The 66,579-nt window shown below is 33.7% G+C and overlaps 2 protein-coding genes and 1 pseudogene across 2 annotated transcripts; all 3 read right to left on the bottom strand.

The window, feature by feature from the left end:
- Window positions 1-5,853: 5,853 nt before the first annotated feature.
- Window positions 5,854-25,549, bottom strand: LOC131415588 (NKG2-F type II integral membrane protein-like; annotated as a pseudogene).
- Window positions 25,550-30,407: 4,858 nt separating this feature from the next.
- On the bottom strand, window positions 30,408-46,119 carry LOC131416334 (NKG2-A/NKG2-B type II integral membrane protein-like). The gene is made up of 6 exons (XM_058558802.1): window positions 45,805-46,119; window positions 45,311-45,409; window positions 44,756-44,809; window positions 44,071-44,222; window positions 32,767-32,870; window positions 30,408-32,532 (listed from the first exon to the last, which is right to left on the bottom strand). Exons 1-6 carry the CDS (start codon window positions 45,989-45,991, stop codon window positions 32,403-32,405), a joined length of 726 nt encoding a protein of 241 aa, XP_058414785.1. The 5' UTR covers window positions 45,992-46,119; the 3' UTR covers window positions 30,408-32,402.
- A 5,574-nt stretch (window positions 46,120-51,693) lies between these two features.
- Window positions 51,694-57,672, bottom strand: LOC131416336 (NKG2-A/NKG2-B type II integral membrane protein-like). Its single transcript, XM_058558803.1, has 5 exons — window positions 57,470-57,672; window positions 56,973-57,071; window positions 56,420-56,473; window positions 55,730-55,881; window positions 51,694-53,761 (listed from the first exon to the last, which is right to left on the bottom strand). Exons 1-5 carry the CDS (start codon window positions 57,654-57,656, stop codon window positions 53,657-53,659), a joined length of 597 nt encoding a protein of 198 aa, XP_058414786.1. The 5' UTR covers window positions 57,657-57,672; the 3' UTR covers window positions 51,694-53,656.
- Between the last annotated feature and the right edge of the window lie 8,907 nt (window positions 57,673-66,579).

The following is a 66,579-nucleotide window of genomic DNA, read 5'->3' as shown; positions in this document are numbered from 1 at the left end:
TATTGATTACAAAATCCCAAGTTAACTGTTCATTGTCATGATGGTTTTTGTATTTCCCATTAAATTCTATCGTTTTACAAACACAATTATGCATGTGTATGCACTTTAACTCTCCACAGGCAAGAATTTGAATAATTTGAGAACTCCTCCAACATATTTCATCTTTTATGCTTTTTTATACCCTGAGATAAAGATACTAATGTTCTCTTTGATTTGATTGTATGTAAGTTGTACCTCAGTGGCATACCCAGCCTTTGTAATCTCCCACTAAAGGAAATGGACTAGCAGACAGGAGAGTAGCCACACATACCTTCTGTTGTCCAGAAAGTGGTTCATCCTCTAGCAGGAGGTCAGGTTACTCTTGTAAATAAACAATATCTGTGGTCTTCACAGACTGCCCTGTGAAGGCTCAGAGTGAAGCAATAGTGGAAAAAGCATATTTCTCATTAATGTGACACAGGAAATTATTACACTTGGGCTATTTTAAAAGCAGTTTTTCTTATCACACACCTCCAAAATATAGGAGACTGGGGTTTGTAGTGTATCATTTGGTTTGTCCATTGACAAGTGCCTCTGAAAAATTGTTTTCATATTTTAAAAGATATAGGAGGACAGACTTGACCACATTATGCTAATCTCAATCACAAACACTGGAAACTTAGGCCTTGTGTAGATGTTTAAGTCTTACTCTCAGACAAGTTGCTAAATTCTGGCATTACATACTTTTTTCCTGTATACCCTTATTATGTCAGCTCTATTACCATGGAAAAAATTCCAAATTCTAAACGTCTCTGAGAAGGATAAAACATTAAACAACATTGAACTATGTGATCATGCCAGAGATTGAACTATTAAATAACTACTTATTATATTATCATTTATTCATCCTCCAATCATAACTAGTTGTCTGTATTTTAATAGAAATATTTGTTGTAAATGACTAAAGCCCAAGTCTAACTCTGTAGGTTTGTAAAAAAAGATATTTTTTAAAAATTTCACTTAACCCAAAAATGGAGAGGGGAAAGTAGACTTTTAAAACACAAGCTAAAGGATACATGAACATCAAAACAATCAAACTTTAATTTAAACGACCTAGGTGTGGCAAATGGAATTCTTTTCATCATTCTTCATCTTGTATCAAGAAAGGAGGAAATGTTTATCATTCCTAAGGATATTCACTTCTAATGAAGTCTCTAGGAGATGGAGTTCAGACAAACTCAAATTAACTTTCTAAAATTTAGAAAAGTGGTAACTGAATCCAAAGTTATGTCCTCATAATCTGGGCTAATATTTGAGCCTTCTATAATGATGGTTAAAGTTGGCTTGCTATATGTATATTTCTAGTAATTATATTTTATTATATTTTGATAACTAAATGAATAATTTCCCTTCTATTAGCCACATTATAGAATTATAATGCTCAAGTCATTTATTAATGATGTCAAATAATGTAAAATTCACTAAAGTTGTCTTTTTAAATTTTAGGTACTCATATCTACTATTCCTAGTCATCCACTTTGGTGTTTTCATTTAATAACCTTATATATGTTGTGTCCTTTGGTTACATGTACAAACATGGGTTTATTCTACTGGCATTTAACTTAAATGAAATGTATGTTCAGAAATATAAAGCCATAATGAAATTACTCAAAATAATGAGTAGTTATAATTTACTCCTTATTATATAAATACTATATGTACTTGTGACTATTTCTAATAACAGTAATACCTGATATTTACTTGAGAGATGCATAAATTACAAGTCAACAACAAGTGAAAATGTTATTTTAATATGGTTGCAGTATGTATTCGTTTTCAAAGAATTTTAAAAAAAGGAGAGAATTAATTATCAGTTGACTCTAAAGAAAATATTTAAGGATCTTCTAAAGATGAAACACTTATTCTAAGTGAAAAATTTGGATAAGCAGAAAGGAAAGAAGAGTTGAAGAAAAGAAATTATGTGGAAATATCTATATGGATATTGAGTGAATAGAATATTAATGATAAAGTTTCAAATTTTAAAATAGATATTTCTATTAGAATTCAAGAGAGCAAATACTGCATAAGCAGTAAATAAACGCAGGGGATTGTTAGGTCTTTTCACTGCTTGAGGGGGGGTAAAAATACTAGTTTGTAAGATGTTAATGAGTAAGGAAAGTCTGCAATAAAATGTTAAGGCACTCATAAAGAATATTTAAAGCATATCAAATTAACAAGTTCTTATAGGGGAAGGTGAAAATAAAAATATTTATTGTGAAAGATAAGAAAACAAAGGAAAAGTAAAATTCAAAGAAGTGGTAGTGTTCATCCCAAATTAAATATTAACTATATTAAACTTAACAATTAATTCCACCTCTATATTTACACACATGAAAAATATATAAATAATGTTACGTAATACAATAATTATATTAAATATGAATAGAATAATTTTCAATTTAAATTCCAAGGATGTTGACATTAAAAATAACTGTTTTCTGTCTTAATGAGACACTCCTTTAACATAAGCATAAAGAAAGATAAAAGTAAAAAGATGAAAAATACACCACGCAACACAAACCAGTAGAAAACTGCTATAAGTAACGTACTGTCCCAATATAAGACAGAAACCATTGTTGGAAATGATGAAGCATGTTTCATAATGATAGGCTGAATATCAAAACCATTAGGAATGTTTTTTTTTTGAATCTGTATTTACTCAACAATACAAGTTCAACATAGATTTGAAAAAAGTGAAAAAGTAAACAATCAAAAATGGAGATTTAAACAATTCTCTCTCACTGCTTATCAAACAAGCAGATATATCAGTAAGGCTATAGAAAGATTTAAACTAGACAATTAACCAATACATATATACACACAAACACACTATACTAACATAGAATACTCATTTTAAGTTCACAGGGAAATTTTCCTAAAATACACTATATACTCATATTTCCAGGTATATTAATATAAAATATATAGAACTGTGGTGTCACTGCAGTAACTGCTAGACAAGTTTGACAAGTGGGTACTTGAAATTTGGATATTCAATTTTAATTTTTAATTAAAAACAAAATTTTAAAATTGTTTCTCAGTCACACTAGCCACATTTAAACAGAGAGGTACCACGTTCCCAGCTTCAGAAAAAATTCTCTAACTACAGTTTATCAAAAATAGATATTAATAATCAAAAATTTGAAAATATTTATATGGTTTTAAATTCAGTAATCAATTTATAAATAACATATGGGCCAAAGAAATGATCACAATGAGCAGTCACAATTTGTATATGAATTATAATGAAAATATAACAGCAAAATTCTGTCTTGTGAAATATTGATTGCATTAAATGCATATCTTACAAAAGAAAAAAAAAAAGCAGAAATTGGAGCATGCATCACAAGAAACTAAAAATGGAAAAACTAAAATCAGGTTAAATTAAATCCAAATGAAGTAGAAGGAAATAAACAATAAATAGTAAAAAATCAAAACAATGAACAAAATTACAGTAGAGAGGATCAATGAGGCCAAGGTTATTCTCACTGAAAACACTTAATAAAATTGGCAAAAGACTGTTGAAGAAAAAAATTGAAACAAATCTTTTAATTCTACATTATACAAAGGAAGACCATTATGGTTTTTACATATATTAAACAGATAATAAAGCCACAATATGAATACATCTTAATATCTATATGAAATAGAAAATTCCCAGAAAATGCAAATTACCAAAATGCAGTACAACAAAGAGAAACCTAGGTAAACCTAACATACACTAAAGAAATTGAGTTCCTTATATAAACCTTTGTACCAAAAAACTCTACAAGCTGAAAAGCTATCAGTAGTGAATAAGAACGCTTGAAAATATAACAATACTCTTACACAAAGACTTCCAGGTAACAGAAAAAGAGGAATGCTTCCCAATTTAGCCTTAATAAAAAACTGGTCAAGTATGCAACATAGATGAAAATATAGTCTAGTCTCTTTGTGATTATGGATGAGGAAAAACTACTTAATCTAAATATAATATGCACAGATTTTTTAAAAAGGACAATACAGAATGATTATTGTGGTTTTACTTCAGAAATGCAAGATTGGTTTAAAAATTGAGAAAGAAAGTAATTTACTTCATAAACATTACACTGAGAAAACATTTATCATTCAATTTGATGCAAAAATAATAAAAGGGTGACAAGGATTAGTTATAAAATCTATTATAAATATAGGATATTATGGAATTACTTTAATATGAGAAAGGTATGATTTAAAAAAAACCTTAAAACAAACCTCATACTTAAGGATGAAATATTGACATCTTTTCCCCTAAAATAGGGAAGGATACGTATAGAATCTTTTACCATACCTTCTATTCAACACTGGAAATAAAACCCTAGCCTGTAAAAATAAGTAGGAAAAAAAGTAATTGCACCTGGACAGAAGAAACAAAAGTGTGATTATTTACAGATGAAATAGTTGTTTATACAAAGAATCCAGAAGAATACATATTTGAAATGGTGGAATTAATACCTAAAATGAGTGAAGTCGTTGGATATAAGATCAACATGTAAACTTCAAATGTATTCTTATTTAAATCAGCAAAAATTACTAAAGGAAATTTAGAAATAATAATGTCGTTTATAAAAGCATGACTGTGAAATATCCATATTTCTGTAAGACCTCAATATGGGAAAAGACAAAATATAATAGAGAAATTAAAGAAAACCCAATGCATGGGAGGATAAAACATGATATTGATGGGAAGAGTCAATATTGTAAAGTTGACTAATCTTTACGTCTTACTTTAAAGATTAAATGCAAAAAATAAAAAATAAAATAAAAATAAATAAATAAAAAATAAATAAATAACAAAAAAGATTAAATGCAGTCCTAAATATTATCCCAGGATTGCATGAAAAGCTTTATTAAGGTATAATTTTCACAACATAACATCTATCCAGAGTGTATACATCAGTGATTTGTAGTATATTCACAGAGTTCATAACCATCACTACTATCAAAATTTAGGAAGTTATCATCAATCCAAAAAGAAACACTGTACTGATTAGCGGTCATTTCCTATTCCCCCTCCACTCAGTCCTTGGCAATCACGAATCCACCTTCTGTCTCTTACGGGTTTGCCTATTCTTGATATTTCATATAAACGGACTCACATAACATGTAATCTTTTAAAACGGTTGAATGCCGCAAATATAATGTTGAGCAAAAAAAGCCAGACACAAAAGTAATGGTATCTGTACTTTTTGGTGTGTATATTATATATCTCAATAATTGTTTTTGAAAAAAAATTCATTAGAACAAATAATATAATCCATTTTAAGACTTATACAATTATAACATTATTTCTGTTTTATGAAATAGAATGTTATCCGACAGAATCCAAATTCAAATATTTCCATTCTAAAGCTCATACTTGCCATTATATCTATTTAGAGATCCACAACTTTCTGCTTTGAGGCCAGATGAGTACAGTATAGCACGGTTATGTTTACCAGAAGATGATTCTGTTACCCTGTAATGGAAAATGCTTAATTCTGTTGTTATATTGTATGGGGGCAATCCAGGAAACAATAGCATTTTCCATGTAACTGTAATAAAAGAATATGTTGAAAACAGGTAATGACATTTTTCATATAATGTTAGTAAGAGTTGGTTATTAGGAAAACTGAATAGTCAATTTTTTAATGTTTATATCAACACTTCATTAACTTGCAACACCTTGCTTCATGTCTATAATTCAACTGAAACAAATGTATTAACATTCTACTGAATTTTTCATTTTTATATTTTCTTCTTCTATATAACATTATTTTAAAAATCTTACTTTGGTTTGGAAGTTCAGCCATTTATTTACATCCATGAATGATCACTGCTGTTACAAGAGACTCCAATCCAGGATAGAAGTGATAGGGAATTCAGACATCTCTACCCCAAAATGAAGAATTTGCATTTAAATAATCAGTAAGAAAGCTTTCATCATTTTAAAAAATACAAGTAGTATATTCTTTCATAGGACCCTGAATTTTCAGAATGAAATGAGTGTTAGATTCTAATCTAACATTAGAGATATATTGAAGATGGAAATCACATTTTCAACAGTGTCAAAAACTTTCACCCATGTTTGTTGTTTTGGTTAAAAGTCACTCAAATATTTATACTTAGTATTTCATTCTTCTTCTTAGGTTAATAAGGAAAATTCTGATTCACGTAATTTAATAGTTACCCGTTTGGACAAAACTAACATAGCAAGGCTTTAAATAGGTTTCCAGATATAGTTATAATCATTTCTTCAGATACTGTGGCTAAATCAAAGTATTTTTTCTACTGTGTTTCTCAGAGTTTGGGTTTTCCAAAGAAATTAAGGGATTACCATTGAGGAAATAAAAGACATGGAAGCCAAAAATTTGATTTTCTGGGTCCTACACCATTCTTTGACTAGGTAAGCCCCAAACCTGTTTCTATATTGGTGGAATCCAGTGGTCAAGATAAGGTGTCATAGACTCAATTCTCTCGGCTACTCTCTGCTAAGTACTACTATAAATTCTGGAAGGACTGAAAGATACAAGTAAAGAAAAAATCCAAAAGATGGAAAAAGAAAGGCTAAATGGTTTGGGACCCTAGTGTTAGGAGACAAGAGTGACAGAGCATCTTATATCCCCCATCAACAGAAGAAAGTGACCTAGGCTGCGGCATCCAAACACCCAACCCAGCTAGCAATAGGAGGTGGCTGAAAGAAGCCATTCCTCCTCTGTGTTGAAAGGAATCTGTCAGTCAACACCAGGCAAGCCTTACAAGGGTGATCCATCAGGAAACCTGCTAACAATCAGAAGCTTTTTCTCCCCCACCAAGAGACACCAGGGTGTGTGAGTGTGTGCAGAGGCGGGAGGTGGAACCAGCAAAGGGGGGTCCTCTGAATAAAACTACTCAACCCAGGAAGCGTCTTTGTTCCTGAGAATGTGAGACTCATGTCCCCAACCAGAGACATCAGATAGAATGGATTTTAAAATGTTACATTCACATAATTGAGCAGTGAAAATTAACAAAGTAAGATAAATGCAATAATATGGATGAATTGCAAAAATATAATATGGGAATGAAAAGAGATAGGAAGAAAAATGCATACTATATGATTCCATTAATATGCAGTTCAAAAGTAAGCACTGATCATGTATAATATTAAAAACCAGAATAGCAGTTGAGCGAGAAGGGAGGAGAAATGAGGAGAGGACACCCAGGGGTGGGGCTGCTGAGGGCTGGAAACTCCTATTCTGTGAATGGATTTGTAATTACATGGTTCTATTCGCTTGTGATCAACCTGCACAATCATGATATGTTTAGTTCCTGGTTGTGTGGTAAAATTAAATAGCAAAGTTTATTTTAGAAAAAAAACATTAACAGAAGCATGGTTTTCTATGAAAAGCAAGAGCTGGATATTACCAATGGTCATTAGTGGTATAAAAATATAAATAAAATACCATAAGGTCAAACAATGGAATAGTAACAGACTTTAAAATAAACTACAAATATGTACAAAAATATGTATGAATTCTACAAATATAATATTGACTGAAATAAGCCTTTAATAAAACGTATGAAACACTTAATATCTTACCATTTCTTCTCCACTCTCTATATAAAGCACCTTAGAATTCTTAGAAGCACAAGCCATCAAACTCTCATTCCATGCTTTTCTTTCGATACTAATGTAATAGCAGTTGTTGGAATATGTTAACCACTCCTTCGAACAATGACAATTATATACTAACAAAAGATTATGAATTATTATCCCCCCAAAATTTGAATTTAAAAAATTGAAATTAATTTACACATTTGCATAGATAGAAACATATATATTTATAACATAGCTGTGCACCCTCACGAGTGGTACATATAAAGCAAACACACTCATGCACGTTTACAGAGAAGGGTCAGCCTTTCATCTCCTAATTTATGTGCCCATAGAAAGCAAACACACAAACAAAAATATCCACTCTATACATGTCCTGAAAGTCAATGAATGAAAGCACTTTTTTAGAACAGTAATGTTATCTCTTATCATATTATAGCAGTAGGAAATTGGAGCCAATCAGCAACAATGGGTATGGTGATTTTAAATGAATATTTCTTCATATTGTTGTGTAAGAAGGAACACTCTCCTACAATCATTACTCATGAACATGTATTACCTGATTTTATAATTTATGTTCTGCCCCAAAATCTAGTATCATTTATGCCTAGCCTAAGATAGAGACAAAATAAAAAGTATACTAACATCAGAACTTTGAAAATTATAATCTACGTTTTTGGATCCTTGTTATCAGCGAGGAATTATTCTGCTCTAGTATTACAGTATCTAGAAAAAATTAAAGTAATCCTTATAAAAAATTAATATTGATCTAAATAAATCATAGTAATTTTAGTTTCTTAGTTTGAAATTTGGTGTATTATTTAGGATTAGAATAATCTACAATAAAATTGATTTTACCAAGAAAAGTTAATAACGTGATGAAGATTTGGGGGGAAAATATTTCAAAGGCTTAAAGGACCAAACTTCAACATCTCTTAGAGCATTTGGTTTAACTGATCTCAAGAATTAATTTGTTTCTCAATGATGTCTTTCAGTCACCCAAAACACGTCTTTTGAATTAAGAAATCTGAATATGTGTAAATACTATCTATAAGCATCCTGTTATTTATACTTTTGACAAATTCTGAATAACCATTCCATATTAGTGTAAATGTGCACGTTAAGATGAGAGTTCTATTCCATAATATTATGAAATGTTTACAGGCATTGTTAGCTTCTAATCTTTCTAAAATTTATTTACGGGGACTAAAGACTACCATTTTTACTACAATGTACATTAAGACAAGGTAGATGATTCCCAGAATTCCAGCAATGAACTTCCCTTCAGGTGACGGTAAATCTGGAGGGAGAGAAATGGAAACCCGAGGAAGGAGAGATGGAGGCAATTGTTTACAAAGTTTACATACAAGAGAACCCAGATACACAGGGAAACATGTATATAAACTTAGACCCCATATCTACCATTGTAATCTTTCTCTCAGAATATACTATTTCATTTTCAGTAAATACAATGCTCCATGAGTTGTTGGTCATATAATGCAAAATAAAAAAAAATGTCCGAATAAAATTAGTCTGCAGATTTCATATTAGAATACTGGATTTCAACTTCAAGCTCTGATTCTCACAAATGAAAAATATGTGAGCTTATTTCCTACTCTTTCCTCACACCTCTGCACCCCAGCTGCACTTCCTAGAACAGTTATACTGTGTGATTATTAAATGCTTTACACATATAGTGTTAGTTCTTGTCATTCTATTGGAGATCCTAAGAAGCATTTTGAAGGTTTAATTCCATGTAAGTTATTTCCTGTTCAGTTACTGAAACGGAGCTTTAGTGTCCTTAGTTTTCATTTGCTGTCTTCTTGAGTCCTTAACCAGATTCAGTTCTGCATAGGTTACTTTTTGGTTCTTCATCTCTGTAGCTGAATAATATCAGAGATGATGCTTTATGAAAACTAAGTAGTTATATGCAGCTCTATGATAATTAAGTAGTTAATAAAAGGTTATTATTTATTAACACATATTAATATAACGTTATATTTATTAACATTAATATTATTATGTTAACAAATATAATGACAAGATCCCTGGTGTAGTCGAACCGAGTGGAGTGTGAGATGAGAAATAGTACTCATTCTGCAATTGAGCAATGTAAAAGTCTGATTCTAATTTCCTTAGAGCCTTAAATAAGTGTTTCACAATAGAATAAGTAGTTTTAAAAGTGATAGTCTATGTTTGATACAATGTTATGAGTGGGAGTACTGAAAAGCAATAAAATAGTAGGGAATGGTGTTACTCAAAAATAACTTCATTGTTAATTTAAAGTCAGGTTCCACAGAAATATTTTTTCTTTTCTTTTTTTTTTTTGCATTTTGAAGTTTTATTTATGAAAATTGCCTACACTGATAACTCATAACATTGAGGATTCTTCAACTACTTTAGTAATTTATAAGTAATATCTATGATTTCTTTATATTTTCTTTTTTTTCCCTTTTGGTGAGGAAGATTAGCCCTGAGCTAACATCTGTTGGCAATCCTCCTCTTTTTGCTGAGGAAGATTGGCCCTGGCCTAATATCTGTGCCCATCCTCCTCTACTTAATTTTTGGGACGCCTGCCACAGCATGGCTTGATAAGCAGTGGATAGATCTCTGCCCGAGATCTGAACCTGCAAACACCGGGCCACCGAAGTGGAGCGCACAAACCCAACCACTGCACCACTGGTCTGGCCCCCACAATCTATCTTCTTTTTTTAGTTAATTAAGTTTTTTATTGAGATCACATTGGTTAATAACATTAAATAAATTTCAGGTGTCCATCATTGTATTTCGACTTTTGTATCGACCGCGTCGTGTTCACCAGCAAAAGTTTAGTTGCCATTTGTCAGCTTACACATGTGCCCCTTTACCCGTTTTGCCCTCCTCCCACTCCCTTCCCCTCTGGTAACCACCAATCTGGTCTCTGCAGCTATGTGTTTGTTTATCTTTCACATATCAGTGAAGTAATACAGTAATTGTCTTTTTCTGTAGCTTAGCTTAGCTAATGTATTTAGCTTAGCGTAATACCCTTAAGCTTCATCCCTGTTGTCACAAATAGCAAGATTTCAACTTTTTTAAGACTAAATACTATTCCATTTATATATGTATATATACCACATCTTCTTTATCCATTCATCCATTGATGGGCACTTAGGTTGCTTCCGGGTCTTGGCTATTGTGAATAACGCTGCAATGAACGTAGGAGTGACTGCATCTTTTTGAATTAGTGTTTCTGTGTTCTTTGGATAAATACCCGAAAGTAGAATACTGGATCATATGGTAGTTCTATTTTTAGTTTTTTGAGGAACCCCCATACTGTTTGCCATAGTGGATGCACCAGTTTACATTCTCAGCAGCAGTATACAAGAGTTCCCTTCTCTCCACATCCTCTCCAACACTTGGTATTTTTTGTCTTTTTAATAATAGCCTTTCTGATTTGATTTTCATTTCCCTAATAATTAGTGATTTGAACATCTTTTCATGTGACTGTCGGCCATCTGTATATCTTCTTTTGAAAAATGCTTGTTCATATCCTCTGTCCATTTTTTTGGTCAGGTTGTTTGTGTTTTTCGTGTTGAACTGTATAAGTTCTTTATATAATTGGATATTGACCTCTTAATGGATATGTGATTTGCAAATATCTTTTCACAATTGGTAGGTTGTCTTTTTTTGTTGTTGAGGTTTCCTTTGCCATGCAAAAGTTTTTAGTTTAGTGTAGTCCCATTTGTTGATTTTTTTCTTTTGTTTCCCTTCTCTGGTAGGCCATGATATTCAAAAAGATATGACTAAGACTGATGTTAAGGAGCACACCGCCTATGTTTTCTTCTAGGGTTTTTATGTTTTCAGGTCTTACATTCAAGTCTTTAATCCATTTTGAGTTAACTTTTGTGTATGGTCTAATATAATGGTTTATTAATTTTTTTGGCATGTGGCTGTCCAGTTTTCCCAACATCATTTATTGAAGAGCCTTCCTTTCTCCATTGGATGTTCTTGGCTCCTTTGTCAAAAACTAGCTGTCCATAGAGGTGTGGGTTTATTTCTTGGCATTGGTTATGATCCAATGATATGTGTCTGTTTATCTGCCAATACCACCCTGTTTTGATTAATATAGCTTTGTAGTATACTTTGAAATCAGAGAATGTGATACCTCCAGCTTTGTCCTTCTTTCTCAGGATATCTTTGGCTATTTGGGTGTTTTGTTGTTCCATAAATTTTAAGATTCTTTGCTCTATTTCCACGAAAAAAAGTTGTTGGGATAATGATTGAGATTGAATTGAATCTTTAAATTGCTTTAGGTAATATGGACATTTTAACTATGTTAATTTTTACAACTCATGAGTATGGCATATCTTTCCATTTCTTTATGTCTTCTTCAATTTCTTTCAACATGTCTTATAATTTTCAGAGTACATGTCTTTCACTTCCTTAGTTGAATTTATTCTTAGATATTTTATTCTTTTTGTTGTGATTGCAAATTGGAAAGTATCTTGATTTCTCTTTCTGCTAGTTAATTGTTAGTATACAGAAATGCAACTGATTTGTGTATGTTGATTTTTGTATCCTGCAACTTTACTGTATTTGTTAATTATCTAATAGTTTATGGTGGATTCTTTAGGCTTCTCTATATATGGAATCATGTCATCTGCAAATAGTGATAGTTTTACTTCTTTCTTTCCAATTTGGATAACTTTTATTTCTTTTTGCTCTGCTAGGACTTCCAGTGCTATATTGAATAAGAGTCTTGAGAGTGGGCATCCTTGTCTTGTTTCTGTTCTTAGAGGAATAGCTTTCAGGTTTTCACTGTTGAGTATGATGTTAGCAGTGGGTTTGCTGTATACATCCTTTATTATGTAAAAAGACTTCCCTTCTACATCCATTTATTTGAGAGTTTTTATCATAAATGGATTTTGAATATTGTGAAATGGTTTCCCTACATGTATTGAGATGATCATGTGATTTTTATTCTTTATTTTGTTAATGTGGTGTATCACATTGATTGCTTTGCAGAGGTTGAACCATCCCACTTGATCATGGTGCATGATCCTTTTAATGTATCATTGTATTTGATTTCCTTATATTTTATTGATGATTTTTGAATCTATATTCATCAGCGATATTGGCCTGTAATTTTCCATTTTTGTGTTGTCCTTGTCTGGTATTGGTTTCTGGGTAACATTGCCCTTGTAAAATGAGTTAGGAAACATCCCATTGTCTTCAATTTTTTGGAAGAGTTTGAGAAAGATAGAATTAAATCCTCTTTGAATATTTGATAGAATTCACCAAAGAAGACATTTGGTTCAGAATTCTGTTTTTTGGGAGGTTTTTGACTATTGTTGCAATCTCTTTACTTGTCATTGATTTATTTAGATTCTCTATTCGTTGATTCAGTTTTGAGAGGTTGTGTGATTCTAAGAATTTGTCCTTTTCTTCTAGGTTATCCAATTGGTTAGTGTATAGCTTTTCATAGTATTCTCTTATAATTCTTTATATATCTGTGGTATCCACAGTAATCACTCCTCTCCCATTTCTGATTTTATTTGAGCCCATTCTCTTTTTTCTTAGTGAGTGTAGCTAAGGATTTGTCAATTTTGTTTATTTTTTCAAAGAACCATCTCTTAATTTCACTGATCTTTTCTATTGTCTCTTTAGTATCCATTTCATCATTTCCGCTCTTTTTTATTATTTCCTACCTTCTGCTGACTTTAGGCTTCCTTTGTTCTTCCTTTTCTAGTTCTTTTAAGTGTTTTATTAGACTCTTTATTTGAAATTTTTCTTGTTTCTTAAGGTAAGCTTGTATTCTTGTATACTTTCCTCTTACTACCACTCTTTCCCATAGGTTTTAGTATATTGTATTTTCATTTTCTTTTGTCTCCAGGTATTTTTTGTATTTCTCCTTTCATTTCTTCATTGATCCAATTGTTCAGTGGCATGTTGTTTAATCTCCTCATATTTGTGACTTTTCCAGCTTTCTTATTGTAGTTGATTTCTAGTTTCATACCACAGTGGTTAAAAAAGATGCTTGAAATTTTTCAATCATCTTAAATTTATGGAGACTTATTTTGTTTCTCAAGATATGGTGTATATTTGTGAATTTTCCATGTGCATTTGAGAAGAATGGGTATTCTGTTGCTTTTTCTATGGAATGTTCTATATGTATCTTTTAAGTCCATCTGGTCTTCTGTTCCATTTAAGGCCAACATTTCCTTCTTGACTTTCCTTCCAGATGCCCTACCCATTTGTGTTGGTGGGGTATTAAAATCTCTTGCTATTAATGTATTTCTGTCAATTTCTCCCTTTAGGTCTGTTAATAGTTGCTTTATATACTTTGGTAATCCTCTGTTAAGTGCATATATATTAATAAATATGATGTCTTCTTGTGGAATATCCAATTTATCAATACATAATGCCCATCTTTGTCTCTTGTTACCTTTTTTGACTTAAAGTCTATTTTTTCTCATATAAGTACAGCTACATCCACTTTCTTTTGGTTGCCATTTGCTTAGAGTATAATCTTCATTCCCTTCACTCGGAGCTTACGTTTGTCTTTAGAGATGAGCTGAGTTTCCTGGAGGTGGCGTATTTTGGGGTCACTCGGTGCCTTTTGATTGATAAATTCAATCCATTTACATTTGCAGTGAATGTTGATATATGACAGATTAATACTGCCATTTTATCTTTTGTTTTCTGATTATTCCATATTTCCATTGTTTCTTTTCCCTTGTGTTTCTGTCTACCATTTCAGTTTGGTGATTTTCTATGGTGTATTTCTCAGTTTCCTCTTTTTTTATGTTTTGTGATCTGCTCCTAGTTTTTATGTTTTATGGTTATCGTGAGGTTTGTATGAAAGAGCTTATTGATGAGATTGTCCTTTTTCTGCTTATATCATCTTAACTCTATTTGCCTATGCAGATTCCATCTTTTTCCTCTTCTTCGTCTATGTTTTTGTTGTTACCAATTATTCTTTTTGTGTCGTTACCAAATTGAAGTAGTTATAGCCATTTTCATTGCTTTCTTTCCCTTTAGCTTTTATGTTATAATTAAGTGTTTACTAACGTATTCTGATATAGAGGTGCAGTTTCCTGATTCTCTGTCTATTTATCATCTTGCTCAAAGCTTTGTAAATCTTTGGCTCATGTTTCTGATAGGAGGGCACCTTTCAACTTCTCTTGTAAGGCAAGTCTATTGGCAGTGAACTCCCTCAGCTTTTGTTTGTCTGGGAAAGCTTTTATTTCTCCTTTACATCTGAAGGATAACTTTGTTGGATAGAGTATTCTTGGCTGATAGCTTTTACTTTTTAATATTTTGAATATATCATTCCACTCTCTCCCAGCCTGTAGAGTTCCTGCTGATAAATCCACTGATGGCCTAATGGGGGTTCCTTTGTAAGTTATTTTCTTCTGTCTGCCAACCTTTAGTATTCTTTCTTTGTCATTTACTTTTGACAGTTTGAATATAATGTGCCTGGGAGAACATCTTTCTGTTTTGAGATAATTATGTGTTCTATTAGCTTCATGTATTTGTAAATCCAGTTCCTTCCCCAATTTTGGGAAGTTCTGAGCTATTATTTCTTTGAATAAGCTCTCTGCTCCTTTCTCTCTCTCTTCTCTTTCTGGGGTACCCATTATCCTTATGTCATTTTTCCTAATTAAGTCAGCTATTTCTCATATAATTTTTTTCTTTTTTTTTTTCATTTTAAGTCTCTCTTTTCTTCCACCTGAATTATTTCTAGTTTTCCATCTTCAAGCTCACTAATTCTGTCTTCTATATGGTCTTCTCTATTTCCAATTCTTTCTACTTTATCTTTCCTCTCATTTAATATGTTCTCCAGCTCCATAATTTCTATTTGGTTATTTATTTTTTTCAGAGTTTCAACCTCTTTGGTGAAGTATTCCTTCTACTCTTTTTTTTATTCCTGAGCTCATTGAACTGTCTTTCTGAGTTTTCTTGCAACCCAATGAGATCTTTCATGACAGCTCTTTTGAATTCTCTGTCAGATCGCAAAATTCCATAACATCGAGTTTGATTTCTGGAAATTTGTCACCTTCTTTTTGTACTATCATGCTACTGTTGTTCTTCATGGTGCTTGATGAGTTGTTCCTCTGTCAGTGCATTTGTGGTAACAAACACCTTTCTTATTTGTGTAAGGTTTTGTTTCTTTTGATTCTCAGCTTCTTCTGGTTGTATTTGAGATCCTGTGCTTTTCGCCCTCCACTGCCTCTGCCAGCGGCTTTTTTTAGCGCCATCTTTATACTGTTTCTGCCTCTGAGGTTGCTGGTGCCCTGCTGCCCATGAAGTTGCTGCAGACATGGGTATTTCCACTGCATTCACCATGCTAGAGCACCTCTGCTGCCTTCATGGTTGCCTGGGTTATGTGTTCCCGTACTGTTGTGATTGGGAAGAGGAAGGTTGGGGCTGGAGCTGGGGTCACGAGCACCTCTGCCACATTTCAGTTTGTTGAGTCTGCAGGTTCTGCTGCTATGGGTGGGGGTGACTCTACAGCTATGGTGACTGGAGTTGTGGGCTCTGCTATTGCTGTAACTTGGCTCTCTGCACACTTTCCGTTGTCTCAGTCACTGGCACCACATGTGCCACCTGCACTGCTTCTCCTAGGTTATCCGGGGCTGCTGGCAATGCCACTGTGGGTAGTGTTGGATTCATGAGTGTCACCACCACTGCTGAGGCCAGAGGTCTTGTATGCAGGCCCTGCTGCTGGAAGGCCCTCTGTAGGATGTACTGCTGTCATGGAAGTGGGAGGTGGCTGGGTCATGGGCTTCTCTGAATTTCCTGAATGCTTAGGTCAAAGATGCCACTTAGCTGTTCTGTGGGAGGGGTAGGGGCTGAGCCATGAGTGCCTCCACAAAGCACGCCAGCACTGCTGCCATTGCAAGGCATATGCACATCTCAGATGCAGGCACCACTGCTGGAAGGGCCACTGTCAGAGTTGCTGCTGCCAGGGAGGGGGAGGGGGCTAGGTTTCAGGCACCTGTGCATTTCCTGAAGCTTCAGGTCTTGGGAACCACCCACCACTGTTGGGGGAGGGAGAGGGGCTGAGCCACTAGTGTCACTGCTGTTCCTGCAGTCCCTGGTTTCAGGTGCTGGTGTGTTCTTTGTAACTTCAGGCCATGGGCAATGCTGCCACTGCATTAGGGGCATCTGAATTTTGCATGCTACCCCTACTACTGGAAGGGCTGGTGTTTGAGATACTGCTGCTGGGGGAGAAAGAGGGGACTCGGTCACAGGTTTCATCGCAGTTCCTGGAGTCTCCAGTCACGGGCTCACAGTGCTTCCGGTGCCTCTGACAGCATGGGCTGCCTGGATTTCTGGGAGCTCCCTTCATGGGAGTTACCTCAGATCCTGGAATCTCTGGTCTGGGGAGCTGATACCCTGCTCTCCTGATTCCCATGCTTCCAGGATATCTAGACCACCCACCTTCAGATGTATTGATACATGGATGTGTCAGGCATCCTGGTGTGCTGTGCAGAGAGGCCTTTGTTGATCAGTGGATGTCCTACTAGTTGTAACTTACAGAGGAAAGACAAAGGGAACAACTCACTTCACCATGATGCTGACCCACAGAAACATTTTAACACTATTAGAATAACTGTGTTAAAATTAAAATGATACATTGGTAAGAAAATGCAACAATTTTTATGAAAATTCTTAAAGCCATTAATGATTGAACATTGAGTGTTATGAAGTTGGGAGAATAGTAGTGTTAACATATACAGTAATTTTCTGCACTAAATTACTTTTATTTAGTGAGTTACATTTATTGATTAAAAGGGAATGAGGTGTTGTCAAATGACATTCTCTTTTGAAAAATTGTGAGGTTCTGAGAAATCATTAAAATTTTAAAGAAATATGTTGTACTTTGAAAAATGTTGCATGACACACTAAACTTATCCAAAACATAATATATAATGAAAACAAAGTAATATAAAAAGATTTCTAAAAAGTACTTATTCTACACAAATAATTGACAATTGATTTAATGGCAAAGATATGAAACCATAAAGTGATAAGTAACAGTGTAGGTCGTTTGTGGAACAGTACTGTTGGTGCAAACTCCCAGGAAGATTCTATGACTGTCACAGTGAGTGAAGGTAGCTTTAATTGTGTCAGCAACTATAATAATTCAGATAATGTAGTTTAATAATTTAGTCAATGCGCTTTGAGAGTCAATGAGATCAAGAATACATTCTGGCTTTGAAATGTACAATGTATGACCTTTAAAATTTTATGTAGTTCTAGCAAGTTGGTTTAGTATTCTAAAATGAGAAGAAAAATATGTATGATATAATGAATGTAAAACAATTAACACTCAATTTGGTATTTATAAGGTCTCAGTAATATGTTAGTTACTTTAGAAATTCTTTTATCACAATTGTCATTGTTTTATTTCTGATTTATACCCGTAGAAAATGTAACGTCATTAAACAGGAGTCTCTTTTCAGTGCGGTGTATCCTTTTTTGTGACGTTTTCTTCAATTTTTAAAAACATCTTTTGATTTTTATAATTAAGTTCAAATTAGCATTTTATGAAAGCTACCTCATCCTGATTTATATTAACAACCAAACTGCTTATATTTAATCTAAGTAGTGTATAGAGAATCATGTTTGACATTTGTGATTTGATGAATTGAATTTAAAAATCTATTTTTAAAGGGTAGGATAAATATAAAATAATATATATATAATTACATCTGTGTTTATTACAAAATCCAAAATTAACAGTTCATTGTCATGATGCTTAAGGGATTTCACTTTAAGTTGTACTGATTTTGTTGTTATTAGTGCCATCGAGTCAAATCCAACTCCGAACAACACTGTGTACAACAGATTGGAACCCTGCCCAGTCTTTTTGTGCCATCCTCTCATTTTCCAGTGCTATATTCAGACAATGCTCCACTGCTATTCATAGGGTTTCCATGGCCAATTTTTTGGAAGTGGGTGCCAGCTCTTACATCCTAGTCTAGCTAATATGGAAGCTCTACTGAAACTTGACCAGTATGGGTGACCCTGCTGGTATTTGAAATACTGATGGCATAGCTTTTAGTATCACAGCAATGCACAGTTGCCGCATTATGAAAACTGACAGACTGTTGTTGTGGTTCTTTGACTGGGAAATGAACCCGGGCCACAGGGATGACAACACCAAATCTTAACCACTAAACAACCAGGGCTGGCTATATTGATACGCAAGCCCAATTATGCACATGTGTATGCATTCTCCAGAGGCAAGAATTGGAATATTTTAAGGAATCCTTGAACATTTTTCATGTTTTATACTTATTTTTTTTACTCTGTATTGCACAAAGATACCAGTATTATTTTTTATTTGCTTGCATATTAATTGTTGCATCACATCTAGCGCTTGTAATCTCCCACTAAATAAGATGGGCTTGTAGAGAGACAGGAGAGTAGCATCGCATACCTTCTGTCAGCCAGAGAGTTGTGCATCCTCTAGTGGGAGACCAGGTTACTCTTGTAAACAAACCATATCTCTGGTCGTCACAGACTGCCCTGTGGAGCCTAAGAGTGAAGGAATAATGGACAAAGTAGATTCTCCTCAATGTGTCACTTAAAGTTTGAACAGAAAATTCTTACACTTGGGCTATTTTGAAGACAGTGTATTTAAAAATACATTTCCAGAATACAGAAGACTATGAGCTTGCAGTGTGTCATTTAGTTTGTCCATTGGCAAGTGCCCCTGAGAAATTGTTTTAATACTCTAAAAGATATCAGTAGACAGACTTGACCACCCATACAGTTAACAATTAACCCATGCAGTTAACTGTTAACAAGTACCATATGATCTAGCAGTCCCACTTCTGGATGTATGTCCAAAGGAAATGACACCATTATCTCGAAGGGATATCTGTATTCCCATGTTCACTGCAGCATGATTCACAATAACCAAGGTATGGAAACAACCTAAGTGTCTATCAATGGACAAACGGATTTAGAAAATATGGTATATATACAATGGATTATTATTCAGCCACGAGAAAGAGGAAATCCTTTCACTGTGAGAAGGATGAACTTGAGGGCATTGTGCTAAGTGAGAAGATAGACAGAGAAAGACAAACACTGCATGTATCAGTTATATGTGGAACAAAATAAAACCAAACTCATAGAAACAGTAGAAAAGTGGTTGCCACTGGCTAACGGGTGGAGAAAATAGGGAAATGTTGGGCAAAGGGTACAAACTTTCAGTTATTAGATAAATAAAGTCTGAGGATCTCAAGTATAACATGATGACTATAGCTGATAACACTGTATTGTTTATAATTGAAATTGACCAAGAGAGTAGAACTTAAATATTCTCACCCCCCAAAAACGTAAAAAAATAACGTACAATAATGCAATTGGTGTGCAGTCGAAGCAGAAAATTCTGTAATGCGTTTTATCTCACTATTAAGTGCAATTTTTAAAAGATTTGTGCCAAATGCCATCGAAGTTGCATTCTGAGAAATATAATTGAGGTCAGAAAATTATGTTGTGAAAGTTTAGGGTGTTACAAACCTGCATTCATCAGTACAAAAGAACAGAAAAGCCAACACAAACAATTTTCTCTGAGTGAATGATATGCTTATTCATTAGGAAAAAAGATTAGCAAAAGTTTTGCTATTTTGAGAAAAAGCCTGAATTATTTAAAGTTGTTAGCTTGATTTTCACTCCATAAGGTCTTAATTTTCTATATTAATAAAGTTAAGAGATATGTTTATGGCATCAAGGAGATTATTTCCATTACATCATTGGAGAGAGAAAGAATAATCTGACTGATCATTTTACTTTGTAACCAATTGCCTTTCTGTGTAATTAGTCTAAAATGAATTATCTAGGAAGTATTCACAAAAGAGAAAATTATGTAGTCTCAGATATCATGTTTACCCATCATTTTTTTTTTTTTTTTTGCAGGAGAAGTTTCGCCCTAAGCTAACATCTTTGCCAATCTTCCTCCTTTTTTCTTCTTTTTCCCCTGCAAAACCATAATACATAGTTGTGTATAATTTAAGTTCTTCTGGTTTTTCTATGTGAGCCGCCGCCATAGCATGGCTACTGACAGACGATAAGTAGTGTGGTTCTGCACCTGGGAACCAAACCCAGGCCACAGGAGCTGAACCTTAACTGCTAGGACATCAGGGCTGGTTCACATAATGTTTATTTGCCAATTTTTCCTAGATTTTTTCTGTCCTTTGCCTTTTCACTCTGTCCCTAAACTGTCAGAATCAGTAAATGTTATAGGATAATGTAAACATGACCTTATAAACTCTGAAGTACAAATAGGCAAAGGATCACCGTTCAGTCTGGTCTCTCTGCTTCTGATAGGGTTAGTTCAAAAGCGACTTTTAAACAAATCTTATCGTTGACAAGTGATGACTGTTGTGAAGAAACTGTGGCAAGAGTAGATGAGCAGCTTAAGCAGGTAATGAAAGAAACACATTGTTAACTATATAAATTGTAAATTTAATTATTAAAAAATGAGGTATATTACAAATAAGATTTGTCTGTAAATCAAGTTAAAATTTTGACACTTTCTAAACTGAAATGGACTCAGGTCAAGGAAATTACAGTCTGGTTAAGGAAATTCCTATTGTAGTCTTTTGTATTAACCATAGAACAGCTGGATAATTTCTACACAGATGAGATCCTGTAATTTTACTTTTCAGATCCTCATCTTGTAGGCTTCCTCAGCCATTTATGGGAGAAATTTTAGTGAACTGGTATCTCTTACTATTCTTCTTTTGCTATACTTAGGTATTTTTTGTGTCATTTGAATTTTATTATACTCTGTCTTGTTGATCCCTAAAAGAATTGAAGAGTTTAATTTGAGTAAAGAATAAAAACACAATGTTAAAAAATTTAGAAATTTAATTGTGATACAAAAGGTGATATATGTGTATATGTGTAAGAAGTAATCATTCCAAAAAAATTATCAATGCTATCTACTAAAACCAAATACTTTATTTGGTTTTCTTAGTGTTACATATTAAAGTGTTAAGAATATTTAGAGATTTGGAATGCCATGGAGAGATGAAGACTAAGTGAACTGTTGCTTCTTATTTTATGCTCAGGACTTTTTTTCTCTGGTTCCTCTGAGAACCTTCACATCACTCTGACAACATTTAATGTATCTGACTGGAATCAAGTTTTCACAAATACCAAGTCAAATATTATTTCTAGTCACACTGACACCCAGATAAAAGATTTCAAACACTGATTTGCTACTTTTAGCTATTTTCTGTTTTTCACATTTTACTGAATAGTGTCACACTACCCCGCTGCCCCACTACCAAATTCATGTCCACCTGGAGCCTGTGAATGTGATCTTATTTGGAAATAGGGCCTTTACAGATGTTATGAAGTGAAGACGAGGTCATACTGGAGTAGGGTGGGCCCTTAATTAATACATCTGATGTCCTAAACAAGAGGGAAATTTTGACACAGAGACAGTGACACACAGGGAGAACTCCATATGAACAGAGGTGGAGGTTGGAGTAATACATCTATAAGCTAAGGAATACCAAGGACTGCTGGCTAACCTAAAGCTAAAAGAAAGTCGTGAAACAGGCTCCCCAGGAGTCTTCAAAGTGAGCATAGCTCTGTGGACACCCTGATTTCAGACTTCTAGCCTCCAGATCTGTACTAGAATAAATATTTGTTCTTGTAATCCAAAAAAAGTTAAAATATGTAACATGTTATGTGAAATGAAGGAGAATAATCTCAACTAAATTGGAGTGAGGAAGGCCTGTAGGGAGAGCTCTCATGCCCTGTCATACATGTTAATACTCCAAACAGGAAGAGATACGTGCTTGCATCTCTGAAAGGAAGTAGAACTACTTTACTAATGAAGGAAGATTTCTTTTCCAGCCTGGAAATAGCTCAGCCAATGAGCAAAGCTGCAGCTCAGAGAATAGAAGCCATTGCCACCCTGAACTGTTACTTTCACCCAGTGGACTTTCCTTTCGAATAGCCTCTACTCCTCCCCTCTTTTCTCTATAAAAACAAGCTCCCTCCTTTGTTCTCTGGGTTTGCTTATGGTTCCCATAGCATGCACATTCTGAAATGCAATTCTTTTGGTTAGTTCCAAATAAACTTGCTTTGAGGGTAAAATAACATATGAATTTGCTTTTTAAGTTGACAGTTAGAACGTGATAAATGTTACATGAATACATTTTTGAACAGAGTAAGAGGAATTGGGAGTGCCATCTACACATGGGAACTGCAATTCAAGTGGGATTCATTGCGGAGGTAATAACAGGACAAAGACATGAAGTAGGTGAGGAAACTAGCAATGCAGAATAATGGGGAAGAGCATTTCTCATAGAGCAAATAACTAGTAGAATTTCCTATTGAAGAAGCATGCCTGGCATCTGAGGATGAGCGAGGAGGCTCATATAGCTGGAGCAGAGTGAGTGAAGGGAATAGTGTTAGAGCATGCATTCTCATGGAGATGATCCCTCCGACAAGGGGACAAAAATTGATTCTTGAGAGTAGTCAAAAAATCCTGTTCATTTAATGTGTACAACACAGATATACATGAAGTACATAAAGAGAGGTGTAGTATATTTGTGGTTTTGAATTTTCATGGGGATAGGTTAATAAAATACACCTGTAAAGGTTCCTTAGTGGGTTGAAGTTGGAGGTGATGATGAAAAAAAGGTTGAGAAACTCTGTATTAGAAGACAAGCTGCAAGAGGTCACGGGGCTCGGGTCGTCCAGGCTTTTGAAAGGCTTCAGCTTCCTCAGGGAGAAGCATGGAGAGCCACTCCTCACATGAACAGATGATAACATAATCTGGCATGTTTTAATAGTGTCAATTTGGCTGAAGACACGAATACAGAGTAAGGCAAGAAATAGGAAGACTCAAAATAATTCAAGCAAGAGATGATGGTGACAAAGAGTAGAAATGATAAGTGATTAAATTTTGGCATATTTTGCAGTTAGTGCTGACAAGACTCTCTAATGCAAAATGCGGCCTAAGAAAGATGGAGGGGAGTCAAGGATGAACCACAGTTTTTGCTTTGAGAAACTAGAAATACTGTAATTCCAATAAATGAATTGGGAAGGATCATACATGAAGTAGATGTAGGATAGAGAGATCAGCAGTTTGTTTTTGGATTGGACATGTCAAGTATGAATTCTCTCTTAAACAAACAAGTAACGCTGTTGAATAGGAACTCAGATATCTAAATATTGGGTTAAATGGTGATATTTGGACTGGAAAGTATAAAATTGGGCTCTTCGGCTTATATGTGGTGCTTAAAATAAAGGGACTGATAATATCACCAGGGAAATTAATGTAGATATAAAAAAAGAAAATCTAAAGACTGAGCCATGTGGCACTCAGAGGTTAAGAGGTAAAGGTAAAGAGGTGAAATCAGCCAGCAAAGGAGTAACGATGAGATAGGAATAAAAATCCTAAGAAAATGCATTGCCGTGGGTGCCAAGTGAAAAAAGGGCTTCCACGAGGCACAAGTGATCCACTGTGTCTACTGCTGAACCTAATTCAACTAAGATGAGAATTTATTAATAGATTTACAAAATAGGTAATAGTTGCAGTGCGCTATTGGGGCAAAAGCCCAATGTGATATATTTAAAAGAAAATAGAGGAATCAGAAATAGTGTTATGATGGAGCCAAATGTTTATGAAACGTCTGTTTTCTGATAGTGGTGAATTGTGCTTCTTGAATCTGAGTATCGCATGCGTTATCAATCCTGAATACAATAAGTAGTGGTCTCTTCTAATATTACTTGTCTTTGTTTTCCATATCTTCCCATTCTGGAAATTTTATTCTTTACTTCTTAATATCTTCTATAGTTTCTATCTCCGTTTCTCTCTTCTTCAATTGTTTTTTGCATGCACTTAACTTTCTCCCTAAGTGTTTCTATTCTTGTTCTTTAATCACATTACGAAGTTTTCATTTAAATGATTTTGTTTTCATTTCTAGAATTCTTTTTTGTGACTTTTCCAAATTTCTGTGGCTCCTCCCCATCACTCAACCCTCAGACACTAACTCCACTTGTGGTGTGTCCATTTCTATCTCTTATACTTTTATTGACTTTAAGTATTTTTACCTTATAATCTATATTCAAGAGTATCATCATTCAGTCTTTTTTCACTTTTTGCATGAGTTGCCTTTTAGGATTGTGGCCTACAAATCCTATGTGGTCTAGGTTGAGAATAATTCTAGAATTTTTCTGTTTTATTCTATTTATATTTTATAATTACAGTTTCATATTTATATTTTATCCCCAGTCAAAACAAAATATCAAGCTTCCTGATGGTTTCAAGAACATGCTCCATTCCTCATACCTTGTTTCTTATTTCTCTATTTGTGGTTATGCTGAATATCTCCAAAGAGATTCATATTCAAACTCTTCAAGTATCACATGCTGCTTCTTCTAGTTGTTATTATTAGCAGAGTAGTAGCTGTTGAGATGAAGAGAGATTTAACTATATTCACAGAAGCCATCATTTTTCCAAAATCGTTCCCAGAAATCTGATTACTTTTACTTGGGATTCTTGTCTTTGATCAATTAATTTACTGTTCAGACTTATTCTCTTGTTCTTTTAGTTGGTGATTTTTTTCCTCAAAAGTTTTGTGATTCTTATTTGTCTATTCATATTGATGATTGGTACTTTAAATATGAGCAATGTTTTTCTATCATGAAATAGTGTGTCTTTTAATTTGTTAACTAATTCAGATAATATATAAAGAAGTTTATCTCTGGCGATATTGAAATTGTGGAAGAAACTTTGTAGCTGGACAGAGTATGTGCATATCTTACATTCTGACTTCTGCAATTTCCATACCTCCTGCAGGTGATTGTAATTTCAGGTATGATATCCTCGTCACCACGTTTAGTGTAAAATCTGGTATTTTCTATGCCAAAAATCACATTCTTGTGTGTCATTCTCGCAGAGTCATAATAACAGGGCAAAATCTATTGTTTTTTGTTTTTTCAAGGTTGATAAAGAGGCCACAGAGCCAGGATCATCTTTAAAGCAAATTAAAGAATTTAATGAAGGTCTGTAATTTCTTGCTCTGACAATGGTCCTAAGCATCCAACTTTTATTACCTGTTACCTTTATGCTGATCTTATATCTTATTTCTGTTTTATTTTCTATATTTGGCCTTAAATGATGTAATTTACAATTTAATTTTGATTTGTAATTTAATTTAATTTTAATTAAGTTTTGTGTGAATCCCAGTGCGCTTGTCTTGTCAGGTCAAGTAATTTCACATTATTTTTTTCTCCATTCATTCGACATCATTTTCAAGGTCTGGTAAGAATTGGTTATTTTTTAAGTATTTTTTCTTATGATTTCAATGAGTGAAATACCCACATACACTAAATCTCTTCATCTTGATCCAAATAAGAAATATTTTTAAACGGAAAAAAATTATTTGTTAATTTCTTTTTATTCTTATATTTAAACAGCCCAGAAGTGCCTGTATTACAACGTTCTCCCGGCATAGCCATGGTTTTATATCTAAAAAGCATATTGAGCATATGGGGGTCTTGTGTGATATATATATAAACATATATAGAGAGAATACTATAGTAATGTAAAAATTACTTCATAGAAATTTATAGAGAAATTCAATTAGGGAAATACATTTGTCTTGGCCAGGAATCAAAAAGAAATCAAAAGCAAATAAAGCACTCAAAACTATTATATCAGTCAAGAGAGGCGAGATTATCCTGCAGTAACAATCCCAAAATATTGGAGGCTTACATCAACACACATTGATATCTGCAGTAAGAGAGCTTAATTTTTACTTATGCCACAGAACCCTTCACCCACATCACCTTCACTCCTGGACAGTTTTATGGTGGAACATTGCTGGTCACTGTGTCAGAGAGAAAAAAGCTACAGAAAACCATGAACTGCCTCTTAGTATTTCATCACTGAAGTGTCCAATTTGAATTCAAGAGGGTAAAGATATATAATCCTCTCACCAGGAAAATTAGTATACAACAGCCATTAAACTGAATTTAACAGTTACAAATTCAGCTAGCCTGATTAATTTAAGTATGCAAGTGGAATAAATAGAACACTAGAAGAATATAACAAAAGTGAAAAAATATATTTCTTATATATATAAATATCTCAGAAATATAAAGAAATAAAGATATATCTGTGGGGAGAGAGAGAGAATCCCCCTCTGCCCTTTCCCTTAAGGTTCTTATGGCTGGCCAAATAATCAACAAGACAGGTTAGCAGGAGAAGATAATACCAAGTTTAATAACATGTATACATGGGAGAAACTCAGAAATGAGCAACTCGTTCCTCTCTCTAAGCTGCTTGCTTAAGTATTGTAGCTAAAGGCGAGGAAGGTGTTGGGGGTGGGTGGCAGTCTGGGACTCCGGAGGGCAAGAAGACAATTCACATGGAGATAGAAATGCAAATGTTTGTTTGACAGTTCTTTTCAGGGTCATCTATAGATAATGTGGCCAGGGAGGGAGAGAGTTTTTGATAAAAGGGGCTTAGTGCTTTTAACATCTCTTTTACGTTATCATTACAGTCATCATGAGAATAACTCCTTCCTGAAACAGATCTGTTGTTTTAAATTCTTTAGGCAGTTTGGGAGGGGAAACTCAAATATCCTTCCTGAGTTTTCTGAGTCTTTATTGTCTTCAGCTCCAAATAATCCTCATACCAGAGTGGTGTTTCCTGGGGTAACTTGCCCTGAGCACCATCTTATATATAACAAATATATAAATATATGCACATACAATATCTCTGAAATAAATGCTCACAAAGACTAGACTATTCAAAAGCCGTGCAAAGACAGTATAAGGAAGACACGGAGGAGTTGTCATTTCTCTTGAGACAGGTCACATTTTTCTGTTTTTTATATGTTAAGTTACTTTAAATATTGACTCTCTTGTGAAGACTCTGGATTCAGTTATATTTTTCTGAAGAGTGTTGATGTTATTTTTTAGAAGACAATTAGGTTAGCTAGACTAGTACTGAAAATTTTCTCTTGGCTGGCAGCTCAAATCTCATTTTAGTTCTCTAATTTATGTTTAGTTTCAGTGTTTTTCACACAAGGATTTTTTTGGTGTCAGCCAGGATTTGGTGCAGAGTTTATAAACCAAATTTTTTATTGCCACTCTCTGGCTCTCTCCTTTATGGAATTCCACCACCATTTTCCAGCAGCTGTGGTTGTCTTGAACTCTGTCCTCTGTTTTTTTAGATAGCAAATACTGCAAGATTTTTATTGGAGTTTTAGTCAAATTAATGGAGTTGAATTTGGTCTACCTTCAGGTACCAAGTGGTAAAAACAAGTAACTCTCTGTGACATTTCCTTTTTGGAAGTCTGAACTGTTTTTCCAAAACTTTTTGCCTATTTTCCCCCCAATCTTCAGAGAGGGGTGTGTGTGTGTGTGTCTGTGTGTGCGTCCTTTGTTCAGAGTTTATAATTGTTATCAGTAGTGGAGTCCAGTAACAGCTTATTTAGCCGAACCAAAAGCAGAACACAAATTCCTTTAAATTTAAATATCTTTTTACCTTAATTTGAAAGAGATCTTTGTTTTACCTACGGGAATCTCGATAGTGCTTCTTAAATTTTGAGGTTCCTCTCTGATGCTGGCATTTTATCATTTGTATGTATTTATGCATTTACTATTGTAGTACCTTTATGTTGTTATTGAATTTTATTCTGGAATGTCTGATAGGGAATCTTGGATAATGCTGACATATATAATTTGGAAGAGAATGTGAAATAGAACAGAAAAGTATAAACCCTGGATACAGAAGGGCATTGGGCTAATTTAAGTATACGGTCTTTATCCAATTCAGAGCCTTTGGGGGGAAAAAACTTAAATTTTTACATGTTGTCTTAGGAGAAGGCACAAAAAGCAGTGGTTGTAATTAAGGGAGGAGACTCATAAAATTTAGAGCAGAAGGACACATTAAATGATAATGTTTATCCATAACTTTACACTCATGAAACACTAGAAAATAGAATTTTCAGATTAGTAAATTTGGAACACAAGATTGGACATACACAAATCAATCCTTCCTGCATTCTCTTTGGAACTGGCTGCCTGCAAAGAACACACGTTCTGCTCTGCTCCAACATATAGTAAATTTTAAAGGGGCACCATCTTTCTTTGATATTAGTACTGAAATGATACTGTTTAATTCTGGAGTTCAGAATAAGAAGCCCAGTATTTTCCACACCGAAGGTGGTACATTCTCAGAAAGTTAGACACAAATAACACTACCATTGTGATCTAACTTCTTTACGAATTTCTATTCTAAATTTACCCTTGTTTAGCATCTCCCTAATGTTGTTCCATATATATATATCAGGTCGTTTTGGGGCTATGACCTAAGCTCACTGTACCAAGTAATTCCTATGCCTTATTACGTACACATATGAAACTTTAGGCACCTTTTTTGTACCTGTAAAACTTTCATCTGGTCTCAAATCTAGGAACCATTAAAGGCTATCTCACCAAAACTTAACAATTTCTTTGAAAATTTCTTCAATTCCAAAAAAGATAGCCTTTACATTCGTATAAAAAAACACATTGGGCAGGAGGTTGGAGTTCTTAACCAATAAGAAAAAGAACTGTAATTGCAACTTGATTTCAATAATGGGAATGCACGTCCAGTAAAAAACTAGTTTCGTTATTGTCCACATATGACATGTATTGCATTGGTTAAAAGCCTACTTTGAAATGAAAATATCTTTGATATATATGATTTAATTGGTTAAATCAGACATAATTTTTATGCCTGGCTAAAACTAGCTCATTGAAACAATAAAGATTTGATAAGTGGACAAAGGAAGACAACGTTTTGGAGCTTGGGTCCTCTTGGAAATCAGACTTCATTAAATATTTAGGGAAGTAAAATGTAAAGAAGATCACACATAGAAAACTCTTAATATAGTTAGGCTTTATTTTAGGGATCTTTAAGCATTATGTTATTTATTCCTAAGAGCAGACTGATTAAGTGCTACAATTATGGTAATCATGTCACAAGTGATAGAACTGAAGCATAAAGTTATTAAATAAAAATAACAGATATTTAGTGAATACTTATGTGCCAGGAGATGTTTTTCAAGTGCTTTTCAAATATTCTTCAAGTAACGCCGTGAATAAGATCCATTCTCTCATAGTTCACAAGAGAAGAAATGGAGCCAGCACATTTATAAAACTAAGTCACAGGGCTAATAGGGTGCATGTACAGTTTATACTTAAATGACCTGGTTTAATTTCCATGTCCTTAAACTTGACGCCACACTGTTTACTTCTCATTTGTATATGGATCAAGGATCTTGGTGAAAGATCTATATGATGATCTTTACCACTATAGAAAACCACTTCACCAGAATTTTTGGCACAGAGGGAACAAAAACCTAGCTGGGAAGTCAAAAAAGTGTTATCTTTTTTTCTGTTTTCCAATATTTTTCTTTTAAGAATAAACTTACCTATCTCATGAAACATAATGAGAAAAATATTGCTATGGCTATGATGGCGGATTAGCTTATTTATCAGTGAATCTACATTTCCTCTTTCTGACCACTATGAGAAAGCATATACTTTGCAGAAAATTAATAAGTTTGGCCATGTGACTTTTGACAATACCATGTAAATGGGAAGTGACAGCTATGAGTTCTGAGCCCAGGAATTAAGCAGCACATTTCTGCTTGCTCCTCTGAGAGCTGCTAATCTCTGCTATAGAAGGTCATGTACCAAGTAGCCCATTGTTCTGAGAATAAAATATATTAAAAAAAGATGTGATCTGAATCTGTGGTCTAAGCCAAAGCCATTTATGCCCAGGCTACCTCAACTGAAACCCAGCCAAACCACAAATGGCTTAATGAGAAATAACTTCTTATTTTTAAATGTCAATGCTGTCTTGGGTTTTTGTAACACAACTTTAGCAATTAGTTACATCTACCATTAACATATTATATGAAATTAATTTTGAATAGTCATATATTTTCTCTACTTGAATACAAGGAATAAATATAGAGTGTATAATGAATATATATATATTAAAAGAGATAAATGTGTATGAAATATTAATTTATTTTTTAAATAGTAATCAAGTGTAAGCTTTCTCCCTCTTGTAATTGAATTAGGTAGAAATATCTCTGAATCATTGTCAAGTTACTAAAGTTTATCTCAAATTCTGTCAATAACTAGTAGTTTGACCCACACAAATATTTTTATCCACTTATTCTTGTTTTCTTCATTAACATTTTATTTTTTCCATGAAAGTATTTTCTAACCATGCTAATAAGCAGTGACAGAAGGGGAGAGATAGAAAATTTAGTAAAACATGATACCTTCCAAAATATCTGATATCCAGTGGAGGTAAAAAACAGACATGTAAAAAATATCAGCAGACATCAATTATTACCAAACGAAAATGCCAACCTCCACCAAAAATAAATCTAATCATTGATAATGCTAAACTAAAACAGACTCAGAACATGCAAATAGGTTCCATTCTCGGAGGAAGTAGGGCAGATTCAAATTGTTCTTATACAACAATCTTGTTGTTTTGCATAGTAACCTTGAGTGCTAATAAGCAATTTATTACTCTCAGCTCCAAATCTAAGACTCATTGCCCTGTTCTGAGATAATGGAGCTAGATCCTGTAAACTTTTCTTCCTTGTAGGCTCACATGCTGTTTTGTCAGTAAAAGGCACTGGAGAGACACTGCAGGAAAAGGGGCTCTTCTTCCTGGTTTCATGGTGTTTTCTCTCCTTTGGCTGCTATGGTGCTGTTTCCAGCTGCATGAGTGCAGGAAGTCCTGTGGTATTCACTCTCCAGCAAGTTTTGTGTCCAGTCCCAGTCATAGTTCCTTGCCCTCCAGCCTCTGCTTGCTGACACTCTGGTAGGGAGGTCTTCCTTCTTCCCAGTCACAGCCTGAGATCCATCCTCACCCACTGACTGAGGAACCACTCTGTCCCAGGGCAAGCCAGTGAACACGAGTGCCATGAAGCTGTCTGCAGACACACTGTCTGCAGTGATGTCTGAAACCCAACCTCAGTGAGTAGACCTGGCTGCAAAGTGATTCCTCCTTTGCGTACTCTCCTTTAACCCTAAGGCAGTCTATGTAATTTTCTTTTACTCCCTCTTACTAGGCTATCCCCTACAAATAGTTAATAATTTTTTACATCAAACTTCTCCTGGTTTCCGTCTCCTGGCTCGACTCTGACTTATGCACTTTACCACTTTGGGTTGTTGAATACGCATTTTCAACACCTTCAAGGGCTAGGACAAATGAATTAATTTGAAAATATGAGTGGAATTATTCAGCTTATCAAGGCTTAGAAATAACAGTTCTTGATATTATGTTTTGAGATTTGTACATCAATTGTTTTAATAAATAACAAAAGTTTAAAAAATATATAATATGTACCTGGGTATATATTTTGAAAATTAATAGACACAAAGATTTAAAAATAATTCTACAACACAAAAGGTGAAGCCTTAGACAAACTATGGACGTTAGGTGATTGTGATACATCAATGTGGAGTCATCCTTGGTAACAAATGTCCATTCTGGTGAGTGATGTTGATAACAGGGGAGGCTATGCATGTGTGAGGGGAGGCTATGCACAAGGGGCATATGGGATATTTCTCTACCTTCCTCTTAATTTTGCTTTGACCATAAAACTACTCTAAAAAATAGTATCTTAAAATTTAGCTCTAGGAAAATAGTTGTATGGCTTTTGAAGAAATGACAAATATGTTTATTATAGACGGTGAGAGTAGCATTATACCAAATTTAGTTAAGGTAAAGTGCCTGGTGCTTACAAACGTATATTTTTATATCTAAACAGGATGCAGAAGACAGTCTGTTTTCAGGAAAATCCAAGAATGCACATTTCTTATCCCCCTCTGAAGATATTGAGAATCTGAAATACATAGATAATATATCATTTATTTTAGTAATATATAATAATATTTTGATAAATAAATACTAGATTTAGACTAGGAGTTATATATCTGAATCTGAATAGTACCCATATATTTTTTCTATGGAAACATTTAAATAACTATGTTTGCATAATTGTTCATATATTGCTTTTTTTTCTTTCTAAGATTAATTTCTTCAAGGCATAAAATAGAAGAGCTCTCAAGAAACTTACAGTTTGGAAGAGAAAGTTGAGTCATTTGGCCACACCCATGAATTATTATTGTTTCTGTGGAAGAGTCTAATCCATGAAAAAACACTGAAGGAGTTCAAAAAATTCTATGGAAAAGATATTTTATTAGAAGTGAAATAAATTTTTATTATTATTTTTGTTGGAGAAAATTTGCCCTGAGCTAGCATCTGTTGCCAATCTTTCTCTTTTTGCTTGAGGAAGATGCACCCTGAGCTAACATCTGTGCCAATGTTCCTCAATTTGGTATTTGGGTTGCCACAACAGCATAACTATTGACGAGTGGTGTAGGCCCACAGCCAGGAACTGAATCCAGGCCACCAAACTTAATCACTGGGCCACTGTGCCAGCCCCTAGAAGTCAAATAAAGTTTGGTACTTATTTGAATTTTATAATAACAAATAAAATTAATTCTTTTTACTTCTTAGTGTCTTTCAATTTAGAATATAATGTTACACACTGGAACATTAGGTAAATATATTAGTATGACTAAGTGAAGTGGCCAAACCGACAAAGATGCAATTTCTAGGCTCTGAGAATTAATCAAAGACTAACAATAATTTGTGAAGTGGAAAAACTCCTAGAGATTCAAGTAAAATAGAGAAAATTTATAGTTTTCTCACCTAGGACTACTCCAATGTCTACCCTCATCCCCACTCCAGCTCAGTGAGCAAGAAAAATTGTAGTTTTTACAATTTGGGGAAGGCTGCAAAAATCAACACTAATTGCCAAAGGGGCAGACTTGATTAGCAGAGGGGAATGGGTCATGAAATAGTCCACTACTTTTTCAGTTCAAAGTGCTGAATTTGCTAGATAACTAATGAGGAAAACCCATACGTTTTTTTCTTTTTTTTTTCTTTTTTTTTTTTAATTGTTTATTTATTGCAGTAACATTGGTTTATAACATTGCATAAATTTCAGGTGTACATCATTATACTTCTATTTCTGCATAGATTACATCATGTTCACCACCGAAATACTAATTACAACCCATCACCACACACATGTGCCGAATTATCCCTTTTGCCCTCCCCCCTCCCCACTTCCCCTCTGGTAACCACGAACCCAATCTCTGTCTCTACGTGTTGGTTTATTGTTGTTGTTATCTACTACTTAATGAAGGAAATCATACGGTATTTGATCTTCTCCCTCTAACAATGCACCTAAAGGAATTGGAAAAAGAAGAACAAACAAAGCCCAATATCAGTAGAAGAAGGGAAATAATAAAAATCAGAGCAGAAATAAATGAAATAGATACCAAAAAAACAATAGAAAAAATGAATAGAACCAAGAGCTGGTTCTTTGAAAAGATCAACAAATTGACCAACCTTTAGCTAGACTCACCAAGAAAAAAAGAGAGAAGGCATAAATAAGTAAAATCAGAAATGAAAGAGGAGAAAATACAAGAGACACCTCAGAAATACAAAAGGTTATATGAGAATGCTATGAAAAGCTATATGCCAACCAATTTGACAATCTGGAAGAAATGGATAAATTCTTAGAATCATACTTTTTCTTGTTGAAAGTTGTGATATTCTTTGTGTCAAGCACAGTGCCAACCATAAATAAATGTGAAGGTAATAAAATGAGAGTACAATAGAAGATCTGACATTAGCTCTACACAGTCTTGGATGATAGAAAAAATGTGCAGATGTGTGGAGGAGACCAAGATGATCCCAGTAAAAAGTAGACGCCAAAGAAGACATGAGAACTGAGTGCAAAGTTATAAGCACTCCCCAAAACACACACACGCACACATACAAGTGGCAGAGGGTAGAAGCCCTACTGATCTGTAGTATTTGAATACAGCCTTTTAAGAAAATTACTGATTGACAACTAAGCTATGTAATCACAAGGGTAATCCTTAGGAAGTCAGGCTAGAAAATAAAAACAAACAATAAGAATTTGAAAAAAAACTGAGCAGAAATATCAGAGGTACACTTCCGAGGAGAAGATTCTGCAGAAAAGTTTATGCACGTTACAAAAAAATAATAAATCTAAGAAACATGAAATAGAATCCACATTTACTAAACTATATTATAAAATGTATCTATTTAAAAAAATAGAAAACCTGCAAGGAAATTGGAAAATATCTTCCATACTCAGGGGAAAAAAATAACAGACAATAGAATCTTTTACTGAGATTAAATGTTGGATGTATTAGAAAAATGTTTTAAAGTAATTATTATAAATATATGTAATTTACAAAGTAAACTATATTTGAGTAATTAAATGAAAATATGATGGCAGTGACAAAACAAGCAGAAAATTTCAATAGAGAAATAAAAATTATATAAAAGAACTCAATAGGAATTCTGAGTTCAAAAATATATTGTGTGAAATGAAAAATTCACCAGATTGATTCTACAGAAAATTTGAGATGCAGAGGAAAGAATTGATGAAATTGAGGATGGAATAATATAAATTATTTATCCCAGAGGATGAGAGAGAAAAATTAACACAGTTCAGGACCTTTGAAACAGTATCAAGAAAATCAACAAAGGTGTAAATATAGTCTGAGAATAAGAGAGACGGGAAGGGACAGGAAAACAATTTTAAGACACTATGAATGAACAACTTCTTAATTTTGATTTTAAAAATATTTATAGACCTAAGGAGCCCAGAAAATACTAATAGACTCAGCACATTGAAATTCACATCTCTAAACATCATAATCAAATGACTGAAGAACACTTGAAGACAAAGACAAAAAAATAATCTTGAAGGAACAGGCAGGATTATGAAGTGACTAGAGTCAGTGCGAAAATCAGGGAATGGGTGGGATATATCCCACCTCCAGCAACACTTAGGCCACGTCCCCTCCACGTTTGTCCTAGACACTATTCCCGATTGGGGGGAGGTGACATTAGCAAGATGGAGGAATAGGAAGCCTCAGGTCCTTATTCTCCCATGAAAACAATTGAACAATATATCCAGAAATAAACTATTTTATTTGATCTAATGATTTTTGACAAGAGTGTCAAGACATTCAATGGGGAAAGGACAGTATCCTCCACAAATAGTGTTAGGAAAACTGGCTATCCTCATGCAAAACAATGAAGTTGGATGCTTACATTACACTATAAGCAAAAGTTAACTAAAAATAGATTAAAGACCTAAACATAAGACCTAAAACTCATAGAAGAAAACAAATGGGGGTAGTTAATGACATTGTATTTGGCATTGATTTCTTGGATATGACACCAAAAGCACAGGCGACAAAAGCAAAAATAGTCAAATGCTACTGCATCAAACTAAAACACTCTCTTTATTAAAGGACACAAGGTATAGAATAAGAGAAAATATTTGCAAATCATATCTGATAAGGGATTAATATCCAAAATATATAAGGAACTCCTACAATTCAACAACAACAGAAAACAAATAACGTAATTAAAAAATGGGCAAAGCAATTGAAGAGATACCTCTCCAAGAAAGATATCCAGAGGCCAACAAGCATATGAAAAGATTCTCAGTAGCACTAATTATTAGAGAAGTGCAAATCGAAACCTAAATGAGATATCACTTCATACCCATTAGGATGGCTACTACCAAAAAAAGAAACAAAGAAAATAACAAGTGTTGGAAAGGATGTGGAGAAAAAAACTCTTGTATACTGTTGGTGGGAATGTAAATTGGCATCCACTATGGAAAACAGTACGGAGGTTCCTCAAAAAATTAAAAACAGAATTACTATATAAATCAGCAATCCCACAGGTGGAAATATATCCAAAAGAATTGAAAGCAAGATCTCAAAGAGATATTTGTACACCTATGTTCATTGCAGTCAAGAATGTTCAATGTTCAAGATAGGCAAGTGGTAAAAGCAACCCAAATGTCCATTGATGGATGAATGGATAAAGAAAATGTGGGGTATACATATGTGATATTATTCTTTCTTAAAAAGGAAGGAAATCCTGTCACATGCTACAACATGGATGAAACTCCCCAAATATGCTAAGGCAAATAAGCCAGTCACAAAAAAAATATATGATTCCAGTTATATGAGGTTTCTATAGTAGTGAAACTCATAAAACAGAAAGTAGAATGGCAATTGCTAAGGGTTGGGTGGTTAGAGAGACAATGGGATTTATTGGTCATGACTACAGAGATTCAGTTTTGAAACTTGAAAAAGTTCTAGATATAGTTCTAGATATCTGTTGCACAACAATCTGAATATAGTCAACATGACTAAACTGTACACTTGATTTCTTTGTAGTGCAAAGAGATATCAAATTATAATGTTGCACACTTGACTCATATAATAAAAAAGAAAGATTCTCCTAATTTAAAAAAATGGTTAAGACGCATTATATAGTTAAAAAGTAATAAATAATTTGTAAGATATTGAATGATTCCACTCTATGACATTCTGGAAAAGGCAAAACTATGGTAAATACTGTTAAGTGTATTTGAAATCAGCAAAAGAAAAACTACTGATTACATATAGGAAAAAAATATGATTAATAGATGAGTTCTCATCAGAAGCAATAAAGATGAGAAGGCAGTGGATGACATATTCAAAGAACTGAAAGCACCAAAAAAAACCAATGAAATTCTGTCAAACAAGAATTCTAAATTCAGCAAAACAGTCCTTCAAAAGAGAAGGTCCAATAAGGATCTTACAACATACACGAAAAGGAGAGAATTTATTCGCAGAACTGTCTTCAAAAAATATTCTGTAGCTAAAAGTAAATGATCCTAGATGTAACTCGTATCCACAAGAAGGAATGAAAAGCAACAGAAATGTTGAATATGTGGGTAAATATGAGGTTTTTTTGTGTGTTCGTTTTCTTCTCTTAGTTTCTTTAAAAAATAAGATTATTTAAACAACAATTATAACACCGTATGGTTGGGTCTTTATCATGAGTACAACGTTGGCAAGTGGGTACCTCGTGGCAGGAAAGAAAACTTAATTTTTTAGCATTTGTTGATTTCTGTGATGTAAAGACACCTAGAATTGTTCATTTTGAGACACCGATGTGAAATCATAAATGCAGTGCTAGAAAGGATGTGCATAATTGGTGTTCCCAAACCAGTGCTAGCTGGCTTCAGTACAATATTGTTAGAAGTAATATTAAGACCACAAAGGAGGGGGAGAGGAAAGGGAGCTGTTAGTGCTAAGTTTCTGTATTTACTGGAATTCAGTCAGAATTAATTTGAAGTAGATGGTAATCAGTTAAAGATATATTTGTAATACTCTCAGCAACTACTGAGAAAATAATTTTTAAAATATAGCCTAACTATCAACAGAGGAATTAAACGGAACACCAAAATAACATGTTTAACACCAAAGATGTCAGGAAAGGTGGAAGAAAGGATCAAAAGACACAGACATAGAACAAAGGATGAAATGGCATATCTTAATCCAACTATACCAATGATTATATTAAATGTGAATGGATAAACATTCCAATCAAAAGATAGAAATTGCTATACTGAATAAAAAAGTAAGATGCAGGGGCTGGCCTGGTGGCATAGGGGTTAAGTTCACATGCTCCGCTACAGCAGCCCAGGGTTCCAAGGTTCGGATCCTGGGCCCAGACCGATGCACTGCTTATCAAGCCATGCTGTGGTGGCATCCATATAAAGCAGAGGAAGATGGGCATGGATGTTAGCCCAGGGCAATCTTCCTTAGCAAAAGAGGAGGACTGGCAAGAGATGTTAGCTCAGGGCTAAACTTCCTCACAAAAAAAAGATTCATCTATATGCTCTCTATATCAAACATACTTTAGATTCAAAGGCACCATAGGCAAAAGTAATGGATGGAAAAAGATATACCCTATAAACACTAATCATAAGTGAGCAGAAGTGGTTCTTTTAATATCAGAAAAAGTAACTGTTAAAACAAGAAATATTATTAGAAATTAAAAAAAAATTTCAAAATGTTAAAGCTGTCAGTACAAAGGGAAGATAAAACAACTAAAACATATATTCACCTAACAACAGAACCCTCAAACACATGAAGTGGCAACTATCAGAATCAAAAGGAGAAATGAACAATTTAATAATTATTGTTGCAGATTTAAAAGCTCTTCTTTCAGTAATTGATAGAACAGTTAGCATTAAGACTATGGAAGACTGTAAAAACATTATGAACTAGCTTGATATAACTGGCATTTATAGAAAGTGTTCTAGTTTATAAAAGATTCACATAGTTCTAAGATGAAATCAAAAAGGAAATCAGAAAATACCTTACAATAAACAATAATAAAAGGAGAATATATAAAAAAGTCAGGATGGAACTACATTAATACTTAAAGACGATTCATAGCTTTGTCTCTTGTATTCAAAATGAAGAATGTTGTGAAATGAATGATCTGAGCAGCTTTCTTTTCAAGAAGCTATAAAAAGAAGAGTCAATTACGGTTACAGAAGGAAGAAATGATAAACATATATTTAGCTGAAAGTTTATGCTGATATCTGTATACTGTTTATATTGAAATCTGTATACTGTTTATGCTGAAATTTGTATACCAGAATAACTCATGGTGGCCCCAAATGAAGCACTACCCAAATATCCATGAGCGTCAGCAATAGAATAGATAAATACGCTGTAGTATAATCAGACAATGGAACAGCAAGGAGGTATTGAACGTCTACAACTTCATGAAACAATATGGATGGATCTCACAAGTTTAGCTTTACCTGAAAAAGCCAAAAATAAAGAATACATACTGTATGATTCCATTTATATAAAGTAGTTTTTAATTCAGAAGGCTATGAGAGGGTCATTTTGTAGTGCAGGGGAATTTCAATTTCTCATTCCAAGTGATGGTTACACTTGATGAAAATTCAGTAAGCTGTTGGGATATAGTACGTACATCCCGTTGCGTGTATATTACACTTCAATAAAATTATCATAAAAACAATATTATGAAAATATGCAAATATACTTTAAAATATATATATAAAGCGGAAGAAATTCTAACAAATACAACTAGTAAAAACTAAAACTAAACAAAAATAAATACAAATACTAGAATTGTCTTACAACTTCTATTAGAATTTTATCTGTAATTCAAAAAACTTTCCACATTCAGTTGCAGATCATTTTGATGCTGATGTAAGCGATATGTACAAAGAAAATATAATGCCAATCTTGCAATATCTCTTGTAGGGTAGAGAAAAGAGAAGATACTTTTAGCAAGATGAAACAGGCTAATAAAATATGAGTTATGTGTATTTTTGATGATAATATCACACAAAAAGGGAAATTACATGTCAATGGCAATCATAAATTGACATAAAGATTGCAGCAATACATAAAAATAATAGACCATGACAAAAGTGGATTGATTGAAGCAATACCATGTTGGATTCACATTTGAAATTCCATAAAATTAATCCATCTCATTAACAGAGTAAAAAAGAAAAATGATGTCATCGGGGCCGGGCTGGTGGCATAGTGGTTAAGTTCGCACCCTCCGCTTCGGTGGCTGGGGGTTCCCAGGTTCGGATCCGGGGTGCAGACCTATGCGTCACTCATTAAGCCATGTTGTGGTGATGTCCCATATACAAAATAGAGGAAGATGGGCACAGATGTTAGCTCAGGGCCAATGTTCCTCAGCGAAAAGAGGAAGATTGGCAATGGATATTAGGTCATGGGCAATCTTCTTCATGAGAAAAAAAAAATTTTAATTAGAAAAAAAGGAAAAATGATGTCCTCACTTTGATGCAGAAGGCATTGATAAAATTAACACTCATTCTTGCTTTAAACAAGAAAAGCAAAACGATCTTTAAAAAAGATAGGAATAAAAAGGAAAAATCCATGCAAAGACCTTGAACAGACAGGATAACTTTGAGAAAGAAGAACTGATAAAGTAGTATAAATTTACCATAAAAAAGAACAGTGCTTAAAGTAAGGAATTGACATAAAAACAGATAACTAGATCGTGAAACATGTTAGAAAGTGCAAAACTATACCTACACATATACAGAATGCAGATTTCAACAAAAACGCAAACTCATTAAGTGGAGAAAGTACAGTCTTTTCAATAAACATTGTGGAAACAGTTGGCTATCAATATGAAATATAATAAAAATAATAATTTTATCCTTACCTTATACTGTATGTAAAAATAAGGTCAAAATTGGTCACAAACCAAAGTGTAAATTATAAAACCTCAAAAAGATATATTAGATAATCTACATGACCTTGGGTTAGGTAGAGATTTCTTAGATACAACACCAAAGCTATGATCCATAAAAGAACAATTTAATGAACTGTACCTCATCAAAATAAAAAATCTCTGCTCTTTCAAGAGAAAAACAAGACAAGTCATAGACTTGGAGAAAATATTTGCAAATCATACATCTGATAAAATGTTAACTTCCAGTATGTATAAAGAACTCTCACAGGGCAGGCCTGGTGGCATAGCAGTTGCTTTTGCCTGCTCTGCTTTGGCGGCCTGAGGTTTGCTGGTTCAGATCCCAGGTGTGGACCTAAGCACCGCTCATCAAGCCACGCTGAGGTGGCATCTCACATGGAGCAACTAGAAGGATGCACAACTACGACATACAGCTACCTACTGGGAATTTGGGGAGAAAAAAGGAGGAAGATTGGCAACAGATGTTAGCTCAGGGCCAGTCTTCCTCAAAAAAAAAAAAAAAAACTCTCAAAATAAATAACAAAAAATATGCAAAATATTTCAATGAATATTTCACCAAAAAAACATATACAGATTGCAAATAAGTACATGAAAGGACGCTCAATATTTTTAGCCTTAGGAAAATTAAAACTACTACACATCGGACTTCCTGTTCTGGAAACATGGAATGGATGATCTTTTTAGTGGTAGCACTTTTACTGGATAGTACTCCCGGAAAGAGAGAGTGGATAGTACTTTTCCCTATTCCTCCCACTAAATACAGCTCAAAACAGTGGGCATTGTATATAAGACAAGTATAAGACGATTCTGAAAGCTGAGAAAGCTGACGGAACTGGGACTTGGGATCTGAGGAGTTGTACGGTGGTGAGCTCCCTGGAATTTCTTTAACCTCATGTATCTCAGACTGGGTGGCAAACCAGAACACCAATGGCTACAGACAACAGTCCCAAGAAAAGTCTTTTCTCTCCAGTCAAAGGACCAGAAAAGGGGCAGGCTAGAGAAGCAGTAAACTTTTAGACTCTTAACTGTCTTATTCCAACCAAAATCCACAGAAAAATCCAGTGTAAGTATCACTCAGGAATTAAGGGGAAATCAAGACATTCTCAGATTAAAAAAAAAAACTAAGAAAATGTGGCACCATCAGGTCCATGCTAAAAGAATTGCCAATGGGAATCGTCTAAGCAGAAATTAAATCTTGGATATTCAGGAAGGAAGAGAGAACAAAAGAAGGAATAAAAATATCATTACATATGATAGACTTTCCTTTTCCTCTTGTGTTTTCCAAATTGATAGTTGAAGCAAAATTAGAAGTTGAAGCAATATTTTAACAGTCTTCCATGTGATTCTCAATGTATGTAGATGAAACATATAAGACAATTATATTTTAAATAGATACAGTAAAGGGACGTAAAGGAAGGTAAGCCTTCTCCATTTCACTCAAATTTCTGTAGACTATGATAGACTGGATAGACTGTGATTTTATATACATATTATCACCAACATAAAGATAATATATATTATATATTATCCATATAAAGCAGATTAGAGCATATATGTGTGTATATATAACTTCATACATATATGAAAATCTATTTATGAAGAAAAGATCATCTTTGCTGTAAACTATGCTCCATAAATTACGCAATGTTGTAGAAAAGTATAAACTTCACTTCCATCTCACAGCATCACAAATACAGCATCACAAATATAAATTCCCAATGGATTATAGACCTAAATGTAAAAGTTAAAAATTAAAGAAAAAAGATAAAACCTAGAGAGTAATATAGAAGATTATATTCATGAGCTTTGACTAATTGCTGAAATAGGTCCAAAATAATCACTAACGCCCAAAATGATAAATTGGACACTAATAACATGAATAAATTCTTGTCATTAATAGATTCCAATATGAGAGTAAAAATGTAAGTCACAGAGTCAAAAAAGTTATTTGCATCTCATAAAATCAAAAAAGAGCTCATATCCAAAATATAACAAAAACATCTAGGAAGGTAAATGACAGACATCATGTAGGAGAAAGGGTAGACAGAACTAGACACATGAACAGGCACTTCCCAAAGGAGAACATCTTAATGACTAAGAGCTCAGAAAAATATGTTCAATCAAATAGTACTCAGTAAAATGTCTATTAATGTCATAATGATACTGTTATATAACAATCAGAACCTACAATATTAAAATTCCTGAGTACTAAGTTTTGGATGAAGGCACTATTGGATAAAATATGTATTCACACAAGACTAGGAAAATGTTGAGATAATTTAGTAAATTTGATATAGACATATATTTATGACCCTGCAATTTCATTCTGACGCATAGAGGACAATACATTATAATTATACATAAATGCAATTATAATAATATAATAATATTTATAAATTTTTATATTTTACAAATATAATAATATTATATAAATATAATTTGTTATATATGACATATTTATATGTCATACAAATTATAAAAATGCAATATAATATGTACACAAGGATTTTCATAAAATAATTATTTATAATACCCACATATTAAAAAGCAACTAAATGTTTGCTCTGTAGAATAGATTACAAAATGTCAAATTCATATAATACAGAGGTTAAAATTAACAAACAACAGATAAATGCAAAAATTGGATGAATTGCAAAAATACAATACGAGAGTGAAGAAGACATGTAAAAATCATACTGAATGTTGTATAATATAAAGTTCAAAAATTTTCAATGATGATTTATAATATTAAAAATCAGAATAGTGCTTAAGTGAGGAGGGAGGAGAAATGATGAGAGTACACTCAAAGGCGGGCTGCTGGGGGCTGGAAACTTCTATTTCATGACCTGATTTGTAATCACATGGGTCTTTTTAGTTTGTGATCAACCTGCACAATCATGATATGTTTAGTTTCCTTGATGTATGGTATAACTAAATAGAAAAGTTTATTTTAGGACAAAAAGCATTTATAGAAACGTGGTTTTCTATGAAAAGCAAGAACTGGAAATTATCAAATGTGCTTTAGTGATATAAAAATATAAATAAAGTCAAACAATGGAATAACCACAGACTTTAAAATAAAAACTAAAAATATATACAAAAAATGGATGTATTCTACAAATATAATATTGATCAAAGTAAGCTTTTAATAAAATTTTAGTAACATTGAAAATCTTACCATTTCTTCTTCATTATCTATATAAAGCAGGTTAGAGTTCTTAGAAGCACAGTCCGTCAAACTCTCATTCCATGCCTTTCTTTCAATGCTAATGTAATAGCAATTGTTGGAATATGTTATCCACTCCTTTGGACAACGACCACAATGATATGCTGAAGAAAGATTATGAATTGTTATCCAAAGCAATTTGAGTTCTAAAAAATGGAAATTAACTTACATTCTTGCATAGGTATAAACATATATGTACATAACATATCTATGCACCCTCACAAGTTGGTACACATAAAACAATAAAACACTCATATACACACTTACAGAGAAGGGTCAGCCTATCATCTCCTAATTTATGTGCCCATAGAAAGCAAATACACAAAGAAAAATATCTACCCTGTATATGTCCTGAAAATCAACAAATGAAACCACTATTTTAGAATATTAAAATTATTTATCTCTTATCAGTAGGAAATTTGAGCCAGTTGACAGCAATGGGTAGGGTGATTTTAAATGATTTTTCTTCATATTGTTGCATAAGAAGACTAATCTCCTCTAATCATTATTTATGAACATTTATTACTCAATTTTAATTCATTGTATCCCCAAAAATCTATTATCATTTTTAACTAGCCTAAGATTGAGACAAAATAAAAACGATACTAATATCAGAACTTTGATAATTGTTATATACCTTTCTGATTCCTTGTTATCAGGGATGAATCGTTCTGCTCCAGAGGTACAGTAGCTAGAAAAATTAGTATTAAAAAAAGTAATTTGTATAAAAATTAATATTATCCAATTAAATCACAATTTAAATTTCTTACTTTGAAATTTGGTGTATTGTTTAGAGTGAGAATAATGTGGAAAAATACTATTATATGAAAAAATTAATAAGGTAATAAAGACTGGGAGAAAAATATTTCAAAACCCTAAAGGACCAGACTTCACCATCTTTTACAATATTGGGTTTAACCAACCTCAAGAATTAGTTTGCTTTCTCAATAAAGTCTTTTAGTCTCCTAAAGTATGTCTTTGAGTTATGAAATCAGAATACATATATATGTAATACTTTCTACAATCATTCTCTTATTTATACTTTTGATAAATTCAGAATAACCATTCCATATCTAGTCTAAAAGCATATATTAAAATGAGAATTCTAGTCCATAATATTATGAAATGTTTAGAGGCACTGATGATCGTTAAAGTAAAAAGTCCCCGTATAATCTTTCAAAAATCTACTTACAGGGAATAACAGCTATCATTGTTACCACACTGCAGAGCAGGACAAGGCCGATGAGTCCCAGGATCCCAGCAATGAGCTTCCCTGGAGGTGATGGTAAACCTGCAGGGAGAGAAATGGAAACACTGAGAAAGGAGAGATGGAGACAGTTGTTTAGATAGTTTCCATATAAGAGAACCGACATACACAGGGAATCATATACATAAACTTGAACCCCCAAACCCGTATCTACCATTGTAATCTTTGTCTCAAAATATACCATTGCATTTTCAGTAAACATAGTGCTCCTTGAGTTGTTAGTCAAAGACCACAAATCTTAACAATGGCTGAATGAAATTAGTCCTCAGATTTCATGTTAGAATACCATATTCCAGCTTCAAGCTCTGATCCTCACGTATAAAAAATATGTTAGGTTATTCACTGCTCTTTCCCCACACCTCTGTGTCCCAGCTGCACATCCTAGAACAGTTATACTGTGTGTCTATTAAATGTTTTACCTTTGCAGTGTTCGTTCTTCTCTTCCCCTGGAAGATCCTGAGAAGCATTTTGAAAGCTAAATTCCACGTAAGTTATTTCTTGTTCAGCTACTGAAATGGAGCTTTTAATGACCTTAGGTTTCATTTGCTGTCCCCTTGAATCCTTAACCACATTCAGTTCTGAGTAGAGTTCTCTTTGGTTATTCATCTCTGTGGCTGAGTGATGTCAAGGACTATGCTCTATGAAAACTGGACTGAAGTAGTTAATAAATGGTGTGCATAATGACAAGATCCCTAGTATAGTCAAATGGGTGGAGTGTGAGGTGAGTAATAGTACTCATTTTGCAATTGAACAATGTAAAAGTGTGGTTCTAATTTCCTTAGACCTTCAAATATGTGTTTCATGATTGAATAAGTAGTTTTTAAAATAATATTCTATATTTGACACAATATTATTGATTGGAAAAATGTAAAGCAATAAATTAGTGATGAATATAGAAGTTCATGAATAATAATGTCCTTATAATTTAGATTCCATAGAAACATTTTAACAGAATTGGAATAACCAGGTTAAAATTAAAATGCTGTGACAAAAAAATGATGCACCAATTTTCATGACAATTTTTAAATCCATTCGTGGTTAAAAACTGAGTGTTAACAAGTTGGGGGAATAGTAGTGTTAGCATATATAGTAATTACCTGCACTAAATTACTTTTATTTGGTGACTTACTTTTATTTATTAAAAGGGGATGAGGTGTTATCAAATAATCTTTTATTTTGAATGATTTTGGAGATCTGAAAAATCTTTAAAATTTTAAAGAAATATTTTATATGTTGAAAAATGTTACATGACACTAAACTTATTCAAAACCTAATAAATAATGAAAACAAAAAAGCAAAAAAGTTTTTAAATAATTATGGGCAATTGATTTAATAATTTAAATAAGAAATGGACAATTGATTCAATGGCAAAGATATGAAATCATAAAATGATAAATAAAACTGTAGACAATTTATCGAAGAACACTGTTGTTTCAAAATTCCAGAAAAATCCTATGGCCTTCAAAGTCAGTGAGAGTAGCTTTAGTTATGCAAGCAATTGTAATAAATCAGATAATGTAATTTAATAGTTCAGTCAATGAGCTCTGAAATCAGTGAGATCTGGAATTAATTCCAGTTTTGAAATTTACAATGTATGACCTTTAAAAAGTTACTTAATGTCTAACAACCTGTTTTACTAATTTAAAATGAGAATTAAAATATGTAGGATATAATGCATGTAAAATGCTTAATACTCAATCTGGCTTTTATAAGATCTCAATAATATGTTAGTTATTTTAACTATTATTTTAACATAATTGCCATATTGTTATTTCTGAACCATAAAAATTAGACCTCATGCAACATAATTCATGAGACAGGAGTCTCTTTATCAGTGTGGTACATCATTTTTGCACTATTTTCTTCATTTAAAAAAAAATCTTTTGATTGTTTATAGTTAAGTTTTTACTAGCATTTTACAGAAGGTACCTCATCCTGATATTTATTAAAAATAAAACTACTTTTATTTAATCTAAGTGCATGTATGAGGAACTACTTTTGACCTTCATGATTTGATGAATTCATTACGAATCTATTCTTAAAGGCTGGGCTAATTATAAAACAATATCTATTTATATCTGTCTATTATAAAATCCAAAATTAACTGTTCATTGTCATGATGCTTATGAGATTTCACTTTAAATTGTATTGATTTACAAACCCAATTAGGCATGTGTGTATGCACTTGACTATTCCTCCACAGGCGAGAATTTGTTTTAAGAAATCCTCCTACATATTTTATACTTTATTCTTGTTTTTTACCCTGAATTATTCAAATAAAGATACCAATGTTCTTTTTGATTTGATTGTATATTAATTGTACCTCAGTCACATCATATCTAGCACTGTAATCTCCCAGTAAATGAGATGGGCTAATAGAGAGACAGGAGAGTAGCATCACATACCTTCCAGAAAGTGGTGTATCCTGTGGTGGGACACCAGGTTACTCTTGTAAACAAACAATATCTGTGGTCTTCATAGACTGCCCTGTGAAGGCTCAGAGTGAAGCAACAGTGGAAAGAGCAGATTTCTCGTCAATGTGTCACAGGAAATTATTACACTTAGGCTATTTTGAAGACAGTTTATCTCCTCACACACCTGCAAAATACAGGAGACTTTGAGCTTGTAGTGTGTCACTTAGTTTGTCCATTGGTAAGTGCCTCTGAGACATTGTTTTCATATTCTAAAAGATATCAGGGGACAGACTTGACCACCCACGCTGTTAACTTGCCTCTATCTCAATCACAAACACTGAAAACTTAGACCTTGTTGAGAGTGTCTTATATGTTTAAGTTTTACTTTCAGACAAGTTGCTAAATCGTGGCATTGCATACTTCTTTTCCTTATACCCTTATCATGTAATTTCTATTATCATGGAAAAAATTCTAAAATCATAATCCCATTAACAATAGATATTTAATGATATTTGTCACTAATTATTCTGAAGAATTACATTTTCAACTTTATTGTAACTGTTACAAAGACATCCATTCCCAAATTTATCTTCTCAATTTCTCTGCCATAGTTCTCAAAATACCTACATTCAATTTTACAATTCTAAATAAGCTCTTTAGATTTCCCCTGATAAAAATAAATGTCTCTGAGAAGGATGAAACGTTAAAAATATAGAACAATATCACCATGCCAGAGACTGAGATGTTAAATAACTACTCATTATATTATTCATTGATTCGTCCTAAAATCATAACTAATTGTCTGTATTTTAATACAAATATTTGTGGTAAATGGCAAAAACCCAAGTCTATATATGTGGGGGTAGACAAAGGCATTTTTTAAAAATTTCACTTAAACAAAAAATGTGGAGGGCATAAAAGTAGACTTTTAAAAAACAAGTTAAATGACACATGAACATCAAATGAAATAGAATGTTAAATCTGAATTAACTAGTTTGTATTCAAACGGGATTCTTTTCATCATTCATCATCTTGTATCAAGTAAAGGAGAAACGTTTATCTATCATTCCCAAGGAAATTCACATCCAATGCTGTCTCTAGAAGACTGAATTCAATCTCAAATTGTTAATTTTCTAAAATCTAGAAAAATAGAATTTAAATACACAGTTATGTCTTCGTAATCTGGACTAATATTTGAGCCTTCTATAACAGCTGCTAATGTTGGCTGGCCATATGTGTATTTCTCTTAATTACATATTTTTTTCATAAACTAAATAATCTATTCTTTTCTATTAGCCACATTATAGAATTGTAACAATTAAAGTATTCATTAATGATGTCAAATAATGTAAAGTTTACTAATGTTGTCTTTTTAAATTTGAGGTACTTATATCTACTATTCCTATAGTCACACACTGTGCTGTTTTCAATTAAATACTGTTATATATACCACGGCCCTTGTAACATGTAAGAGTATGCGTTTACCCTTCTGGCTTTTAACTTTAATGAAATCTATGTTCAGACATATAAAGCCACAGTAAAAATTACTCAATATAAAAAGAACAGTTAGAATTTCCTCTTTATGATATAAATATATTTATTTATATATATCATATATGATGAATGCATATATAAATATAAAAAATATATATATCTGTAACTATTTCTAATAATGACAATACCTAATGACCTAAGAGACATGGATAAATTGGAAATCAATAGGTGAAAATATCATTTTATATGATGGCAAAATTCATCTTCAAGAAAAATTTTTTAAGGGAGAAATTAATTACAAACTGACTGTAACTAAAGGAAATAGTTAAGGATCTTCTAAAGATGATACTTTTATTTATTCTAGGTGAATACTTGGAATATGCAGAAAGAAAGACAGAGTTGACCAAAAGAAATTATGCTGATATATCTAAATATATATTTGTATTAGAATTCAAGGGGGCCAATATTGCATAAGCAATAAATAAAAGTAGAGGGTAGTTAGTCTTTTCGCTGTTTGAGCAGGAGTCAAAGTACTAAATTGTTAGACTTTAATGAGTAAAGAATGTATGCTGTGAAATGTAGGGCACTCATAGAAGAATATTTTAAGCATTTAAATTAACAAATTCTTATAGAGGAAAGTGAAAATAAAAAATTAATCATGAAAGATAAGAAAGCAAAGAAAAAATAGAGCTCAAGAAATGGTAGTGTTCATCCCAAATTAAATAATAACTATATTATACTTAACAATTAATTACATCATATATTTATATATAAATAATACTATATTATATAATAATTTAATAATTATATTAAATATAAATAGAATAATTTTCAATTTAAATTCTAAGAATGTTTATATTTAAAATAACTGCTTGCTGTCTTAATGAGACACTCCTTTAACATAAGCATAAGGAAAGATGAAAGCAAAAAGATGAAAAAATACACTATGCAACATAAACCAGTAGAAAACTGCTGTAATTAATGTACTGTCACAATACAAGACAAGACCCATTGTTGGAAATGATGACCCATGTTTCATAAGGATAGACTGAGTATCTGAACCATTAGCAATGTGGGTTGTTTTTTTTTGTTTGTTTGTTTCTTTTTTGGTGAGGAAGATTCACTCTGAGCTAACATCTGTGCCAATCTGCCTCTATTTTATATGTGGGTAGCCACCACAGCAGGGCTGACGAATGGCGTAGGTCTACCTCCGGGAAGCTAACCCACAAACCCAGGCCTCCAAAGTGGAGTGTGACGATCTTAACTACACAACAGGGTTGGCCCCCTAGCAATGTGTTTTTAATCTACATGTACCTAATCATCCAAGTTCAACATATATTTCAAAAAAGTGCAAGTAAAAAATCATGAGTGGAGCTTTAAACAATTTTCTCTCACTATTTATCAAATAAGCAGATATATCAGTAAGATTATTACCAAATGAAAGATTTAAACCAAATAATTAACAACTATATATACGTGCACACACACACTATACTAATATAGAATACTCATATATTTAAGTTCACATGGAAATTTTCCAAAAATACACTGTATACTCATATTTCCAAGCATTTTAATATGAAATATACAGAACTGTGGTGTCACTTCAGTAGCTGCTAGACAAGTTTGGCAAGTGGACACTTGAAATTTAGATATTCACATTCAATTTTTTATTAGTTAATAATGAATAAAATTTTAAGATTGGTTTCTCAGTCACACTAGCCATGTTTAAACAGAGATAGAACATTTCCACTTTCATAGAAAATTCTCTAACTACAGGTTACCAAAAATAGATATCAATAACTGATAATTTGAAAATCTTTGTCTGTGGTTCTAAATGCAGTAATATTTTTTTAAATAACATATGGGCCAAAGAATTAATCACAATAAATGTTTACAAATTTTACACGAATTACAAGGAAAATAAAACAGCAAAATCTGTCTTGTGAAATATTGATTGCCTTACATGTATATCTTTAAAAAAGCAGAAATTGGTGCACGCGTCACAAGGAACTAAAAATGGAAAAATCAAAATTTGAGGAAAGTAAATCCAAATGAAGTATAAGGAAGAAAACAGTAAATAGTAAAAAATCAAGACAAAGAACAAAATTACAGTAAAGAGGACCAACAAGGCGAAAGTGATGCTCATTGAAAACACTTCATAAAATTGATCAGACCGTTGAAGAAAAAAATTGAGAAGACATAAATCTTTTATATCTATATTAAACATGAGAATACCATTATGATTAAAAAGACAGATAATAAAGCCATATTATGAATACATTTTAATTTCTATATGAAATACAAAATTCCTAGAAAATGCAAATTACCAAAATGATGTACAAGAAATAGAAACATGAGTAAACGCGAGGAGTGTTAAAGAAATTGATTTCATTATATAAACCTTTTTCCAAAACAATTCTACAACCTCAGATGGTGTCAGTAGTGAATAATAATATTTGAAAATATAACAGTACTCTTACACAAAGGCTTTCAGGTAACAGAAAAAGAGGAATGCTTCCCAATATAGCCTTGATAACAAAACCGGTCAAGTATGTAGCATAAATGAAAATGCAGTCTAATCTCTTTGTGAACATGGATGGAGAAAAACTACTTAATCTAAATATAACGTGTACACTGATTTGAAAAAAAGACAGTAGAGAATGATCATTGTGGTTTCATTTCAGAAATGAAAGATTAGTTTAACATTTAAAACAAAGACAATTTACTTCATAAACATCATACAGAGAAAATTATTATCATTCCAACTGATGGAAAAATAATAATGTGATATTGATTGGTTATAAAATCTATTAGAAAAATAGAAATTTTATGGGATTTCTTTAATATGAGAAAGGTATGATGAAAAAAACTTAAAACAACCTCATACTGAAGGATGAACTATTGAGATATTTTCCCTTAAAATAGGGAAGGATACATATAGAACCCTTTACTGTACCTTCTATTCAACATTGGAAATAAAACACTAGCCTGTGAAAATAAGTCAAGAAAAAAAAAGTAATTACACCTGGCAAGAAGAAATAAAAGTATGATTATTTACAGATAAAAGCTGTTTATATAAAAAACCCAGAAGAATATACATTTGAAATGATGGAATTAATACATAAAGTCAGTGAAGTCATTGAATATAAGATTAATACATAAACCTCAGTTATATTTGTGTTTCAAGCAGAATAAATTACTAAAGGAAGATTTAAAATAAGGATGCCATTTATAAAAGAATGACTGTGAAATACCCATTTTTCTGTAGACTTCAATATAAAAAATACAAAATATAAAATAAATTAAAGAACCTAATACATACAAAAATAAAGCATGATATTGATTGGAAGAGTCAATACTGTAAAGATGACTAATCCTTACAAATTTAAAGATTAAATGCAGTCCCAAACATAAGCCCAGGAGTTTTTTGGAAAGCTTTTTTGAGGTAATTTACACGGCATAAAATTCATCCATTTAGAGTATATAAATCAGTGATTTTTAGTACATTCACAGAGTTTGTAACCATCACCACTATCAAAATTTAGGAAGTTTTCATCACTCCAAAAAGAAACACTGTACCTGTTAGCAGTCATTTCCTATTCCTCCTCGCCTCAGTCCTTAGCAACCACAAATCCACTTTCTGTCTCTTATGGGTTTGCCTCTTGATATTTCACATACACGAACTCACACAACATGCAGTCTTTTAAAAAAGTTGAATGTCACTAACATAATGTTAAGCAAAAAAAAACAGACACAAAAGTAATGGTGTCTGTACTTTTTGGTGTGTATATTATATTTCAATAATTGCTTTTGAAAAAACTTTTCGTTACTAGAACAAATAATATAATCCATTTTAAGACTTATCCAATTGTAATATTATTTCCATTTTATGAAATAGAATGTTACCCGACAGAATCCAAACTCAAATGCTTCAATTCTAAAGCTTATGCTTGCAATTATATCTATTTAGAGATCCACAACTCTCTGCTTTGAGGCCCGATGAGTGTAGTATAGCGCAGTTATGTTTACCAGATGATGATTCTGTTACCCTGTAATGGATAAAAATGCATAATTCTATTGTTACATTGTATGGGGGCAATTCATGAAACAATAGCATTTTCCATGTACCTGTAACAAAAGAATATGTTGAAAATGGGTAATGACATTTTTTTATTCAATATTCGTAAGAGTTGGTTACCAGGAAAACTGAGTCCATTTTTTAACATTTACATCAACATTTCATTAACTTTCCACATCTTTCTTCATTTCTATAATTCAACTGAAACAAATGTATTAATATTATTTTCCGAATTTTTCTTTTTTATAGTTTCTTCTTCTATATAGCATTATTTAAAAAATTTTACCTTAGTTTGGAAGTTAAGCCACTCGTGGACATCCATGGATGATCACTGCTGTTACGAAAGACTCCAATCCATGATAGAAGTGATAAGGAATTCAGAAATTTCTACTCCAAAATAAAGAATTTTCATTTAAATAATCATTAATAAATCTTTCATCATTTTTTTAAATACAAGTAGTATATGCTTTCATAGGAACTTTAATTTTCAGAATGAAATGAGGATGTTAGATTTTAATCTAACACTGGAGGTATATTAAAGTTGAAAACTACATTTTATGTTGTCAAAAACTTTCACCAATGTTTGTAGTTTGGGTTAAAATTAACTCTTAAACATGTATATTTAGTAGTTTCATTCTTCTTATGTTTATAGAGAAAATTCTGATTCACGTAATTTAATAGTTATCTTGTTGACAAGACTAACATAGCAAGGCGTTAAATAAGTTTCCAGATAATATGACCATTGATTTCTCCGGATATTGTGACTAAATCAATGTTTTTTTCTGTGTTTATCATACTATCTCTCTCTATTATGTTTCTAAATTAGAAGGAAATTAATGGATTGATAATGAGAAAATAAATGACATGAAAGCCAAAAATTTGGTTTTCTGGTCCTCACACAATTCTTTAGGTAAGATTCAAATCCATCTGTTTCTGTTTTGGTGGACTCCAATAGCACGAAAAGGTGTCACAGACTCGTTTCTCTCTGCTACTCCCTGCTAAGTACTACTATAAATTCTGGAACTAATGAAAAATACAAGTAAAGGAGAACTCTGAATGGTGGAAGAGAAAGGAGAAACGGTTTGGGCCCCTGGGATTAGGGAACAACAGAGTGACAGGTCATCTTATATCTCCCACCCAAGAGAAGACAGTGACCTAAGCTGCTGCTTCCCAACACCCAACCTAGCAATAGGAGGTGGTTCAGGGAAGCCATTTCTCCTCTGTGGTGAAGCAGCAACAGCAGGCAAGCCTTACAAGGGTGATCCATCAGGAAACGTGCTAACAATAAGAAGCCAGAGAACGTGCTTCTCCCCCCAACCAAGAGACACAAGGGCATGAGGGGTGGAGGTGGGACCAGCAAAGGGGATCCTATGACTAAACGTACTCTACTCAGAAAACCTCTATTCCTGGGGGCATAAGACTCATGTCCCCAACCAGCGACGTCAGATAGAATGGATTTTAAAACGTTACATTCACCTAATTCAGTGAAGAAAATTAACAAACTAGAGCAAAGCACAATAATATGGATGAATTGCAAAATTATCATATGGGAGTGAAAAGAGAAAGGAAGAAAAATGCACACTGTGTGATTTTATTAATATGAAGTTCAAAACCAAGCAGACATTCCATAATATTGAAAGTCAGGACAGCAGTTAAATAAGGGAGGAAGAGAAGTGATGAGAGAACACACAGGAGCAGGGCTGCTGGGGGCTGGAAACTTCTATTTCATGACTTGATTTGTAATTACATGGTTGGTTCTATTCCCTTTGTGATCAAAATGCACAATCATGATATGTTTAGTTTCCTTGATGTATGGTAAAATTAAATAGCAAAGTTTATTTTATTTTATATTATTTATGTATTTTTTTTGTGAGGAGGATCGGCCCTGAGCTAACATCTGCCAATCCTCCTCTTTTTGCTGAGGAAGACTGGCCCTGGGCGAACATCCATGCCCATCTTCCTTCACTTATATAGGACGTCACCACAGCATGGCTTGCCACGCGGTGCATCGGTGTGCACCCAGGATCTGAACCGGCGAACCCCGGGAAACCCTGGGCAGCCGCAGTGAAGCGTGCGCATTCAATCGCTTGCACCACCAGGCCGGCCCTACAAAGTTTATTTTAGAAAAATAACCATTTATAGAAACATGGTTTTCTATGAAAAGCAAGAAAGGGAAATTATCAAAAGTGTATTAATAGTATAAAATATAAATAAAATATCATAAAGTCAAGCAATGGAATATTACAGACTTTAAAATAAACTACAAATATGTACAAAAATATAAAGGAATTCTACAAATACAATATTGACTGAAATAAACCTTTAATAAAATGTATGAAACATTTAATATCTTACCAGTTCTTCTTCACTCTCTATATAAAGCAGGTTAGAGTTCTTAGAAACACAGGCCGTCAAACTCTCATTCCATGTTTTGCTTTCAATACTAATGTAATAGCAGTTGTTGGAATATGTTAACCACTCCTTTGGACAATGACCACAATGATATGCTGAAGAAAGATTATGAATTATTTTTCAAAAACAATTTGAATTTTAAAAAATGAAAATTAACTCATGTATTTGCATAGGTAGAAACACATATGTACATAACATATCTATGCACCCTCACAGGCTGGTATATATAAAACAAAACACACTCATGTACACACTCAAAGAAAGAGTTACTCTCTTATCCCCTAATTTACATGCTCATATAAAGCAAACACACAAACAAAAACATCCACTCTTTACATGTGCTGAAAGTCAATGGATGAAACCACTTTTTTAGAATAGTAATGTTATTTATCTCTTATGATATTGCAGCAGTAGGAAATTTAAGCAATTGGCAACAAAGGGAATGATGATTTTAAATATATCTTCTTGTGGCATAAAAAAGAATACTCTCCTATAATCATTATTTATGAACATTTATTGCCCAATTTTGTAATTTATTAACCCCAAAATAATCTATTACCATTTTCACCTAGCCCAAGATGGAAACAAAATATAAACTGTACTAATATCAGAATTTTGAAAATTATTATGTACCTTTCTGGATCCTTGTTATTGGGGATGAATTCTTCTGCTCCACCATTTCAGTAGCTAGAAAAATTAAAGTAATCCTTTTAAAAAGTTAATATTTATCTAAATAAATTATGATAATTTTAGTTCCTTAGTTTGTAATATGGTATATTTTTTAAGATTAGAATAATTTGGAATAAAATTGATTTTACCAAGGAAATTTAATAAAGTAATGAAGATTTGGGGGAAAATATTTCAAAAGCCTGAAGGATCAAACTTCAACATCGCTTACAGTATTTGTTCTAACTGATCTCAAGAATTATTTTGTATTTCTCAGTAAGGTCTTTCAGTCTCCTAAAGCGTGTCTTTGAGTTATGAAATCAGAATATATATATACATAATACTTTCTACAGTCATTCTTCTATTTATACTTTTGACAAATTCAGAATGATCATTCTACATTTAGTCTAAATGCATACATTCAAATGAGAGTTCTAGTCCATAATGTTAGAAATCTTTGGAGACACTGAGGATCACTAAAGTAAAAAGTTCCCTTATAATCTTTTAAAAATTTACTTACAGTGAATAACAACTGTCATTGTTACCACTGTGGACAGCAGGACAAGGCAGATGATTCCCAGGATCCCAGCAATGAGGTTCTCTCGAGGTGATGGTAAATCTGCAGGCAGACAGAGAAATGGAAACACTGAGAAAGGCGAGATGGAGGCAATTGTTTACCAAGTTTACATACAAGAAAACCCACATGCACAGGGAATTATATACATATAAACTTGGACCCCAAACCCATATCTACCATTGTAATCTTTGTCTCAGAATACGCTATTGCATTTTCAGTAAATATAATGCTCTGTGAGTTGCCAGTCAGAGACTAAAAATTTTAACAATGCCTGAATAAAATTAGTCCTCAGATTTCATATTAGAATACCATATTATAACTTCAAGATCTGATCTTCACAAATGAAAAATAGGTGAGCTTATTCTCTACTCTTTCCTCACACTCTTGTGCCCCAGCTGCACATCCTAGAACATTTACTGTGTGTCCATTAAATGTTTTACCTTTGCCGTGGTGGTTCCTGTCATTCTCTTGAAGATCCTGAGAAGCATTTTGAAGGTTTAACTCAGCATAGGTTATTTCCTCCTCAGTTACTGAAATGGAGCTTTTAGTGCCCTTAGGTTTCATTTGCTGCCTCTTTGCGTACTTGGCCACATTCAGTTCTGCATAGGTTACTCTTTGGTTATTCATCTCTGCAGCTCAGTGATGTCTGGACTGCGCTCTAAGACAAGTGTACTTAAGAATAAAGGGCATATGAAATGATGAGATCCCTAGTTCTGTAAACTGGGCGGGGTGGAGGGTGATTATCAGTGCTCATCTCGCAGCTGAAGAACCTAAGGCCTGCTTTTAAACTCCTCAGAGATTTAAACGTGTGGCATGACAGAATATCTTTTTTAAAGATATTCAGCATTTGACAATATATTATCAGTTAGAACAATGAAAAGTGATAAATTCGTGAGGAATAAAGAAGTTCATGAATAACAATTTCCTTATTAATTTAAACTCAAATTCCACAAAAAGTTGTAACACCATTAGAATGCCTGTATTAAAAATTAAAATGCTATACTAGAAAGAGAATCACTATTATTTAAGAAAATTTTGAAATGCAATAATGATTAAGACTTGTTGCTCTAAAGATGGGGGAATATGAAAGTTGGCATATGTATAAACTTCTTGCACTAAATTACATTTATTTAGAGACACATTTATTTATTAGAGGGGTTACCAAATGGTCTTATATTTTGAATGGTTGAAGAGTTCTGAGAAATCATTAAAAATTTAAAGAAGTATTTTATGTGTTGCAAAATATTACATTACACACTACACATATCCATAACCTAAGCAATATTGAAAATAAAACAACAAAAATGATTTTAAAAAAATACTTATTTTACAAAAGTAATTGACAATTGATTTAATGGTTAAGATATAATCCCATAAAATGGTAAAGAATGTGTAGGTTATTTACGGAAGAACACTTTTGTTTTAAACTTCCAGAAAGATCTTATGGTTGTCCAAGTCAGTGCAGGTTGTTATGGTTGTATAAGTAATTATAATATTCCAGGTAATGTAATATAATAATTCAGTCAATGGGCTCTGTAGTCAGAGAGTTCTGGAATTAATCTGGTTTTGAAACTTACAGTATTTGACCTTTAAAAAGTTACTTAGTGTCTAGTGACCTAGTTTACTAATCCAAAATGGAAATAAGAGTATGTAACACATAATGCATGTAACACTTAGTACTCAATCTGTCACTTATGTGCTCTCAATAAATATTAGTTATTTTAATTATTATTTTTGTCACAATTTCCATGTTATTATTTCTGATTCATATCAGTTAGACCCTGGAAAACAATTTGTTAAGCAGGAGTCTCTTTAATCAGTATGGTACATCTTTTTCACAATGTTTGTTCAATTTTTTAAAAAAGGCTTTGATGGTTTATAATTAAGTTTAAATTGGCAATTTACAAAAGCTACCTCTTCCTGATTTTTATTAAAAATCAAGCTGCTTTTATTCAAGCTAGGTAAGTGTATGAGTAATTATGTTTGGCCTTCATCATGGAATGAATTCCTTTTTAAGAATCTATTTAAAAAACTTAAGCAAAATGTAAATTAACATATTATTACACAAAAAAACCTTGCACTCATTAGAAAATCCAAAACTAATTGTTCCTTGTCATGATGTTCACAGATTTCACTTTAAATTATATTTATTTACAAACCCAAATATGCATGGATTTACAAACCCAAATATCCTTGACTAATTTTCTACAGGGAATAATTTGAATACTTTAAGAAATGTTCCAACATATTTTGTATTTTATGGTTGCTTTTTACCCTGAATTATTCAAATAAAAACACCAATGTTCTAATTTGGTTTTGTTGTATATTAATTGTACCTCAGTTGCATCACATCTGGTATTTGTTATTGCCCGGTAAAGGAAGTGGGCTGGCAGAGAGACAGGAGAATAGCCACACATACCTTCTGTTGGCCAGAAAGTGGTACATCCTCTAGTGAGAGGCCAGGTTACTCTCATAAAAGAGGCCTGCTATAGCTGGGTAATAAAAGGAGAAATTTAAAAACACAAATCCAGAACAAGAATAAACAATATCTGTGGTCTTCACAGATTGCCCTGTGAAGGCTCAGAATGAAGCAATAGTGGAAAAAGCAGATTTCTCATCAATGTGGCACTTAAGGTTTGAACAGGAAACTATTATGCTTAGACTATTTTGAAGTCTGTTTATGTCATCACACAGCTCCAGAATATAGGAGACTTTGGGCTCCAGTTGAAAGGACAAATGGACCTCTAAGTGTGTCATTTAGATTGTCATTTTCAAATGCCTCTGAGAAGTTGTTTTCATATTCTACAAGCTGTAGGGGTACAGAGCCTTGACCACCCATGCAGTTACCTTGATTCCATCTCAATCACAAACACTGCAAATATAGAGTATCTCAAGTTTTACTTTTAGAACTAGGTTGCCAAACCTAGGCATTACATACATCTCTTCCTCGTATCCATACTAATTTATTTCTATTGTCATGGAAAAAGTGCTACAAATCATAGTCCCATAATCAACATGTGTTTAATGATATTTGTCACTAATTATTTGGAGGAATTACTTCATTCCCAACCATATTGTAGTTGGCACAAAGTCCATCATTCCCAAAATAGCATCTCTATTTCTCTGCTAGTTCTTACATTAAATTTTATTATTTTTAAATAAATAATTTAGTCTGCATATTTCCTTAATGTCCCTTGGAATGATAAAATACAAACAATATTGAACTATATCACCATGCCAGGGGTTGAAATACTAAATACATACTCAGGGGGAGAGAAGTCAAGATGGCAGTGTAGTCAGACTCTGAACTCAACTCCTCCCACGGACACAACCAATTTATAACTACTCTTGGAAAAATTACCCCTGAGAGAGAACTGAAAACTGGATAAGAGGAACCCCTGCAACAAACAACAGCCCTAATTGAGGAGGAAGAGACAGAAATTCCCTTCTGGACAGAAAATAGTCACCTTCACAAGCCTCAACACTTTACGGCCACCTGGGAGCAGCCCAAAGATATGCAGCCCTCCCTGAAGGAGTGGGGGACGTGAGCTGCGGAGCGTGCCAGCTGTAGAAATTTTTTGGACTCAGCACAACCAAGATGAGTGACATAATATCTGACTTTGCTTGCTACTAACAACATTGGGGAGTAACCCCAGAAAAGCTGGTTCACAAAGAAATTAAAGCTGGCTCTTAAAGGGCCTATGCACAAATTCACCCATTTCAGAAAGCAATCTAAAATCACCAGAAAGAAAGGTGCACAGTCCTTTTGTGAAAAGAGACCCACCTGATAGGTTCTAAGTGCATCTTGGTGAGAGGTGACACCCCTCTAGGGACTGGGACATTGGCAGTGGCCATTGTTGTGACCTGGTGTGGGTGTGCTGACACAGATGCTGGCAGGCACCATTGGAGTTCTTTCCTTGGCCTGCTAGCCTAAGGTCTGCCCCACCCACTAGAGCACCGATTTAATCCAGCTCAGCCAGGGCAGGCAGCCTACCCTAGGGACTGGCCCCACCTGGCAACAAGCCCTTGGGTAACTTGTGAGCCTGCTAAGTGAACTGCCTGGATTCTCTGCAGACTGGCAAGTAGGTCCACCTCTGTGGGGCAGGGCGTGCATATGGAGCAGGTGGAGAGTGTGGGGCAGTGGTGGAGTGTCTGAGGCTCCTGTCTTGGAGAGACTGGGTCCACTTCAGGAGCTTGGGGTGTGTGCACTGGGCTGGAATGTGTTGACTGTGTGTGTGGACCTGTGGGTGGTGGGGCTTGTCAGGTGCAGAAGATTTGTCTTCTCAGGGAGCCACATCAGGGACTTGTTCCATCTTCCAAAGCCTGAAAAAAATGGGTGCTCCTGTGTCTGAGGCCGCCACACCCAGCTGCAATCCTCAGAGAGCTGACAAGAGACTTAAAGTCTGGAGCTTATAGCAATTGTAAGCCCCTGAGCCTAACAACCTGCCATGCTGGGGGCCTACTCATTTAATAGAAATACTGCAGCAAGAATGTGCTGTTAGACTTTGCAGCCAACTGTGCTGGGGCTCCTCATACCTGATAAAGAGACTGAAGGGTTCACAACAACTACAAGCAGCTGAGATTACAACAGCTGGCCAGGGGTCAGCTCAGCCTCCCTGGGCGCCTACAGGAAGAGCAACCCTGCCACAACAGAAGGACACATGTAACCCTCATAGGGGTCACTCCTGGAACATTTGGAACTGAGGGGCCACACTGTCGGACCTCATCAGGCATCACTTATATAAGGTCACCTCTCCAAGAACAGGAGATATGCCTGACCTACCTAATACATAGACATAAGCACAGGGTAATAGGCAAAATGAGGAGGCAAAGGAATATGTTCCAAGTAAGGGAAAAGGACAAAACCCCAGAAAAGGAAGTAAGTGAAACAGATATGAGCAACCTACCCAACAGAGAGTTCAAACAAAGAGTGTTAAGGATGCTCGCTGATCTGGGGAGAAGAATGGATGAACTCAGTGAGAAGGTCAACAAAGAAATGGAAGATATAAAAAAGAACCAATCAGAAATGAAGAATACAATACTGGAAATGAAAAAAATCACTAGAGGGACTCAAAAACAGAGTAGAGGATACAGAAGAATGGATCTGTGAGCTGGACAAAAGACTGGAAGAAATCACCCAAGCTGAACAGATAAAAGAAAAAAGAATTAAAAAGAGAGAGGACAATCTAAGGGACCTCTGGGACAACATCAAGCGCACTAACATCCATGTTATATGTGTCCTAGAAGGAGAAGACTGAGACAAAGGGACAGAGAATCTATTTCAAGAAATAATAGATGAAAACTTCCCTAACCTAAGGAAGGAAACAGACATCCAGGTATAGGAAGCACAGAGAGCACCAAACAAGATAAACTCAAAGAGACCCACACCAAGACACATCATAATTAAAATGTCCAGAATTAAAGATAAAGAGAGAATCTTGAAAGCCGCAAGAGAAAGACAAGTTCCATACAAAGGAAACCCCATAAGGCTATCAGCTGACTTCTCAGCAGAAACCTTACAGGCTAGAAGAGAGTGGCATGAGATATTTAAAGTGTTAAGAGGAAAAAACCTATAGCCAAGAATACTCTACCCAGCAAAGTTATCATTCAAAATGGAATGAGAGATAAAAAGTTTCCCAAACAAGCAAAAATTAAAGGAGTTTGTCACCAAAAAAACAGTACTACAAGAAATGCTAAAGGGACTTATTTAAGGGGAAAAGAGAAGACCACAAATAGGAAAAATTATCTATTTCCACAATAAGAGGATAATGAATACAAACGCATAAAAAAGAGGTTAGATGTGATATCCAAAGGATAAAATGTGAGAGGACGGGAGTTAAAGTGTAGAGCTTTCCGACAGAGGTCAAACTAAAAAGACCATCAACTTAATATAGATTGCTATACATATAGGTTACTATATATGAACCCCATGGCAATCAAACCAGACCCTATAATAAACACAAAAAAACTAAGAGAAAGAAACTCAAGCATAAAACTAAAGAAAGCCATCAAAGCACAAGGGAAGAGAGCAAGAGAAGAAGGAACAGAGAAGAACTGCTAAAACACTGAGAAAAAAATTTAAAAAATGGCAGTAAGTACATACTTATCAATAGCTATTTTCTTTCTTTCTTTCTTTCTTTCTCTTTCTTTCTTTCTTTCTTTCTTTCTTTCTTTCTTTCTTTCTTTCTTTCTTTCTTTCTTTCTTTCTTTCTTTCTTTCTTTCTTTCTCTCTCTCTCTCTTTCTCTCTCTCTCTCTCTCTCTCTCTCTTTCCTTCCTTCCTTCCTTCCTTCCTTCCTTCCTTCCTTCCTTCCTTCCTTCCTTCCTTCCTTCTTTCTTTCTTTCTTTCTTTCTTTTGGAAGATCAGCCCTGAGCTAACATCCATGCTAATCCTCCTCTTTTTGCTGAGGAAGACTGGCTCTGACCTAACATCTATTGTCAGTCCTCCTCCTTTTTTGTTTTTTCCTCCAAAGCCCCAGTAGATAGTCATATGTCATAGTTGCACAGCCTTCTAGTGACTGTATGTGGGATGCGACCTCAGCATGGCCGGAGAAGCGGTGCATCAGTACGCACCTGGGATCCAAACCCAGGCCACCAGTAGCGGAGCGCGCGCATTTAACGACTAAGCCACGGGACTGGCCCTCGATAGCTATTTTAAATGTCAATGGACTAAATGCTCCAATTAAAAGGCATAGGGTGGCTGATTGCATAAAAAACAGGACCCATATATATGCTGCATACAAGAGACACACTTATATCCTCTTGTTGGATTGTTCCCTTGATCATTATGGAGTGCCCTCCTTTGTCTCTTGTTACAGTTTTTGTTTTAAAGTCTATTTTGTCTGATATGAGTATTGCTATCCCAGCTTTCTTTTCATTTCCATTTGTGTGGAGTATCTTTTTCCATCCCTTCACTTTCAGTTTGTGAGTGTCTTTAGGTCTAAATAATACCAAGCATCTTTTCTGACACATTGGTACGAAACTAGAAATCAACTATAGGAAGAAAATCAGAAAAGCTACAAATATGTGGAGATTAAACAAAATGCTACTGAACAACGATTGGGTCAATGAAGAAATCAAAGGAGAAATCAAAAAATACCTGGAGACAAATCAAAATGAAAATACTACATGCCAGAATTTGTGGGATACAGCAAAAGCTGTTCTAAGAGGGAAGTTTATAGCAATACAGGCCTATCTCAGCAAACAAGAAAAACCTCAAATAAACAATCCAACAATGCACCTAAAGAAACTGGAGAAAAGAACAAACGAAGGTCAAAATCAGTAGAAGAAGGGAAATAATAAAAATCAGAGCAGAAATAAATGAAATAGAGACTAAAAAAAATAGAAAAAATTAATAAAACCAAGAGCTGGCCTTGAAAAGATAAACAAAATTGACAAATCTTTAGCTAGTCTCACTAAGAAAAAAAGAGCAAAGGCTCAAATAAGTAAAATCAGAAATGAAAGAGGAGAAATTACAATGGACACCTTAGAAATACAAAAGATTATAAGAGAATACTATGAAAAGCTATATGCCAACAAACTGGAAAATCTGGAAGAAATGGATAAATTCTTAGAATCATACAAGCTTCTAAAACTGGATCAAGAAGAAACAGAGAATTTGAATAGACCCATCAACAGTAAGGAGATCGAAACAGTAATCAAAAACCTCCCCGAAAATAAAAGTCCTGGTGACGGCTTCCCTGGTGAATTCTACCAAACATTCAAAGAAGATTTAATACTTATCCTTCTCAAACTCTTCCAAAAAATTGAAGAGGAGAGGATGCTCCCTAAGTCATTCTACAAAGCCAACATTACCCTGATACCAAAATTAGACAAGGACAACACAAAAAAAGAAAATTACAGACCAATATCACCGAGGAAAATTGATGCAAAAATCCTCAACAAAATACTAGCAAATTGCATACAACAATGGATTAAAAAGATTATACAACATGATCAGGTGGGAATTATTCCAGGGATGCAGAGATGTTTCAACTTTTGCAAATCCATCAGCGTCCTATATCACATTAATAAAATGAAGAATAAAAATCACATGATCATCTCAATAGAGGCAGAGAAAGCATTTGACAAGATACAGCATCCATTTATGATAAAACCTCTGAATAAATGGGTATAGAAGGAAACTAACTCAGTATAATAAAGGTCATATATGACAAACCCACAGCTAATATCATCCTCAATGGTGAAAAATTGAAAGCTATCCCTCTAAGAACAGGAACAGACAAGGATACCCATTCTCACCACTCCTGTTTAACACAGTATTGGAAGTCCTAGCCAGAGCAATCAGGCAAGAAAAAGAAATAAAAGGGATCCAAAATGGAAATGAAGAATTGAAACTGTCACTATTTGCAGATGACATGATTTTATATGTATAAAACCCTAAAGAATCCACCAAAAGACACTTAGAAGTAATAAATGAATGTGGTAAAGTTGCAGGATACAATATCAACATGCAAAAATCAGTTGCATTTCTATACACTAACAATGAAGTAGCAGAAAGAGAAATTAAGTTATGTATACAATCCCATTTATAATTCCAAAAAAGAGAATAAAACACCTAGGAATAAACTTAACCAAAGAGGTGAAAGATCTGTACACTGAAAACTGTAAAATCTTGCTGAAAGAAATTGAAGACACAAAGAAATGGAAAGACACTCCATGCTCTTGGATTGGAAGAATTAACACATGGTTAAGATGTCCATACTTCCTAAATCAATCTATAGATTCAATGCAATCCCTATCAAAGTTCCAACAACATTTTTCACAGAAATAGAACAAAGAATCCTAAAATTTATATGGAAGAACAAAAGAGCCCCAATAGCCAAAGGAATCTTGAGAAAAAAGAACAAAGGTCGGGTTATGACACTCCCTGATTTCAAAATATACTACAAAGCTATAGTAACCAAAACAGCATGGTACTGGCACAAAAACAGACACACAGATCAACGGAACAGAATCTAAAGCCCAGATATAAACCCACACACCTATCGACAGCTAATCTTCGACAAAGGAGCCAAGAACATACAATGGAGAAAAGAAAGTCTCTTCAACAAATGGTGTTGGGAAAACTGGATAGCCACATACAAAAAAAAAAAAAAATGAAAGTAGACCATTATCTTACACCATACACAAAAATTAACTCAAAATGGATTACAGACTTGAATGTAAGACCTGAAACTATGAAACTTCTAGAAGAAAACATAGGCAGTATGCTCTTCAACATGGGTCTTAGCAACATATTTTCAAGCACCATGTCTGACCAGGTAAGAGAAACAATACAAAAAATAAACAAGTGGGACTACATCAGACTGAAAAGCTTCTGCACAGCAAAGGAAACCATCAACAAAATGAAAAGACAACTTAACAATCTGGAGAAGATATTTGCAAACCATATATCTGATAAGGGGTCAATCTCAAAAATGTATAAAGAACTCATACATCTCAACAACAAACAAACAACCTGATTAAAAAATGGGCAAAATACCTGAACAGACATTTCTCCAAAGAAGACATACAGATGGCCAACAGGCA

Source organism: Diceros bicornis, chromosome 17 (assembly GCF_020826845.1).
Source record: "Diceros bicornis minor isolate mBicDic1 chromosome 17, mDicBic1.mat.cur, whole genome shotgun sequence".
In the NCBI taxonomy this organism is placed as follows: domain Eukaryota; kingdom Metazoa; phylum Chordata; class Mammalia; order Perissodactyla; family Rhinocerotidae; genus Diceros; species Diceros bicornis.
Note: the sequence above shows the minus strand (reverse complement) of the source record. Positions and strands in the feature narration are given on the sequence as shown.

Coding starts and splice junctions, on each gene's coding strand:
- LOC131416334 (XM_058558802.1), bottom strand. CDS start 45,991: ATGAATAACCAAAGAGAACTCTACTCAGAACTGAATGTGGTTAAGGAT. Junction 44,223..44,755: donor GATAACAAGGAATCAGAAAG/GTATATAACAAT, acceptor ATCTTTCTTCAG/CATATCATTGTGGTCGTTGT. Junction 32,871..44,070: donor TAGATAATGAAGAAGAAATG/GTAAGATTTTCA, acceptor TCTTTTCCATAG/AATTTTTTGAACTCCTTCAG.
- LOC131416336 (XM_058558803.1), bottom strand. CDS start 57,656: ATGAATAACCAAAGAGTAACCTATGCAGAACTGAATGTGGCCAAGTAC. Junction 55,882..56,419: donor AATAACAAGGATCCAGAAAG/GTACATAATAAT, acceptor ATCTTTCTTCAG/CATATCATTGTGGTCATTGT. Junction 53,762..55,729: donor TAGAGAGTGAAGAAGAACTG/GTAAGATATTAA, acceptor ATTTTGGAGTAG/AAATTTCTGAATTCCTTATC.